The sequence below is a fragment of the Homo sapiens genome, chromosome 11, assembly GCF_000001405.40.
Source record: "Homo sapiens chromosome 11, GRCh38.p14 Primary Assembly".
NCBI lineage: Eukaryota > Metazoa > Chordata > Mammalia > Primates > Hominidae > Homo > Homo sapiens.
The window spans coordinates 127048917-127121005 of record NC_000011.10 but is presented as its reverse complement, the minus strand read 5'-3'; the positions used below and the strand labels follow the sequence as shown (position 1 = coordinate 127121005).

Sequence of the window (72089 nt, the reverse complement as noted above, 5' to 3'; positions counted from 1 at the left end):
GAGTTTCCTTCAGTGTCCATCTTCTTTCCACGTGTCTATTCCAGGAGCTGTGGTGTCAGCCAGAACAGGGAGACTAGGCACTTCTGTCCTCAGGAAATTCATTTATTCAAAAAAAAAAAAAAAAAAAACCATATTGTAGCTGGGTGTGGGGGCTCATGCCTGTAATCCCAGCACTTTGGGAGGCCGAGGCAGGCAGATCACTTGAGGTCAGGATTTCAAGACCATCCTGACCAACATGGTGAGACTCTGTCTCTACTAAAAATATAAAAATTACCAGGGCATGGCAGGCATGGTGGTGCATGCCTGTAGTCCCAGCTATTCGGGAGGCTGAGGCAGGAGAATCGCTTGAAACTGGGTGGCGGAGGTTGCAGTGAGCTGCAATCATGCCACTGCACTCCAGCCTGGGCGACAGAGCAAGACTCTGACTCAAACAATAAAAAAGTAAATAAATAAAAAATAATTAAAATACATCGTTTTTATGTCCCAGTGCAAAGCACTGTGCTAGATGCAATGAGAGATAAAAGTGGAGAAGCAAGTGTTAGAAAGATCCCTTCTAAATGAGAGAAACCAGGGAAGTGATCTTTGAGCTGCGCTTAAAGACTAGGAAGAATTTTAATAGGCAAAGATGGAAAGAGAGGGAGAGAAATAACAGAGGAAAAGAGGAGGCGAGCAATTTAAAGTCATATTTGGGGTTCCGTATAGTAAACCAGACTGAAGACTTCATGTGAGTAATTATACACAGTTAATGCCTGAATTATGTGAATAGATGGATCTTGGATTATTTGCGTGACTGATAAAACAGCAATAAACCTATTTATATTTTATGGAAAATTTGTACCATTTAAAAAGGCTTCAAAGAATTAACTTGGTTACAGAACAATGCACAAAATCGAATTAGAATTTAAAACACAATCACATATACACACAAACTGTAATTGTCCTATAAAAGGAAAGAATTGATTTATCAGCGATTGTTCCTAATTAGACAAGTCCACTTCACTGTCTGGCTACCCAGCTGGCAAACATAATAATCTTTACACATCTACACTTTGCAAAAATGAACTACAGTTCATTTTAAATCTTCCAGTTTGTTTTTGAAGCCTATACACACACCCTTTTGGATATAATGAGATACATTCTGAATGATAAATATCAGTTGATTAATGTATGCAGAGATTCAGTTTAATAACTGTTTCACAAAAAAATTATTTGACTATTGTTAAATCTTAATAAATGTTTTAAATAATAAATTGGCCTGTATTAATGGCTAGCTATTAGCTCTCCTACTTGTTATTATCTATTAACGTAACTCTTTAGATTTAATACGGTATTTATCATTGTTTATTTCCACAGTTGTTGCTTAGAACTAGTAATGCATTTTCCTTCCTCCAGATTCTCAGAGTTCTTTTCTAATATTAACCATGACTTCTCTCTTTTTCTAAACCTCTGATGACCTCCACCCAAACACAGCTGCACAACTGGGCTTCTTCAAGGAATACTTACTCAAATAAAGAATCTGCTTGCAGAATTCTGCCCAGACTCTCTTTCTAGGCCACGGCTTTGACTTGGTTTCTATCTCAATGACACTTCAGAACGGGCTGCAACCAGTGACTCCTCAGGGGTGACAGGCACCTGTCGGAGGGTCTTCTTGCATGGGCTCACCATAAATGTGAACTCCTCTCCCCAGTCCTGTTTCAATAACCAGGAGATTGAAGGGTGCATCTAATGAGAAAGCGCCTGAGGCATCTGGGCACAGAAGTGGTCAACAGCACACACGTCCCATGGTGCCAGGCTGCAGTCCCCTGCTGGCACACCTTTCCCACCTGAACCCTCAGAACAGGTCCTGGCTCCTTTAAGCGCCTCCAGTGAGAATTCAGTAATTGTCTCCGTGGAAAGTATGAGTTCCCCCCAGTGCAGCGTGATAAATCACGGATAATAATAGCTCTTTCCAAAATAATCCTTAGGCAGAAGCAAAATCCAACCGAGAAGGTTGTTCAGAGTCAAAACGTAGGACCTAGATCTGCCGTTTATTTAGCTCTATAAATACATTGAGTGTTTCCTTTGTCACCGCTGTTGACATAATGTATTATTATTACTATTCAGCTATTATTCCCTTAATGCCTGTATTTTTGTCTCTCTATTTCCTGCTAGGCCTTCATTCAATGGGTTGACCGTCCACTTTTAACCCTCAGTCTTCTACTGACCAGATTTCAGTTCTAAGCCTCTCCACTTTTACCACCAAGAGTCAGTACCATACTTCAGGGAGATTTCTAGAAACAACATCCTAGTGTGAGTGGAAGAGATCCAAGATTCTAAATTTTGCTGATTTTCTCTCCATAGTGTCAGGAATATCCAGAGACAGATTTTTTTTCCCCAGGCATAATCCCCATAATATTTGTTCTGTCATTTTCACTGTGTAAGAACAAATGGAACTTTTTATGTCTATACACAGGGACCCTCAGGATGACTCCCAGAACTGTTCGAAGTGGAACTTGTCATCCTGAATTGCCTGGGACTGGTTATAGTGTGATTCAATTGGCAGAGATATGGAAGCTTTTCCAAAAGAGTAAGTAGACAGTGATTCATTATCTTGTTCACATTCATGATCCTTGGTGGATACCTTAGCACTCTCTGGAAGACCTGGCAGCCCATCCTGGGCCCCTGCATCCTCTACATTGCTGCACATAAAATCCCGCCTATTATCTCAAGTATAGCTACCCATTGCTGAGTAGGTCAAGTCCCAGCATTGAGTACTTAAAGCTTTAAACCTAGGTTTCCAAGACCCCAGGTTATTACCTCACCCACAAGTTCATGCCTTTCTTCTTTTTGATTTATGGAGAAAACCCGAATCATAATTCTATTTTAAAAGATCATAAGGCAGATTGTTTAGTTTTCCTTCTTTAGAGTGTAATTATTCCTAATTCCACAATTGCTTTGCAAAGTGACAGTGTAATGATTAAGAGCACTCTCTTTTAGCAAATTTTTCTTATCACCAAACTCTATAAAAATTTAACTTCCTCCAAAAATTATGATGTTGTTGGGTAGTTTTTATTAGACAATTTTGGGACTTGAAAATTCTTTTTGACTAGTTCTCCTATACTCCAGCACATATATAATTATAACTAATTGCTTCTCTGCACATTCCCCTTTTCTCTGGAAGGAAAGAAATAGTTTTGGGAAAAATAAGAACAGTGGGAAAAGCAGGGAGGGGCCCTTTTCTTTGTTAATTGTACGGGGCTGACTGCATGTCTAGTGTACAGTTAGCATTTCAATCAGCACATCTTTTCAAGTTGTGGCTCTGAACAGCTGGAATGTGCTATGAAACATAGGCCAGGATAAAAGGCCATAGCATTGTATAGCTTCAAAACCAGCAATCAATCAATCACATGTGCTCCTGCAAGCGCACACAACACACACTGGGAGGTGGAATTGAACTATCTCAGGGGCTGTCATTATGCTGAATGATATGTGCTTTACAAGCATGTGAGTTGGCAAACCTACGCTCTTGACCTTCTTCAAATGCCAAGTCAGGTCTGAAATCCAAGTCAGAAAAAATGTGGAAAAACAAGTAACCTGATCGATCAATCAGGTATGTGTCTCCCAGTGACCCCATCATTGATCAGACACACTCATGGTTTGGAAAATCAAGCTGCAAGGTTTAGGTGAGTCACCCAAATGTGAGCCTGTGTTTGAAGATGAGAGATAAGGTTCAGGCCTCAAGACATATGTCCGGAGAGCCCATGGCTGTCAGAGGAGCAGACTTGCTTGGCCATTAGCTTCCTCCCATTACCACAACTGAATCAGCCTCTGTTTTGGGGGCAGTTGTTGCAGGTTAAGAACAGAGCTATCCCTGCTTAGCCAATTATAGTGGAAGGCTTACAGAAAAACACATAGCCCGGCATTTGATGGAGACCAGAGAGATGAATAATTCCTTGTACTTGGGTCTCTTAATTATCTGAGATCCAATGAACTCTGGTTAACCTTCTCTTCATTATTTCTGACCCCCACTTTCTGACTTTGGACACTAGAATTGGGAGCTAAAAACTGAAAGAAGGGCAAGGAGCACATTCTCACACAATTTCCAGGAGAAAGTGCCAGGAAGCTTGTGAAACTTCCAATTTAGCAAGCCTGAGAGGTGGGAATAAGCCTCCCACCACCCGTGTGTGCATGTGTGTGTGTGTAACTGTGCTGAGTTCTTCCTAGACATTAGCTCATGCAGCCTCCCAGTCCCCAGTGAGGCAGGTAAAAAGCTCTGATGCCTATTTCACATGCATTGAATGTCAACAATGGAAGTGTATCCATGCAAACCTCAGAGAAATTCACGGAATTGAGGGAATCGTTTTTCTTGATACTCTAAGATCTCACTGGCAAATATGGATTAAATCCCAACTGTGTGCATCAAATTGTTCTGAGTGAAATTGACATACCGGGAAAATGGGAGATACAGTTTTTCTTCTTGAGGATCTAACACTCTCAGGTTGGGAAATAAAGCAATATACATATGTAAGGCAATTAGAGAAGAAAATAGGGCAACATATCTCCATGTGTGAGAGTTGGCGTATAGGCGGAAATTGCTGCTGAAATCCCACTGCCACGCCTCAGTAGAAGACTGTTGTGGTCCTTTTTTGTTAATGCCACAAATACATTTGTTATGTATGGGCTTCTTCAAAGGACTGCTGTCATAGGACTGCTGTCATGACTTCTATGAGAGCAAGACTTCCGCGGTTTTCTTTTGAGACTGTGGAACTGCTCTCCACACTTGATCTCTGTTGGAGTCCTCCAGCCCAAATACCACAAGGACAAACATATGTCCTAGAAATGGCTGGCGACCCCGCAGAGATGCAGTTGGCACCCTGAGGTGTTCCCGAGTGGGCAGCTGGTGGCCTCCAGTTGGGAGGGCGCATTTCTTCCCGTGAACTTGCTTGCCTCGGTTCTTCCATTAATGAGTCCATGGGTCAAATGAGGGGCGAAGGTGAAGCGCGACTCCCCGCTGCCCTCGGCCTCCCGCCTTAGGGTTGCGGAGGGGAGCCCACAGGGCCCAGCTAGGCGGGGAGAGGCGTTCCGCCCTGTCTCTCTGTCAAAAAATAAAATAATAATAATAATAATAATGTCGATGATGAAAAACCCATTATGGCTTGAGGGTGAAAATAACATTTTCATTCTAAAGTCCATATGAGGTATCAAGGCATCTTCTGATAGAAAATCATGAACTTGCACATCAGGAAGTGCAAAGACTATTTAATCAAAGCCTTAAAGAAGATCAAACCTCATCATAAGATGTTAAATATATATATAATGAAAGCAGATAAGAAGAGTTTTGGGCTGTGTGACCTGAATCTGAAAATCGGAAAAAAGCCTTTTAGGTTCTTCCACTACAAGGGAAATATGTCATTTTTTTTCTTGCTCAGCAATCCAATTTACTCACTGCAGTGGGTACAAGATAGGACTTAAGCAGCATTGCCAGTCGGATAGCCTGGAGAACCAGAGTGCTCTCACATGTCCCTTGTTCTCCACACAGTTTGTTATTGACTGTCCCTGTTTTCTTATTTTGATTCATGTTATATATGACTTTTAAATGAAAGAGAGACAATGAGGAAATTCCACAATATGTGAATGAGTAGGTGTCATGGAAAGAATAAACAAGGTCTAAGAAGGATATGGGGACCCCTCGTTCTGGCTCCTCAAGTGGCTCCAGGGTTCAGGTCTTCGCTCTTAAGACCAGGCCAGGTTCAGTTTCACAGAAGGTAGCTAGAGGGATGCAGGAGCACGTAGAAAGCTTGTAGAGAAATCAGGGGGACAACAACACAATGAGGGCAAGGTCAAGGACTCAGGGTGGACCACGGTTTTAATGCCAGTGATGTTTGCATTTGTTATTATCATTAATATGTTAGCGTGATGGTAGGTCATCAATACCATTGCTGGATACTGTGGGTAATGTACAGTGGGAAAATATTAATACCAATAGTTATCATTAAGCATTTACTATACACCAAGGATGTGCTATACACTTTTGTAGGTTATATATAATTCTCTCAACAACCCCTCAAAATAGGCATTGTTTAAACCCATTTTGCCCGAAGTGTCAGAAAAGTGAAGTAACTTGATTGAAGTCATATGGTTAGAAAGAGCAAGACCTGGAATCCACCTCAGATAAGCATAATTACAGACATTTTACTCTTTTTTTTTCTTTTTTCCTTTTTTTTTTTTTTTTTTTTTTTCTGAGATGGAGTCTAGCTGTGTCGCCCAGGCTGGAGTGCAGTGGTACAATTTCAGCTCACTGCACCATCCACCTCCCAGGTTCAAGCAATTCTCCTGCCTCAGCCTCCCGAGTAGCTGGGATTACAGGCTCCTGCCACCACGCACGGCTAATTTTTGTATTTTTAGTAGAGACGGGGGTTTCACTGTGTTGGCCAAGGTGGTCTTGAATTCCTGACCTCGTGATCTGCCAGCCTCAGCCTCCCAAAGTGCTGGGATTACAATCATGAGCCACTGTGCCTGGCTTTACTTTTTTACTTACTAAATAATTCCCACAATTATTTTCAAATATAAGCAAAAAAAAAAAAATCTAGAAATAGCCAAAGAAATCTATAAATTGTGCAGAAAAGTAGTTGTGTTTTCCGGTTTACCGTCTACAGGCAATACTTGGTGTGTGCTTACATTCTCAGGCCCTAGTGGCTGCCATTCCTTATCACAAATAACTTACTATCAAATCCATCCCAGAAAAGCCAACGTGAGTAATGGGCAGGGCTTGGCACATTCTGGCTCCCAGGGCACTTCCTCATAGAGAAGAGGCAGGGTCAACTAGCAAGTAGGCTACAAGCTGTGGCAGCAACCCCGTCCCTCCTGGCATACCTCAAGCTTGTTATTCTTTTGTAATGTCTTTTTCCTGCAACATGTTGCCAGATGACTGTTTTTCCGCTGTTTGCTCTCCAGGCTCCCTTGATGAAGGCAGCTGCTGTTGTTCAATCAGATTTTACCTGTAAAAAAAATCATGGGGTAATTTCCTAAGCCTCTCATATCCTGCTAGGAATGGCTCTATGTATGGTTTAATGGACAGGCAAGCACGTACAATCCAATCAGGTATCAGTGCATATAAGGAATACATACATATATATGTATACACACATATAACACACATATATATGTGTGTGTGTGTGTGTGTACATATACATATATATGTATACATACACACATATATGTATACATATAAAAAATACCCATATATGATACGTATTAATAGAATTCATTATTACAGCATAAAAATTTATGTTTACATTTACATTTAGATGTGCTAAGGAGATGGAACAATATGGAGGAATCGTAGCCATTCAAAATTATTTGAGGAAGTTTTACTGGTGGAAGAAAATGAGTTCTATGCAGATTTTGAAAGGAGGAGAGAAAAGATAAAATGCACATTCCCACCATGAGAAGTAATCATCAGGTAGCAGTGAATCAGGCTGACTATAGAACATGAGTTTTGATATGTTTACAATTTATCTGAGGACAATAAATAATCCACACTTTAAAAAAAGAGAACAAAAGTAAAGCAAACAATATAAGACATCCCATAAAATGCACTGCTAAGTTTTGTGTTCTACATGAACTTTTTCTTTCCTACCACCTCCCAGGGGAAAGGACTCCTCTGCTGTGGAAGGAAAGAGACCCAGGACAAATGCTGGGCTTCTGCCCTTCTTTGGCTTCCTTATCTGGTTTCTTCTGAGCCCAGGTCAGACCCAGGAGATCCCTACAGGAGATACACGCAGGATACATCTTTCTAACCTAACACTTCTTTGGAAGTTATCAATGTACTGACTCCTACCTGGAAAAGGGTGAAAGATGAAAGTAAGAAATGCTATAATATCTGCCTATGCCTCTCTCTCTCTCCTGCTCCAACCTGTCACCTCTGACGAAGAGAGTGAAAACATGTAGCGACAGCCTTTGGAAGGGGAGGATGGTTGCTGACTGGGCTCTGCATTCTGTGAGCAGTGGTGTTTGTCCCTGATGCCTGGGCTCCAGGGAGGATAGGGACCACTGCAACTTTGGGATAGTTCTTCTCACTCTCCTGGGAAATAACTTCTTTTTTATGACAGCAGATATACCCGAGGGCTCACAGAGCTTTAAAACTTTCATCAAGAAACCTCCCGCTACTTGAGGGAAGTTGCCTTTAATCTTCTCATATCACACACACATAATCAGATGCACTCAGAGATTATGGATCCAAATCCTATGGAAAGCCATTAGCACACTGGTGACCAGAATGGGGAGCTCCGGATGCCACCATATTTAGACACATTTCTTATCTTTCTAGGGCTTCTTGCTACTTCCTCATCTCTGTAGCTAGATCTGGCTTGGGGAGAGAAGGCCACCCAGGTTTTCTGAGTACCTCTCTGTATTAAATCCTTCCACATTTGTGATCTCACTTAATCCTTACCACAAGCCTTCAGGGTAGATAATATTATTATCAGCCTTACTTTATCAAGGAAGAAACTACCTTGCCTAAAATCAAACAGCCAGTAGGGGTTTGAGTCAAGGGCACATTGGTCTGATCCATGCCCCAGACCCCTTCCACCACAGCATGCTGTGAAGACAAAAACTGATGCCAGAACAGAGTTAGCCAAAAGAAAGGCATTGCCGATGTCAGGCAAAGCACTTTGGAAAAGGAATGTCTGGGTAAGTGGGGGTTTGATAAATCAAGCATTCAGCACAGGTCAATTCAGGACTGTGGAGGCAGAACTGGCCCCTGAGCTGAGGGTGTGGCACAGAGCAGAGTGCCCAGCTCCAGCAGGGTCCTAGGAACACTCTGGTGCCCTGTTGAATCACACTCATCCTTCTCTAGCCCAGGGCTCAGGTCTTTGTGCCTTCAGCAAGACAGTGAAGCAGGAAAGCTGGACCTTGATACATCCTTCCACCCAACACGCTACCCTCTCTTTCCCTCTCTTTTCCCCTCCCATGATTGTTTTAAAGATGCATCCCCAGAAAACTCTTCACCTGTGTTGTTTTTATCAACGTTTTATTTTGTTGGATGTACTTAGTCTTTGTTTCTGCTCTTCTCCTAACCTTGGATCTTTTTTGCATCCTTCTCATCATTGCCCCTTTTGCTTTCTGAAATATCCCCCAACTTCTTGCTCTAATTTCCTATCTATTTCTCTTCTGAAATACGAAGAAGAACAAAAGAATAAGAATAGGAGCCATCCTTTGCATCTCCCTGAATGATTCATTATTTGATTTTTTTTCATTACATTCTTTGAATGAGCTTCATAAGATCTATGGTAACTAGATACCCCATTTGTGTCAACTGTTCTTTTGATATGTTGGCACTGTCTAAATAAGCATTTCAGAGCATCTTCATTCCCCTGTTTTTGTTTCACAAACCTGGTGGTTGGGTTTCCAGCTAAAGGAAGAAGAAAAGAAAGAAGAGGTTTGCAGAAAGATCAGACAGGCAGAGAGCAAGCCCTTGTCCAGTCCCTAGGTTACTCAGGCCTTTGTTTTGTTTTTGTTTTTGTTTTTGTTTTTGTTTGAGGGGAGGGGGGAATTGGACAACAATTCACTGTTTTTGTGTACACAGACACTTGCACACCCACACACATTTCAGACTGAGAATATCAGTGTTGGACAGGTACAAAATCATATAGACCAGACCATTCATTTCAGTGATGCAGAAACTAAGACCCAGAGAAGCAAAGTAGCTTCTTAAGATCATAAAACCAACCAATGGGTAAACTGGAACTAGAATCCAAGCATCCTGACCCCCACATTTCAGAATTTTTTCTACTGACCTGTCTAAAGATGGAGCTCTGAATCTTTCTGACTTCCCTTTTAGTGATCATTTTTGGCTCTATTATCCATGAACTTATCTGAAGTCTTCTGGAAGCTATTTCTGTTTTCAGTGTCATGCTCCCAAGCAAGAGTCTGAAACCACTGAGATGGAGGAAGATAAGAATGTGAAGGGGTTTATTTTTGTGCATTCTCAGATCCCTGACCTCTTTCCTCCTGAGGGAGTCAGGGGCCTTACAACTTAGGAGAGAGATATAAAGGCGAAGGACTTTGTTTTGGGAGGGGCTTCAGGGCAGGCCCTTTGTTAGCATTTCCCGGGAAACCAACAATCTTCCTCCCATAGGTAGCATTTGGCAGCAGACACAGATATAAAAGGGACTTTAATCTGACTCTTATCTTGGACGCCTGTCCAGTTCTCACATCGTAACCCTCAGTGAGCTTCGTGTAGAAGAGGCAAGTCAGTGGATGTTTCAGCCAGAGCCTGGCTTGCTTCCCCATTCTCATTTCCTCATTACTTCCTGGCAGACTTGGGGCCAAACTGCCCAACTAGCTTCTAAATATTGTAGGAACAGACAGTAGAAACCAGCCAGTTCCTTCTCCAGGACGAGATCATGAAAGAGTCAGGAACAGAGCCCCAAGGGCCCGGATTCTCAGGCCACCAGAGCAAGCTCTGGCTTTGTTCTGGGAGAGGTTGTCTTTGCCTTAGTCAGCTGCTCAGAACGGAGAGATTTTCAAATGTCTCTTGAAAATCAAAAGTTGGGAAAGGTCTTCTTTTTAATGACTAGGCCCCCTCCTGTTAATTTCCCAGCAATGTGGCCTTTCATCTTTCCTCGGGTTCAATATAAAAGGGCCCAGATCTGGTGGAGAAATAATAGGAGGAGGGAGATAACCGCAGGACTTGGGGCTGGATTTTTTCCATTTAAACTGGGAAGATACTAGCGGCTTGGGAGATTTGCATAATTAAAGGAGCCTATCGATGCAAAAACTGGGGTGACTGGGGATGAGAAAGGCCACATAAGGGGTGTGGGGGGGACAGAAAGAGAGGAGTGCTACAGTAAAGAGAAATGACAGCTGGTGCCATGGGGAAATGAACCAAACTGTTTTCTTTCTTCTTAAGGAAAATTATCATTTCAACTTTGCTCAGTCTTCTCTGTGACCACTTAGAGGAAGGAAGGCTCCCAATCTGCATGTAAATGGAATGATTTCAGGGAGCACAGAACAGAGAGTAAGCTTTCCCCCTCCCCCTTCAGGAGAAGGCCATGAATGCATTAAAATTGACAGCCGTTCTTTGCAAATGCAGAGGGTTACACTCACCCATTTCCAGCAGCCCTGACAGGCCACAGGCTTCTGTGATTTGGTTTTAGGGATAGAGAAGGTCCTTTGCTCAAAGGAAAGGATCAAATGCTGTCTGGAACTCTACCATTCAATGTAATTGAACTTCTTCCATGTCGCTTTGATCTGTTTTTAAAATACTGATGTCCCAGGAGAAGAGGCAAAGCTCTCAGCTGTTTTCAGTCCTCTACATCGAGGTATGATTGGGAGCTTTGAGAAGAGCTGTTCATTCCTTTAACAAATACTAAAAGCAGCAGCCGGAAGCTGGCATCGTGCTTGGTTCTGGGGATGCCAGAACAAGGAAAAGTCCTGGCCTGAAGAAGTTCACAGTCAGTGGGTTTTGCTACTCAAGGAAAGGGAAGGGGCGCCAAGTGGAGAAACAGACAATTTGAGCTCTATGGAAGGATGGAAGGAGCAAAAACAGGGAGCAGAAGAGCACCGAAGATATGCTTTTTTTTTTTTTTTTTGAGATAAGGTCTTGCTATGTTGCCCAGGCTGGTCTCAAAGTTCTGGGTTCAAGCAATCCTTCCACCTTGGCCTCCCCAAAGTGCTGGGATTAAAGGCATAAGCCACTGCACCTAGCTGGAAGATACACTTTTATGACATTTCTATGCTTTTCCATTTGTGTCGCAAGCTGGCCCCATTTCTGATAAATGGCTCCCTGTTTGACTTCCAAGGATATAAAGCACCTCTGTCCTTATCCCTGCTGTCACTCGAGAGAAAGGCAGAAGGAGAAAGGAACTGTAAACACACACCTGGACTTTTTTTCCCCTAAATCTCCTCCACTCCCACCCCTCAGGGCTGCTTTGCTGCTAAAAGCAGAGTCCTGTCCTCTTATGAAAATCTCCCCTCCATTTTGCTTGGTCAGCATTAGAAGGACTGAGGACTGTGCCTTTTCATTACAATTATTTCTATTTCTGACAGTCCCCTAGGTGGGTCACAGGACAGGCACCTCCGTCTAGGGCTGACTGATGGTCCTCCTGCTGCCTGTTCTGCCTTCATAATTACTTCTGGAGCTGTCACATGACAGCCTGCACAGCCTAGGAGCCAGGGCACCCCGTAAACCCTCCAAGTGTCCGCTGGAAATGCATAGAAAGGTCTTGAAGTTGACGGTGAGTGGGGGCTTATGGGGAGAGGCACACGCCTCTCTTTCACAGAGAGGGTCCGTGTGAAAGAACCCTGGGGAGCCTCCCGTCCTAGGCTTCCAGAAGAGATGAATCAGGGCCTACAGTGTGTGTTTGGGGACGGGGGGCCTCAGGTCAACAGCCTGCAAAACTCACCACCGCAGCAGCACATCCTAGCAACACCGGCTTCTCATGTCACTGCATTGGCCCCACAGGAAAGCTCCTTATTTCATGTCTTCTGAGAGATGTATTCTGAGTTCTGGCTTTGCTGTACCGGACTTAGAAACTTCCAGAGGTGTTAGAGACTCTTCCATGGGACAAAGCTCCTTGTCAGGGGATGGCAGAGTGTTGGCACAAAGAGTCCTCTTGGAATGTCCCAGGAAGGTTGTTATCCTTTGCCCTGACTGTCTAGTGGGGCATTGCAAGGACTGAGCCATTTGCAAGAACTGAGGAGTTGCCCGGTAGATCAGCAGAATTTTGGAAGTCAGCCTTATTTTAGAGCAGCCAACATTTTTGGCACCAGGGACCGGTTTTGTGGAAGACAGTTTTTCTATGGACTGGTGTGGTGGTGATGGTTGGCGGGGAGGGGTCAATGGTTTCAGGATGATTCAAGTGCATTACATTTATTGTGCACTTTATTTCTATTATTGTTACATTGTAATATATAATGAAATAATTATACAACTCATCATAATGTAGAGTCAGTGTGAGCCCTGAGCTTGTTTTCCTACAACTAGATGGTCCCATCTGGGGGTGATGGGACACAAAGACAGATCACTGGACATTAGATTCTTATAAGGAGCAGGCAACCTAGATCCCTGGCTTGCATGGTTCACAGTTGGGTTTGAGCTCCTATGAGAATCTAATGTCCCTGTTGATCTGATAGGAGGCAGAGCTCAGGCGGTAATGCAAGTGATAGGGACCTGCTGTAAATTCAGGTGAAGCTTCACTGCTTGCCCGCCTGCCACTCACCTCCTGCAATGCAGCCTGGTTCCTAACAGGCCATGGACCAGTGCCAGTTCATGGCCCCAGGGGGTCGGAGATCCCTGTTTCAGAAGCATAATGGAGCTTCTGAAGCAGCTTTTCTTGAAGAAAGGCATTTTTCAGAGGGGCTTCTCCTACAAGTCATCTCTGTCTTGATACAGGTGCCAGAAACCCATGACCATGAGCCGACTGTGTTTACTCACTTATTCATCCATCGGTTTGTGTTAAGCAAGTCTGAACCAACTATGTGGGTCCAGTGGAGGATGCAGAGATAAACAGGATGAAGACCCTGCCCCCTAGAAGTTTACTACCTAACAGAAGCCGAGACATCACCGTCTCCCTCCTGGAGCTGATCTTCATAGAGCAAGCTCTGGGCACTGTCCTTCCTGCTTCACAGATGTTATGTCCTGACCCCAGGCAGATCCACGAAGCAGGAACTGAGTAGCCCAGGGTTGCAGGGTTTGCCAACACTAAGGTTGGAAGCTGGTTCTCTGCCTAAAGAGCTCTTGCTCCTAGCCATCATTGAACACAGACAGTGAGGTAGGAGTGGAATCAGGTGCCCACAGAGGGCTGTGCCCATTCAGAGAAAAGACCTGTCACTCATCACTTCCGCTGCCACAGTCTCTGTCAGAGGGCTTTGGAGAGCTGTTTCTGGCTGCTCCACCAAAAGCACCTGGCAGCTTTCCTGGGCCAGCATACAAACAGGGACAAAAAGACACGCCATTTGGATTGGCCCCTGTGTCCAAGAACAGGACATATTTTTCACTCCCTGGCTTCCCAAATACCCCAAGCTCTCTGCCTCCTAGAGGTGAGATAAACATTTTAACTGGGGGAGGCCTTAGAGAGAACCTAGTCAAGTTATTCACTCGCATCCCCTAGTTCACAGGAAAGGAGATTGAGACTCAGGTGAGCTTACCATGGGCCATAGTCAGAGGCAAGGCAGGACCTCTAGCCCTGGGTCCTGGGCCCCAACCCTCTGCTAACCCCCTACCTGGAGCTCACCAGAGAAGTCTTAATGCAAAGTCGGACATCTCAAGAGACGGGAGTGACTGGCTTTTGTGTGTGCTATCTACTAAGTCAAATTGGGCCATAAGCAGTGATTCGGGGGTCTGAGCTCTTGTCAATCTTGCCTCTTCCCAAGCCTGACACTTCCCAAGCCTAACACCAGATTCTGAAAACTCCCACTTAAAGGAAATCTCCCTCGGCTGATTAGCTCTCTGCTTTATCCTAACCAACAGCCTTTATTGAACACACTCTGCTAAGCTAAAGGTCTCTGGAGAATTGATTGTACAATCCTTGCTCTCCTATTCACAGCCTGGGTCTCCGGGAACACCTGGACTGGAATTCCCCTAGACGGTCTGGTTTCCACTTTCCCTCTTCTCAGCCCCATCAATGAACATGCAGCAATGAGAACCTGGGCATGTTTTGAAACTAGCCGGATCTGGCAATCTGGAGAGCGTGTCTGTAACATGAGCTCCCCACTGCCACCAGTTTCCTGAATGAGGACTCAGGGCCATGCTAGTTTCGATTTGGAGAGAATGCCTTACCTAGGGTCATCTTCTTAGCAGGAGAGGTTGTGGAAACAGCAGGCACCATGACATGAGGGGATGGCTGGGGTGGAGATAACATCCCCGACCTGAACAGCAAGCAGGAGATTTACAGGCCTATGAGTCTGGCACCTGATTCAGCAGAATCCCTTTGTTTTATTACACCCTGTGAAATTCAATCATTCCCAGGGAAGGCCTTTTGCCTGGGAAGGGGGAGATTCAGGCTCTGGTTAAGTTAGGATTAAGTTGCTGATTTCAGCAAATGAAAATTAATGACAGCTGCTTGTCTCCCATTTGTGGGGGACACCTGCCGAGGTAACTCAGCCTCCCCAGTGTCAGGATGAGGGCTTGGATAAGTTCTTGGGGCAGGTGATGCCCATTTGGATGCTTTAGCGCACCTCGCCCTTACCTCGTGGACTCTGACATTTCAAAGGGTGAGTTTCCTGCTGGGGCTTATTTTCTTCCTGAGTCGGCACAGAAGGGAGGTGAGGGTTGTAGAGCCGAGCTCGGGTTTCTCAGGAACTCTCCCCCTAGGGCTATCGTGTAGACTTTTGCAGAGGTGGCAAATCACTTACATGTACATAGGCATCACTATTTTCTTTGTGTAAAGCTTGGAAACATCTCCTGCCACCTACCCCGCTGCAAGGGTTTATGCAGTCTTTGTTTATTCCTGCTCAGGACAGGGAGGAAGATGGCTGCTCTCCTTAGAGGTGGTATAAATTTTGGTCTTCAGGTATCTCCATCTGAAATGCAAATACAACTTAGGCCAATGCCTCATCAGGCAACACATTAGCGTGGCTTAATAACAATCAACTGAGACAAAAAAATGAAGCTTAGCATCCACAGTAATGATATTATCTATCATCTATTGAATAATTACTATGTACCAGGTGCTATGCTATGCTCTCTACAAACAATATCTTTCTTTCCTTTTTCCCTTTCCTTTTAATCCTTACACAGCTCTGAGGCAGGTATTCCATTTTACATTCAGAAAGGTTTAGCAATGCATCCAGAGTTACACACCAAATAAATGCAGAGTCAGGAGTTCAACCCAGGCAGTCGGACCCCCTCACCCTTTGCTACAGGTGCTTAGGGTTGCAGGGAAAATTAGGAGAAAGAAACAGAAGAGGAAGGGAGATTTTGCTTCAAGGGGAGATGGGAAGGAACAAAAAAGAGCTTGATGTGGTTGAACAATTAATGTCCTTAGGGTCACACAGACCCTTGTTGATACCTCAAAAGGAAAAGCTCCTCCTGCTCTGTGGGAGCTTAGGCTGTAATTCACTTGTCTCTGTCACTTTCCTTATCATGGTCCCCTTTTCCATTAGCACTACAGTGGGTGGCTCAAAAACACTCCTACTGCTGGTCCCACATCAATACTGTGAAGCAAATATTATATTATTCCATTTTTTTTAACAAGGATCCTGAGATTAAGCTGGGATAATTAACAGGCTGATAGTTACCCAGGAAGTGAGGAATAGATTTATCATAATGATAAAATGAATTCAAGACCAGTATCAAGCAACGGCAGACCTCAATCCACTCTTCCTGGTCTCTCCCTTAGCGTTTTTTCTTTCTTTTTTTCTTCTTGGTCCAGCTTTATTGAGGTATAATTGACACATAAACCTCTGCGTAAGGGTTACTTTCTCTTGGTAGCCTCCCTGATCTTTCACCTCTTTTTATTCTCTTCTAAAAAGCTCATGGTATGTTTCACACTGCGTTTTAGTACCCACTCAATTGTACCTTTAGAGTCAGGGAATGAGTCTTCTCTACTGTTATGCATTCTGGACCTCATGAACATTAAATGAATGAATGAATGAATGAATGAATGAATGAATGAATGAAAAAATGAATGAGCTTACAATGAGAACTAAAATAACATGGGACACAGAAGACATTCAAGAGATTAGCGCCATTCACTCCCTTGGCAAGAGGTCAGCCTCAATGGAATCACTGCTGAGTGCCTCCAGAAGGTGAAATAACAGCCGTCTAGGACAAAGAGACTATTCAAAGATATTTCCCAGTGTTGGCGACTCTGGTTTTTGGTCTAGGGCAGAACTGTCCAGTGACAATGGGGTGCTTAAAATGTGGAGCTTCTCAAAGGCAGCCAGCAACTTCTTCAGCCTTGCACTTCCCAGTCATGGGTGAATGTTAAGTTGACCTGAAGAGGTGGCATTCCTCCTTAGTCATTGTACGTGCTCACCAGGATGTTAACCTCATTCTGAACCAGTGCTGAGGTCATGGCAGCAGAGGTGAGTGACCACAGCTCAGCTGTGACAAGAATAACTACAGCCCAGCCGGATGGTAAAGAGCAGGTGAGTCTGTGGGAAGGATCTGATCCATGGAGCCATCAGCCCTAGGACCTGACACTTTCTGAAAAGGAAGGGCCTACAAATAGTATCCCAGGAAGGTACGGGGGAGGCGAGTGGGGATGGAGGGACAGGACAAAGACATGCTCTGTTACCACTGCCCTTATGCAAGAGTCCCTGTTATCTTCACAGCAACAGAGTGCAATGGTTAATGTTATGTTTCAGCTTTTTAATTTTAGTGCCAATTATCCCAGTTATTATTTATTCAGCCTAACCTTTGCACCTCGCTCTACAGCGGGTGGCTCAAAAACTTCCAGTGCTAGGCTCTGCAGCAATGCCATGAAGCAAATATTTATATTATTCTCTTTTACAAATGAAAATCCTGGGATTAAGCTGGGATAATTAACAGGCTGATGGTTACCGAGAAAGTCAGGAATGGATGCGTCAGAATGATAAAATGAATTCAGGACCAGTGTCAAGCAATGGCAGACCTCTTTTCACTCTTCCTGGTCTCTCCCTTCACTTTCTTTTTTTAAATGTCCAGCTTTATTGAGGTGTATTTGACACATAAAATTTGTATATATTCAAAGTGTACAGCATGATGAGTTGATATACATATACATTGTGTAATTATTACCACAATCAAATTAACACTTTCATCACCACACATAGTTATCGTGTGTGTGTCTGTGTGTGTGTGTGCACGCATATAGGACACTTAGGAGCTACTCTCTTAATAAATTTCAAATAAACAGTATCATATTGTTAACTATAGTTAACAAGCTATACATTAGATCCTCAGAACTTATTCATCTTATAGCTGAAAGTACTTGCCCTTTAACCTACTTCTCTTCCCTTTTTCCCCAAACCCCAGGCCCTAGTGATCACCATTTACTCTCCTTTTGAGGGTTTGACTTTTTTTTTTTTTTGATTCCTTATGTATTAACTTGACTAGGCTAAGGAATGCCAAGATAGGTGGAAAAACATTATCTCTGGGTATACCTGTGACAGTGTTTCCAGAAGAGATTAGCGTTTAAATAAATAAACTAAGCAAAGAAGATCTGCCCCCACCAATGTAGGCAAGCATTATCTATTCCTTAAAGGGCTTTAACAGGACAGAAAAGCAAAAGAAGGATGAGTTTGCTCTCTCTCTCCTTCAGCTGGGATGTCCGTCTTATCCTGCCCCCCCGACAGTGGCACTCCTGGCCTTTGGGCTTCGACTGAGTTGCACCACTGGCTTTCATGGGCCTCCAGTTTGCAGACAACAGATCATGGGACTTTTCCACTTCCATAATCATGTGAGCTAACCCCTCATAATAAATCTCCTATGGGTGTCATTTCTCTGGAGAACCCTAACTAATAAACAGAACAACCACTTAAGGACCAATTCCTCCTCTTCAACTTCGTTTCCCTCCCAAATCACTCCTGCCATCCTCCCAGCTAGTTTATCTCCACATCATATGTATCCCCTCAACTACTCCACAAAGAAATATGTGGTGGAAATACCAAGAAAATGAGTAAAGCAGAGATTGCTATGTGTCACCCACTGATCTGAGCTCTCACCAGAACCAAGAGAGGTAGGTACTATCATTCTCCCCATTTTACAGGTGAGGAAATTGAGACTCACAGAGGTTAAGTAATTTGCCCAAGGTCTTTCAGGTGAGGAAGCTTGGAATCAAACCTAGGCGGTCTGGCCTGAGAGTCTGTGTCCATGAGGGAGAGGAGGAGAGGGCAGGGAAGGGGTAAGGGGATGTTGTGTAAACAGGAAAATGAGAATGCTGGTGAGCAGGCAGAGTGGGTCCCAGGAAAGACACTCTTTAGCCTCAGCCTCTCATTTGTATACATCTGTTTCTAGGACCAGCTAGTGTGTTGCTTCTTAGGGAGCATGATGTCAGGTGTGTTCTCTCCACCTGCAAGGCAGCAAATGACGAACTTTGTCCTCCAGGTAAATGTAAAACTTATTCCCTCACCTGTCAAGACCAGTGGGTAGAGATGCCTGGCTGCCAGTCTACATATGCATTCCACAGAGCATGCTGGAAGTGAGCTCAGGCATTGAGCCTCCCAGTACCTACCTTTCTCCTCTGTACACACACACACACACACACACACACACACACACACACACACACACACAACCCTCACCTTAGGGCTCTGCCACAAACATCAGCTGCTTCCCCTCAGCAGGGAATGGCGAGGGTCACCCTGTGTCACGAGGACAACCTTCCTTCCTGCGTCCCTTCCTCACCCACATTGGCTTTTGAAAACCAGGCAGATGTATTTCAAATCCCTTTTGTTTTTCACTGAACAAAGAAAAAAAATGTCCCTGTCATTGTTCACTGTGCTGTTGCTTCCTCCTATTAGCTCTGCTAAGATGCACCCAAAGAAAATACAAGTGCATACAATTAGCAATGGAAATTATTAATAGGAGCAAGAGATTCAGTCCATTCTACAAGTAATTCTGTAGTGATTTTAGTAATTGATAGTAATTAAACACTAATTAATTCATTTCCTAACTAATGTATTTACTTTATTTATGGGTATTCACTTTAATTACACTTGTTTGCATTCCTTGGGTTAAGTAACACAAATTTACTCTCTTTTCTGAAAATATTTATTTGGGCTTCTTTAAGTCGTTCTTTGAGAGTGTGTGAGAACAAAGACTAATTGCTTTGAATTGCAGCTAAGCACATTGATTTCTTACTTTGGAATGTGGAGCTAATGAAAAGTGAAGCTTTTCTGACTTCTCGGTTGGGCCTTATCTTCTTTTACCTCATTCTGGTCCAGCTGTCTGGCAAACAGTCTCTCTGCTTTTTTTTTCAGAAAAGATCTGGGAATAAGTTGCACATGGACCTGAAACATCAGGGAATAACAGCCCCACCTTTGGGCCTCACTTGCAATAAGCAGGATGAGCCTGGAGAGACATGGCAGACATGTGTCTGTTCTTTGGGTTGAGTGGTCATTAGCTATTTCAGTAAGACTCCCAAGACTGGAAGCAAAGCGCTGAGGGCCACCCAGCCCGCTTATCTCTCCCTATTGGCCATGTGGTCTGTCTTCAGACACTGCTCCTGAAGGGCATTCTCTTGATATTTCACCTCTGAGCAGCTCCAACTCTTAGAAATCCTTCCTCACACTGAGCCTACATCTATCACTTTAAGATGATCTTCCTCCCTGCCCAGCCCCACCCCGACCTGCTCTACTCATAGGGCCACAGAGAGTAAGTCCAATCTCTAATCCAAAGACCAGCCTGTCTGACACCTCACAATTTACATGGTGGCACCAGGCACTCCAATTTGTTTAAGTATTCTCATGTAGAATATTTTATTCTACAGCATCCTGTTTGCTGAAGGAAGTCCAGCCTATTTGCATCCTCCCTAAAAGATGTGACTGGCTATGATCTGACTATCGCAACAAAAAATAGAAATGATCTCTTTCAGTCAAGACTCTGTATTTCCATTAATGACTGCATTAACTTGGGTTGTTCATATAACAATAACTCCTTTGAGTTTTTAGCAATAGGCAGTGTGATGAGGGTTCCTGAGATCTGTTATGAATAATGGGTAAGTCAAAAGTATAACAGAGACTCTAGGTTACAGAAAAAGTTTAGAAATTCTAGCCTGGACATCAGCTCTACATAAAGTAGTTACTCCTTTTGGCCCATTTTGCCTTCCTTTTTAAAAACATTTTGAAATATTTAATTGATAAATAAAGATGGAATATATCCAAGGTGTACAATGTGATGATTTGTTATACATATGCATCGTGTAATGAATGTCACAATCAAATTAATTAACACATCCGTCATCACCCATACTATATAGTAGAGCGCCAGAACTTGTTCATCTTATAACTTAAAGTTTGTACCCTTTAACCAACATCTCCTCAATTATCCCAAGCCCTTGACAACCACTATTCTACTCGCTGCTTCTATGAGTTTGACTTTTTTAGATTCCACATGTAAGTGAGATCATGTGGTTTTTGTCTTCCTATATCTAGCTTATTTCACTTAGTATGATGTCCTCTGGGTTCATTAATGTCTTGAGAAATGACAGGATTTCCTTCCTTTTTATGTCTGAATAATATTCCACTGTATATGTGTACCATGATTTCTTTATCCATTCATTTGCTGATGGACACTTCGATTGCTCCCATATCTTGGTTATTACAAAAAAGGATGCAATGGATATGGGGTGCAAATATCTATTTGAGATACTGATTTCATTTCCTTTGATTATGTGTCCAGAAGAAGGATTGATGGATCATTTGGCAATTTTATTTTTAATTTTTTGAGAATCCTTCATATTGCCTTTGATAGTGGCTTTACCAACTTACATTCCCACCAACAGTGTGCAAAGATTTTATTTTCTCCTTACCCTCACCAACACTTCTTTCTTGTCTACTTGATAACAGCAATCCTAAACAGCATGAGGTGATATTTTATTGTGGTTTTGACTCACATTTCCCTGATTATAAGTGAGGTTGAGCATAATTTGTTTTATACAAAATTATGTTCCACCTCAGACTGCCCAGGAGCAAAATTGGTGAGGGGCCAACAACTGGCAGAAAACCTGCAGGATGAGGGTGGAAAATATGTCTACAGTCACGATGGATTGTTTTGGCAGCAATGTTGTCCTTTCATTGTGCAAGACTCCAATTCTCCCCTTCATCCTGGGAAGAGAAGGAAGACAAGGTAAGAGAGCAGTGACTGAAACCAGAAGGGACAGGAAAATTAGGGGTGGGTCTGTCTTCTGGGAAGTCCTGAGATGAATGTCTGTGAAAAGTACATGACAATGATAAAAGAGGAAATCTCATATATACTTAATACCTACACCTCGGGGGCCTCCCCATGATGCCAAGTTCACATGCATCATTTTTTTTTTCACTGTAGGGCAGTGGAAGGGCTAATTGGTCTGGATGAAGAGACAATGAGAAATGAAGGCTCTGCAGCAGGCTCATTGCTCATTCACTGGCCTCTGTAGCTACTGGGGTCCTTGTATCTGATGCCAGAGCCTTACGAGAGGAAGGGAGTGGAAGGCCAGGGAAGAAGAAGCCAGAGGCTTGGGCCAGGAACTGTCCAGCCAGGAAAGTGCTGAATCAGCCCTCACCTCTGAACTTGGAGGGTCCATGGAAGCTGCTGCCAGGACCTAACCTCTGGAAATACACCTTTCCAAGGTGGGTAGGAAGTGGTGGAAATAGCCACACAACCAAATTATTACAGAGTCATAATTGAAGTTTAAGCTGCTAAAAGAGTTATGTTGGAGAACGGAGTGGGCCACAGTGATGGAAGAAAGCCCCATTCTAAGCCTAGGGAAACACACGTTCTTGATAGAGGTTACCTGGATACACAAAGGAGCAGGATGGCAGGAGTGATCATAATTTCCTTCTGTGGTTGATGGAGCTTCTTCTCCATTCGGAAGATAGTCCTTGACTTCCAATTTCCTTATTATTGCTTGGCCCCGTAGAAATTACTTCCATTCTATAAAATAACTCCTGCCTGGCTATCTTTGAAGCTGCAAAAGGAAGGATTTTCAACTATGTAGAAGTGAATGTAGCAGTAATACAGATGTGTTTGCATTTTAATAAAAATCGTGTGTGTGTGTGTGTGTGCATGTGCACACCATCTACAGATACACAGATGTGTGTGGTTTGGTCTTATCAGCATTCAGTGTAGAATTTGCATCTCCTAACCAGTTCAGGATCCAGAAAAGTAGCTCTTCATAGAAGAATTCCATTCCTAGCCAGCCGGCTGTGAAATACTGTACCTGTTCCATAAAGACAGGCCTGTTTTCATCCCTTAAGCACACACACACACACACACATACACACACACTCATGTGACCCAGGCATGCCGCAAGGGAAATCGGCTAAGAATTCTCATGACAAAGTCTGTGAAGAGGGGAAAAAAATCAAGGTTCTTTGAATTTAGTTTTTTTATGAACTGGAATGAGGTTTCAGGACCAGAATCTTTAACATATTGTTTTATAATTAAAGAAGGAAGGCAGGAAGGCAGGCAAGGTGAGTGGAGGGAGGGAAAGGGTGGGAGGAACAATGGGAGGAATGCAGTCACAGAGGAGTGTGCCTCATTCAATAACTGTTAAATGAAAAATAATAATTATGGGAATAAAGTGCGCATGACCAACATATAGGCCAAATCATCTCATCCTCTTTGCCTCTCTCATCATCTTTGGAAGAGTGGCATTTAAGTATTGACTGGAGTTACATCCCCTGAGCCATCCCTCACTGGGATTGGGTTCTGAGAGTTTAATGCTAACTAAACTTTAAGGAAATGAGAGCCTGAAAGAGAAACGAAATCAAATGCAATATAATAGAGAAAAATGATGAGACACTATTAAGAATTAAGTCCATTATCCTATTAGTTGCTAAAGAGGATTCTTTGCCTTGGTTTCTTGTCCCAAATTAGTTCCTTTCCACATTCAATATGAGTTATGTATTTGACTAAATTTAGGTAAGAAGATTCCTAACCCAGAAAAATAAGCAGAACACAGTCCATCCTATTTAAAAAGAATAATTCAAATGGGTAATAAAGTGCCATCCCCACCATTCGGTAGAGTATATGCTGGAACAAACTAAATACTCTGACCAGCCTTCTGCTCAAAATGCGTTTCATATTCAAGAGGCTAATTACTGAAAGGCCCTCACTGACATGAGGAAGAACCGGAGCAAAGCAAGTCACCTAGTAATTCCACACCTATTGAAAGACTCGAGGCCTAAAATGAAGCAAAATTTGCTGAATACACCACACAGAATCAAATCAAGGTTCAGAAACCAAGCTCAGGCTTTAAGGAATCAAAATAACCATCAAGAAAACATTTTGTTGGATATCCATTTGTTCTGATATATGATGATTCTTCTTATTGCTGTCTCCTGATTGACAACTTCATCCCATTTCTTTTCTAGTCCCTACTTATATAATACCTTCCCCCTCAAAACACTCAGATATACACTCACAGGCGTGCACGTGCTTGTGCCCATGTAAACATACCATCTTCATGCACAAAACTAGCTGTTTCTCTTCATGTATTGCTCTTCTATCTATGCTTGACACTATCAATCATCCTCCCCTCCTTGGTTACTGAGACACTATCTCTCTTCTGTTTTCTTCCAACTATGTGAAATTGAATATACCAGTAATCTTAATATGTGTGAATTTTAGTCTAAACTGTGTGTGTATGTGTGTGTGTGTGTTTGCGTGTGTGCTCATGCACAGGCTAGCTAGAGACAATATACAGATGTGTTTCTACCTCTTTGTTCTCCTTCCTCTTTTCCCTCATTCTGAATGTAGATATTTAACTCTGCCAGCCCTTTAATCCTTCCTCTGTATCTTTTCTCTTAACAAGGCATTCACTTTTAAGGCTTCCATTAGCCCCTCTGTAAATATGATCGTCAAATTTAACTTCAGTTCTGAAATCAGTCCCGAGTGCCACTTCCAAACGTTCAATTATTTGCTGAAGTTTTCCACCTAAATGTTCCCACCAGCACGGTAAACTCAACACATGCCAAACTAAACTCACCTTTCATCCTTTACCCCAATCAAAAAAGAAATAAGCTTTCCAGGCTGTGTTCCTTATGTGTGTTATGACATCTCCATCATCTCAAGCCCCATAACCTCGTCATCATCTTTCCCTTTTTTGAGCTTTGTCAATGTTGAGTCATTCATATTTCCTTTACCAACCTCTGCCACCACCCTAATTCACACAATCCTTATTCATTTGGATTACTGTAATAGCCTCTTAACTACTTTTGATGCCTCTAGTCTTCTACATCTCTAATTTGTTTTACAGATCCCTACAAAGTGATCTTCCTAAAGCACTACTCCGATTGTCTTACTGATCTGTCTCAAAAACATCCTGTCTCCTGATACACAAGATCCAAAATTTAAGCTTCCTTAATTTGAACCCAGAGTTCCCCACAATCTAACATAGACAGATCACATCTATCACCCTCCCTTCACCCAGCCCAGGTGTTTCGGCCAGGCTGAACTGCTTGCTATTCACTATATATCAGCATTTCTAGGTATGTGCCATTGTCCCACGGGTTCACTCAACCTGGAGAGCAGTGTTCATTTCCACAGGTTCAAATCCTTTGCTCAAATTCCATCTCCTCCTAGGAGTTATCCCTGATATCCAGCTGAAAGCGAGGTTATATCCCTCTGCTCTCATTTTATTTATTCCTTTCCTGACCCTAATCATTTTCTTGTTCTTTTCAACTTTTATTTTAGATTCAGTGCATACATGTGCAGGTTTTTTACCTGGACATATTAAGTGATGTTGAGGTTTGGGGTACAAATGATCCCATTACCCAGGTACTGTGCATAGCACCCACTAGTTAGTTTTTCAACCTTTTGCCCATCTTGCCCTCCCCCTTCTCATAGTCCCCAGTTTCTGTTGTTGCCATATTTGTGTCCATGTGTACCCAATGTTTAGCACCTTCTTATAAGGGAGAATATGTGTATTTGGTTTCCTGTTCCTGCATTAATTCACTTAGGATAATAGCCTCCAGCTGCATCCATGTTGCTGCAAAGGACATATTTCATTTTTATGGCTGCATAGTATTCCATGGTGTATATGCACCACATTCTCCTTATTACATCATCGATTGGCACCTAGGTTGATTTAATGACTTTGCTATTGTGAATAGTGTAGTGATGAACATATAAGTGCATGTGTCTTTTTGGTATAAATGATTGTTTTGTTTTGGATATATACTCAGTAATGGGATTGCTAGGTCAAATGGTTGTTCTGTTTTAAGTTATCTGAGAAATCTCTAAACTGCTTTTCACAGTGGCTGAACTAATTTACATTCCCACCAACAATGTATAAGCATTCCCTTTTCTCCACTGCCTCACAAGAATCTATTGTTTTTAGATCATTGTTTGAGATAGATCTTGCTCTGTCACCCAGGCTGAGTGCAGTGGCATGAACGTGGCTCACTGCAGCCTTGACCTCCTGGACTCAAGCAACTTTCCTGTCTCAGCCTCTTGTGTAGCTTGGACTATAGGTATGTGCCACCACACCCGGCTATTTTTTTGGTCAATTTTTATCTTTTTTTTTTTTCATTTGGAAAGATGAAGTCTCATCATGTTGCCCAGGTTGGTTTTGAACTTCTGGACTCAAGTGACCCTCCTGCCTCTGCCTCCCAAAGTGCTGGGTTTACAGGCATGAGCCACTGCACCTGGCCTTGACTTTTCAATAATAACCATTCTGACTGGTATGAAATAATATCTCATTGTGATTTTGATTTATGTTCCTCTGATGATTAGTGATGTACAGCATTTTTTCATATGTTTGTTAGCCACTTGTATGTCTTCTTTTGAGAAGTGTCTGTTCATATCATATGCCCATTTTTCGATGATATTATTTGTTTTTATGCTTGTTGAATTGTTTAAGTTCCTTATAGATTCAGGATGTTAGACTTTTGTCAGATGCATAGTTTGTAAGTATTTTCTCTCATTCTTTAGGTTGTCTATTCTGTTAATAGTTTCTTTTGATGTGCAGAAGTTCTTTTGTTTAATTGGGTACCAATTTTCAATTTTTGTTTTCACTGGAATTACTTTTGAGGACTTAGACATAAATTCCTTCTCAAGGCCAATGTCCAGAATGGTGTTTCCTAGGTTTGCTTCTAGGATTCTCATAGTTTGAGGTCTTACATTTAAATCTTTAATCCATCATATGTTGATTTTTGTAGATGGTGAAAAGTAAGGGTCCAGTTTTATTCTTCTGTATATGCCTAGCCAGCTATTCCAGCACCATTTATTGAGAGTGTCCTAAAAAAGGGGAGTGTCCAAAAATACTGTCTATTTTTGTCAACAACAGATTGATGTAGGTGTGTGGCTTTATTTCCAGGTTCTCTCTTCTGTTTCATTGGTCTATGTGTCTGTTTTTGTACCAGTATTATGCTGTTTTGATTACTGTAGCTTTATAGCATAGTTTGAAGTAGAGTAATGTGATGCCTCTGGCTTTGTTCTTTTTGCTTAGGATTGCTTTGGCTATTCAGTCTCTTTTCTGGTTCCATATGAATTTTAGGATAGTTTTTTTTCTAGTTCCCTAAAAAACAACATCAGTAGTTTGATAGGAATAGCACTGCATCTGTATATCGCTTTAGGTAGAATGTCCATTTTAATGATACCGATTCTTCCAATTCATGAACATGGCATGTTTTTCCATTTGTTTGTGTCATCTATGATTCATTTTGGCAGTGTTATGGATATTTTATCTCCTTGGTTAGTTACATTTCCAGGTATTTTATTTTTTGTGTGGCTATTGTAAATGAGATTGCATTCTTGATTGGGCTTTCATCTTGAATGTTATTGACGTATAGAAATGCCACTGGTTTTTGTACATGGATTTTGTATCCTGAAACTTTATTGATGTCATTTATTAGTTCCTGGAGGCTTTTGGCAGAGTCTATAGGGTTTTCTAGGTATAGGATTATATCATCCATGAGGAGAGATAATTTGACTTTTTCTTTTTCTTATTTGGATGCCTTTTATTTCTTTCTCTTGCCTGATAGCTCTGGCTAGTACTTCCAATACTATGTTGAATAGGAATGGCCAAGTGGGCTTCCTTTTCTTGTTCCAGTTCTCAAGGGGAATGCTTCCAGTTTTTGCCCATTCAGTATGATGTTGGCTGTCGGTTTGTCATTGATGGCTCTTATTATTGCGAGGTATGTTTCTTCAATGCCTCATTTCTTTGAGGGTTTTTATCATGAAGGGATGCTGGATTTTATTGAGAGTATTTTCCATGTCTATTGAGATGACCATATGGTTTTTGTTTTTAATTCTGTTTATTTAGTGAATCACACTTATTGATTTACATATATTGAACTGACCTTGCATTCCAGGAATAAAGCCTACTTGATCATGGTAAATTAACCTCTTGGTATGCTGTTGAATTCAGTTTGCTAGTATTTTGTTGAGGATATCTGCATCTGTGTTCATCAGGGATATTGTAGTTTTCTTTTTCTGTTGTGTCTTTCCAGATTTTGGTATCAGGGTGATGTTAGCTTTATAGAATTAGGGTGGAGTACCTCCTCATCGATTTTTTTGGAATAGTTGCAGTAGAATTGGTACCAGCTTTTCTTCCTATGTCTGGTAGAATTAGGCTATGAATCCATCTGGTCCAAGACTTTTCATTGGTACAGGCTTTTAATACTGATTCAATTTTGGAACTCCATATTAATCTGTTCAATGTTTTAATTTATTCCTGATTCAATCTTGGGAGGGTATGTGTTTCCAGGAATATATTGATTTCCTCTAGATTTTTTAGTCCATGTGCTTAGAGATGTTCATAGTACTCTCTGAGAATCTTTAATATGTCCATGGGATCAGTTGTAATATCACCTTTGTATTTCTAGTTGTGCTTATTTGGATCTTCTCTCTTTTTTTCTTTGCTAATCTAATCTAGCTATTGGTCTAGTGGTTTGGTTTATTTTTACAAAAAAAAACCAACTTTTGTTTTCATTAATTTTCCTTGCTACCTTTGGGGTTAGTTTGTTCTTGTTTTTCTAGTTTCTCTAGGTGTGATGTTAGAATGTTAATTTGAGACTTTTCTAGCTTTTTGAAGTAGGCATTTAGTGCTAGAAACTTTCCTCTTAAAGGCTTTTGCTGCATCCCAGAGATTTTGGTATGTTGTATCTCTGTTTTTATTTACTTCAAACTTTTTTTTAAAAAATTTCTATCTTAATTACATTGTTTACGCAAAAGTCATTCAGGAGCAAGTTGTTTAATTTCCAGATAATTGTATAGTTTTGAGAGATATTCTTGGTATTGGTTTCTATTTTTATTCCACTGTGGTCCAAGAGTAGAGTTTGTGCGATTTTTTTTTAAGTTATTGAGAGTGCTTTATGGCCAAGCATGTGGTCAACCTTGCAGTATGTTCTCTGTGCAGATAAGAGAAATAAGTATTCTGTGTTTGATGGGTGGAGTATTCTGCAGGTATCTATTATGTCCAAATGGTCAATGTCAAGTTTAGAATTTCTTTGTTAGTTTTTTGTCTCAATAATCTGTCTAATGCTGTCAGCAGGGTGTTGAAGTCTCCCACTATTATTGTGTGGCTATCTAAGTCTTTTTGTAAGTCTAGAAGTTTTTTATTTTCTATTTTTTATTTCAGTAGTTTTGGGAGAACAGGTGGTGTTTGGTTGCATGAATAAGTTCTTTAGTGGTGATTTCTGAGATTTTGGTGCACCCATCACCCACACAGTGTATACTGTACCCAGTGTGTAGTCTTTTATCCCTTACCCCCCCACCCTTTCCCCAGAGTCCCCAAAGTCCACTGTGTCATTCTTATGCCTTCGCGTCCTCAGAGCTTAGCTCCCAATTACGAGTGAGAACATATAATGTTTGGTTTTCCATTCCTGATTTACTTCACTTAAAATAATAGTCTCTAATTCCATCCGTCTTGCTGTGAATGCCATTATTTTGTTTCTTTTTTATGGCTGAGTAGTATTCCATGGTGTGTGTGTATGTGTGTGTGTGTGTATATATATATACACACATATATATGTGTATATATACACACATATATATGTGTATATATACACACATATATATATATCACACAATACATATATATATGTGTGTGTGTGTATATATATATATATATATATATATATCACATTTTCTTTATCCACACTTTGATTGATGGGCATTAGGGCTGGTTCCATATTTTTGCAATTGTAAATTGTGCTGCTATAAACATGCATGTGCAAGTATCTTTTTCATATAATGACTTTTTTCCTCTGGGTAGATAGATACCTAGTAGTGGGATTGCTGGATCAAATGGTAGATCTACTTTTAGTTCTTTAAGGAATCTCCACACTGTTTTCCATAGTGGTTGTACTAGTTTACTTTGCCACCAACAGTGTAAAAGTGTTTCCTTTTCACCACACCCACACCAACATCTACTATTTTTTTATTTTTTGATTATGGCCATTCTTGCAGGAGTGAGGTGGTATCACATTATAGCTTTGATTTGCATTTCCCTTATAATTAGTGATGTTGAGCGTTTTTCCATATGCTTCTTAGCCATTTGTATATCTTCTTTTGAGAATTGTCTATTCATGTCCTTAGCCCACTTTTTGGTAGGATCGTTTTATTTTCTTGCTAATTTATTTGAGTTCTTTGTAGATTATGGAAATTAGTCCTTTGTTGGATGTACAGATTGTGAAGACTTTTCTCCCACTCTTTGGGTTGTCTGTTAACTCTGCTTTACGGCCAGCTTTTGCTGTGCAGAGTTTTTTAGTTTAATTTAGTCCCATCTATTTATCTTTGTTTTTGTTGCATTTGCTTTTGTGTTCTTGGTCATGAAGTCTTCACCTAAGCCAATGTCTAGAAGGGTTTTTCTGATGTTATCTTCTAGAATTTTTATGGTTTCAGGTCTTAGATTTAAGTCTTTGATCCAGCTTGAGTTGATTATTGTATAAGGTGAGAGATGAGGACCAGTTTTATTCTTCTACCTGTGGCTTGCCAACTATCCAAGCATCATTTGTTGAACAGGTATACTTTCCCCACTTTATGTTTTAATTTGCTTTGTCAAAGATTAGTTGGCTATAAGTGTTTGGCTTTATTTCTGTGTTCTCTATTCTGTTCCATTGGTCTATGTGCCTATTTTTATACCAGTACCATGCTGTTTTGGTGACTATGGCCTTATAGTAGAGTTTGAAGTCTGGTAATGTGATGCCTCCAGATTTTTTTCTTTTTGTTTAGTCTTGCTCTGGCTACGCAGGATCTTTTTTGGTTCCATATAAATTTTAGGATTTTTTTTTCTAGTTCTGTGAAGAAGGATGGTGGTATTTTGATGGGAATTGCATTTAATTTGTAGATTTCTTTTGGCAGTATGGTCCTTTTCACAATATTAATTCTACCCATCCATGAGCGTGAGATGTGTTTCCATTTGTTTGTGTTGTCTATGATTTCTTTCAGCAGTGTTTTGTAGTATTCCTTCTAGAGGTCTTTCACCTCCTTGGTTAGGTATATTCCTAAGCTTTTTTGTTTTTGTTTTTGTTTTTTGGTGGGATTTTTTTTTTTTGCAGCTATTATAAATGTGGTTGAGTTCTTGATTTGATTCTCAGCTTGGTTGTTATTGGGGTATAGCAGAGCTACTGTTTTGTGTACATTAATTTTGTATTCTAAAACTTTGCTGAATTCATTTACCAGTTCTAGAAGCTTTATGGATGAGTCTTTAGTGTTTTCTAGGTATACAAACATATCATCAGCAAACAGTGACAGTTTGACTTCCTCTTTATTGATTTGGATGCCCTTTATTTCTTTCTCTTGTCTGATTGCTCCTGCTAAGACTTCCAGTAATACGTTGAATAGAAGTCATGAAAGTGAGCATCCTTGTCTTGTTCCAGTTCTCAGGGGAAATGCTTTCAACTTTTGTCTGTTCAGTATAATGTTGGCTGTGGGTTTGTCATAGACAGCTTTTATTACCTTAAGGTATGTCCCTTCTATGGTGATTTTGCTGAGGGTTTTAATAATAAAGGGATGCTGGATTTTGTCAGATTATTTTTCTGCATCTGTTGAGATGATCATGTGATTTTTGTCTTTAATTCTGTTTATGTGGTGTATCATATTTAATGACTTGCAGATGTTAAACCATCCCTGCATCACTGGTATGAAACCCACTTGATCATGGTGGATTGTCTTTTTGATATGCTGTTGGATTCAGTTAGCTAGTATTTTGCTGAGGATTTTTGCATCTATGTTCTTCAGAGATATTGGTCTGTAGTTTTCTTTTTTTGTTATGTCCTTCCTTGGTTTTCTCTATCCTGTGGAATAGTGTCAATAGGATTGGTACTAATTCTTCTTTGAATGTCTGATAGAATTTAAGTGTGAATCCATCTGGTCCTGGACTTCTTTTGTTGGAAATTTTTCAATTATTATTTCAATCTTGCTGCTTGTTATTGGTCTGTTCCAAGTTTCTACATCTTCCTGGTTTAATCTAGGAGGGTTGTATGTTTCCAGGAATTTATCCATCTCCTCTAGGTTTTCTAGTTTATGCACATAAAGATGTTCATAGTAGCCTTGAATAATCTTTTGTATTTCGGTTGTATCAGTAGTAATATCTCTTCTTTCATTTTTAATTGTATTTATTTGGATCTTCTTTTCTTTTCTTGGTTAATCTCAATAATGATCTACCAACTTTATTTATCTTTTCAAAAAACCACCTTTTTGTATTTTTGAAAAATAAATCTGAGTGCTCCAATGTTGGGTACATATATATTTGTAATAGTTACATATTCTTGTTGAACTTAACCATTTATCATTATGGGCCCCTGATCTCACTGTCCGTTTTTAGTGTAGTTCTTTAAAGTTTGTTTTATCTGATATAAGAATAGACCCCTGGTATTTTTTGTTTTATTTTTGCATAATAGAACGTTCCTCAACTCTTACTTTGAGCCTGTGGGTGTCAGTACTTGTGAGATGGCTCTCCTGAAGACAGCAGATGGATGGGTCTTGTTTTTTTAGGCAACTTGCCACTCTGTGACTTTTGAGTTGGGTGTTTAGACCATTTACCTTCAAGGTTAATGTCGATATGTGAGGTTTTGATCTTGTCATAAAATTATTAGCTGATTGCTTTGTAGTTTCTATTGTGTGGTTGCTTTATAGGGTCTGCAAGCTATGCACTAAGTGTGTTTTTGTGGTAGCAGATTTCTTTTCTTTTTATGTTTAGAACTCCTTTAGGGATCTCTTGTTAGACTTGTCTAGTGGTAACAAATTCCTTTAATGCTTGCTTGTCTGAATACACTTTTATTTCTCCCATGTTTATGAAGCTTAGTTCGGCAGGGTATACAATTCTTGATTGGAATTTCTTTTCTTTACAATGCTAAAAACAGGCCTCCCATCTCTCCTGACTTGCAATGTTTCTGCTGAGAAGTCAACTGTTATCCTGCTGGAGATCCTTTTGTATGTGATCTGACCTTTATCTCTAGTTGCCTTTCAGATTTTTTTCTTTAGCATTAACTTGATGACTATATGCCTTAGTGATGTTCATTTTGTGTTGTATCTCATAAGTCTTCTCTGGATTTCTTGTATATGGATGTCTACATCTCTATCAAGATTAGGGAAATTTTCTTCAATTATTTTCTCAAATATGTTTTCGAGGTTATTTGCTTTTTTCTCCTTCTCTCTCAAAGATTTTGTTTAAAAAATTTTTCTCTGTATTTTTGTCTGGCTGAGTTAGTTCAAAAGACTGGCCTTCAAGGTCTGAAATTTTTTCTTCTGCATAGTCCTGTCTATTGATAAAGCTTTAAATTGCATTTCAAAATTCCTTGAGTTTTTCTATTCCAGAAGCTCTGATTGATTTTTCACAAGATTAATCTGATTGAAGTTTATCTCTTCTTTCCTTTCCTGGATTGCTTTGGAAGTTTCTTTGTGTTGATTTTCAACCTTGTCTTGGATCTCATTGAGCTTTCTTGCAATCTATGCTTTGAATCTTTTATCCATCATTTCTGAGTTTCCATTTGGTCTGGGACCATTGCTGGAGACATAGATAGTGTGATTCTTTGGTGATGTTACTACATTCAGAGTTTTCATGATGCCTGAATTCTTGCACTGGTTTCTTCTCATCTCCAGATGCTGGTACTTCTAATTTTTTTAATTATTTTTGTGCAGGTAGGATTTTTTTCTTTTTCTTTCTTTCCCTACTGTATTATTTTTTCCTTCCTTTTCCTTTTCCCCTCTCCTAGAGGTTGTGACTGTAGAGGATGCTAGGTAGTGTCTTTTGGCTTTGCTTCTATAGCCCTATGTATTTCTTTTGGTAGGTTTCATATTGGGCTATGCCATTTAACCTATAAGCCAATATATGGCACTTATAGATATGAGCCTGCTATGGCCAATATGGCTGGGATATACTTTATTCTGACAGAAGATCTCTGTTGCCTCTGGGTTGATTCATGGAATGCACCATGGTCTGAGCCCCCTGCTCAACCCCAGGGAGGGCAGGAGCCACAAAAGGCAGGGTCAGACTGGGAAGGTCCACCTACATCAGGTCTTATGATGGCAGGCACAAGCACCAGCACTGAGGGAGAATCCAGTGGGTGGCCACCAAGTGCCTAGAGATGTACTTATGCATGGAGCTGAGAAACCTCCTCAGCACCAAAGTCTCTGCATGGGGATGAGGGCAGCCTAAACTCCATGAGAGTAGGTGATCCAGATGCCTGGAGATCTGCCTGGGCATGGAGCACAGACAGCCCCTGCACCAAGATCTCTGCACTGGAGGGTTGGAGTGACTCAGGCTGCTGATGCAGTCAAGCAGGTGTTTCAAATGCCTGGAGATCTGCCTGGATGTGGAGCACAGAGGGACACCCCACCCCATACCAAGATCTTCACACAGGAAGGGTAGGGTGGGTCAGGCTGCTGATCTAGGTGAGGGGGTGCTTCAAATGCCTGGAGATCTGACTGGGCATGGAGCAAAGCTGCACCATGATCCATGCCCAGGAAGGGTAGAGTGGCTCAGGCTGCTGCTCCAAGCAAGTGGGTGCTCTAAATGGCTGGAGATCTGCCTGAGGGTGAGTTGGAGAGGGCCCCATGCACCATGACCTTAGGGGAGCAGGCTGGGACACCTAGCAATGTCACATGCAGACTGGTTCCAGGTTGCCAAACTGGCTCTGGCTGCAAGTCGCACCACCCAGGAGAAACTGCAGCTCTAGTAGCTCTCCTCCCACCCCCAGTTTGCTATGGGTGAAGAGGATAACTCCAGCACCTACTGCTGAAGCACCTTCCACAGTTCTGGCTGTGGAGGCTCCTATCCTGCTCAAGAGCAGGTGATCCAATCTCTGGCCCAAGACTAAAATGCCTGCATGGCCATGATGCTAGGTCACCAAAGAATGGTTGACTTGTTATGCCCCTGGATTAAAAATGGCATCCTGCTGTCAGTCCCAGTCTGGAAAAATGCCTGCAGCTTTCCCCAGTGTCTTTCCCTCACAGCATCTCCAAGCCTCTCTCCCAGTTAGTTCCAGAGCTTGGAAGAAACAAAAGTGTACCCCTTCCACCACCCCTTAGCCTGGGTTACTTGGATCCCCAGCAGAAAGGTGAGTCAGACAGAGGCTCTTTTCCTCTCTTGTGTACTGAGGCTTCACCGACTTTTATCAGCCAGTCACTTTTATTTCGGGCGCTGTTTGCCAGTGTTCTCCTTCCTGGGATCTGGGATGTCCTTCATGATTCCAGTGGATTCTCATTTTCCATCTTGAATTAAAGCTCACGTGGTTGATCTTTATGTACTATCTTGCTATTTCCAAGTGGCTGAGGAATGCTAAAAATCTCTAAACCACCATCTTGGGAGGAAAAAAACTCAACTTTGTATGAAAGTTGCATGGAAATATCTCATCCCCTTTAGGAGACTAAAAGCCCTTGAAAGCAAAACCTGTATCTGTATGTGACACACAACACTTGAACACATTAGTGCTTAATACGTACTGAATGAGCACATATTAATGCATGCATGGATTCATATACTTGTATGAATACCATGCTTTGCTCACTAAACATACGGTCATTCATGGAGACAAAAACATAAATAAATCACCGTATAAATCAATCACTTAACCATGCATTTACAATGTGCTCATGGTAAGAGCTGTGCATTTGTAATTGCATGCCCATGTGTACTCGTGCTTGAAAAAAAAGAAAAATGAACCCTTTGAACAAATGGGCAATGACTTTCTCTCTCTGAGTACTTCAAGTCATCCTAACATAGGCACCTGTATGAAAGAAAATGAAAACCCTGGTGTTGCTCTGAAAATGCCAGGTCAGATGAAAGAGCTGCTGGGACTGGAAGAAATCCATATGCATTGGCTACATGTAAGGACTGGGGCCAAGACAGGCTGCCACTGACGGGGTAAAGTAACCCAAGCTAAGGATGTGCTTAGAGGGAAGAGAAGTAAACTACAGACGATTCCAGAATGGCTCTAAATGGCAAACATCCTCCCAAATATACAGCAAACAACATTGACATGGCTGACGTGTAGAGGTTGTGTGTGTGTGTGTGTGTGTGTGTGTGTGTGTGTGTGTGTATTCAGGGTGGAGAGGAATATGAGAATGAATGAATGAATGAATTCAGAGCACCCTGATAAATTCCCCCAGGATAAAATCCAAAGCATCTGCTTCTAAGAGATAAACAGAAAGCTCTGCTCCTCAGAGGCATGGCCAGTGGCTGAACACAGAGCTAATCTCCTCTGCACTGGGTCCCAGGCACCATGGCAAATGTGTGTCAAAAAAAAAAAAATATGGAGGTAAAAAAGAGAATCTCACTAAAGGCAGTAATGTGAATTCAAATACTCTTTGCAGTTTGGATGAAAGCAACCAAAAGTGATGTTGTTTCAAAAAGACTAGAAGCACTAGAGCAGAGAAATAGATTAATTTTGGCTGTGGAGATGAAGAGGACTCCCTGGCTAACAGGGTAGGGCCCGGCCAGCTGCCAATGAGCATGAAAATGCTGTGCATTTTCCAAGCACTATGTGCTCCTCCATGGGCTTTCCCATTTGTTGTGTCATTTGATCTTCCAAGCACCAAGGTGAGCAAGCAATACAGGGGTTGTTACTCCCCTTCCATGGAATTTAGCTGATGCCCAATATCCCCCCAGCCTGGAATCCATCTCCTTTATGACCAATCTGTGATTCAGGGCAGTGCTTCTCAAGCTTTAATGTAAACATCACCTGGAGTATGCACATACTGAAATTCAGATTCCAACTCCACAAGTGTGGGATAGGGCCTGGGATTCTGCATTCTAACATGTTCCCAAATAAGCCCCTTGCTGTAGGTGTGGAATCATATAGCTTTGGACACCATATCCATGAGCACTGGGTTTCCATAAAAGTCAGGTTATAAGCTTTTCATTTGGTCAGACATTTTTTAAGCTACTAAAATCCTAGGCCAGATGTCACAAGTAGATCCCAGTTAGGACTGAGTTGTCTTTAGCTCCCAGATGCATAATCACCTGCAGGAGACACCTTCTCAATCCCAATTTAGGACCCTGGAAAAGTCCCAGCCCCTCTCTAGATTTCTATTTCTCCATTTGTGCAAAATCAAAGCACATCATCTCCTAGGCCCCACATGAAGAAGCCCAGAGAGGATTTCTTGTTTGGATTTATTTGACTATGATAAAGCCCCCCAAAAGGTCCTAGAACACTGAGACTCCATAGAGAGCTCATTTCCATCAACACACAAGGAAAACATGAAGAACCTCAACATACTCCACCACCATCTTCATCCCCCACCCAGGGTGAAAGAACAGGCACGTTATCACCATCCAGTCTTTCCTGGGAATGACAGAATGCCAAAGGCGGATCTTACTCGGCATCCCAGAGCAAGGTAAAGATTGATCCGAATGCCCTGATTTGTGACCCTACACAATAGCATTAAGAATACAGAGAAGGTCCACTCCAGACCCTGTTTGCCTGGGTGCCACCAGCAGGGGCTGCAGAACAGCAAAGCTTTGCTGCCTGATTCTTCCTCTGGAAGCTTCATCCCAGAGGGGCACCACTAGATGCCAGCCAGAGCTCTCCTGTATGAGGTGTCTGTCAACCGCTGCTGGGAGGTGTCCCCCAGTCAGGAGGCACGGGGATCAGGGGCCTAGTTGAGGGGTCAGTCTGTCCCTTAGCAGAGCTCGAGTGCTGTGCTAGGAGATCCGCTCAAAACCACAAAAAGATATCATCTCATGCCAGTTAGAATGGAGATCATTAAAAAGTCAAGAAACAACAGATGCTGGAGAGGATGTGGAGAAATAGGAATGCTTTTACACTGTTGGTGGGAGAGTAAATTAGTACAACCATTGTGGAAGACAGTGTGGTGATTCCTCAAGGATCTAGAACCAGAAATACCAATTGACCCAGCAATCCCATTACTGGGTATATACCCAAAGGATTATAAATCATTCTACTATAAAGATACATGCACACGTATGTTTATTGCGGCACTATTCACAAGAGCAAAGACTTGGAACCAACCCAAATGCCCATCAATGATAGACTGGATAAAGAAAATGTAGTACATATACACCATGAAATACTATGCAGCCATACAAAATGATGAGTTCATGTCTTTTGCAGGTACATGGGTGAAGATAGAAACAATCATTCTCAGCAAACTAACACAGGAACAGAAAACCAAACACCACATATTCTCACTCATAAATAGGAGTTGAACAATGAGAACACATGGACACAAGGAGAGGGGCATCACACACCAGAGCCTGTCAGCCGATGGGTGACTAGGGGAGGGATAGCGTTAGGAGAATTACCTAATGTAGATGACGGGTTGATGGGTGCAACAAACCACCATGGCACGTGTGTACGTGTATAACAAACCTGCACGTTCTGCATATGTATCCCAGAACTTAAGTGTAGTTTTTAAAGAAAGAAAAGAGTACAGAGGAAAGACCAGTTCCCAAGTAGCCCCCTCACTGACCAAGCACAATGCCTGCATTCCATATTAAAGCATAGTCCATTAAGTCCTTTTCAGCCTCAGAAATGTATTTCTACAACTATAAACATTCCTGGGAGGACTGTTTAATACCTCTGAACCTTAATCATTTAACAAGATCGAGGGCATTTATTTATTATATTTCTTGTGACAACTAGCTGACACAAAGGCACTCCGAGAACAGAGTGAGGGAAGGGCACAAGGGGTAAGAGAGGACCCCTAAAAGTACCCACGAGAAGTCACCAAAGACTACCATTGCCTGCTTCTCAGCTTTGCGTAAAGTCAGACCTGTTTTTACGCTTCCACCAATACCACCCTGAGTCTCTGGATGGTCTTCAGAACTCACAAAGATGCCCTGTCCCGACACAGCTTTTCTTCTACCCTGCCCCACCCATGCTAAGGCTGAGCTATGCTTGTTCCAGCTGTGCAGGAGACTCCGTGCTGTTTCACAGGACGTGGCTTGGGGACAAGGAGATGCAGTTCCCTGATGCAGCGGCTCAGCACTGCACAGGCGCCCCCTCATGCAGCCTGTTCTCAGCAGGGCCCACTGAGAAGACGACAAAAAATGAGAACTCCAGCATCCTGATTCCCCACTCCAGGGCCCGCCGCCTTGGCCTCAGAGCCAGCACCAGACGCCCTTCAGAGACCGCAAACCTCCAGGAAAAATTAAATCCTCACAAAACACCCTTTAATTTTATCCACTTGCCTTAATGAAGGTTCTGGTATTAATGAACTCAGAGGCTTTTTGTCTGACAGTTCTGCTGGTAACTAAACCCTGTGCTATTTCCCCCGCCCAACAGCCTGAAATCTCAAGCGTTGCCTCTAATCTTATTTTCTATTTCTGGGCTATATTGCATTAGCACCTTTTTATTTCTCCTGGCATGTTTGACAGTGAGTTCAGGCTAGTGAGAATCATCTCTTTGTGCTGGCAAATAGGGATTGCATCGGCTGTTTGAGAATAATGACTTATAGTTAAAATTACCCCCAGGATGTCATAATTACATGGTTGCAGCTTTCTTCTTTGACAAGTTGGAGAGGCGGAGTTCAGGTGGCCTACGGGAAGTTGCTTGGGGTGGAGGAGAAAGATGGATAAACAAATGTGTACCCAGAGCCCCCCAGGAAGCTTGAGGACCTAGAACAGAGCCTGAAGCTACAGCATGCTGTGAGCAGGTATTCAGCTATTCAGCCCCATCTGCCCACCTCCTGTGCACACACGCACACACACGCACACACATGTTCCTTCTGCCCATCCAGAGTTAAAATGAAAGGGCCACTGCACTAGCTTCACTGAGGGTGGCATGATTTTCAGGATCCTCCAGACTCCCCACAACCATGAATATCACACCCTATGGGGTTTACTGCAGTATCTGAAATTTATAAACGAAACACCCCTTTGACCTAACTCATTAAACAAAAGGTCTCTGCTAAAGCCAAGCATTATTTGGGAAGGGTTTCATCATTAACAGCAGTAGGTTAGGTTAACTCATGGTATTCTGCGACCAGTGTTTTCACACTGGCTTTTAGGAGTGAAATAAACATTCTTTTCCATGAACCACATGGCAGAAGACAGTGGGCACATGGTGCTGTGGATGAAACTCTGCCCACTCAGCTCCCACTCCACCCCACCCCACCCCAGGGACTTCCAATGGGGGAGGCTGCTGGGATTCTGGCTTGACAGCCATGCTGTCTAAGCTTGTAGCAGGGCATGCTGGGGAGAGCTATGGAATTGATGAGTTTTGATATCCAGAGACTAGGAAAGGCAAATGTTGAAACGATGATTCCTGTGAAGGTAGGAGGAGGTCAAAGGGGAAGGCCCTGCCACCTGCTGGGATGATGAAGGTCGTGGGCCAAGGGGGAAATGGTGAAGGGTCAGGAAACAACTAGAAATAGGACCAGAGATGAGAGAAGCACACCTTAGGAAGGGACAAATCATACCAAGGGGCTGGGACAGCCTAGTGGTTGTGAACGTGGCCTTTGGCTCCATTGCCCGAGTGATGGAATGAGGCGGCATCGACCCGAGTGTCGGCAGGCAGATTACTTAACTTCTCTGTGACTCAGTTGCATCATTTCTAAAACAAGAAGGATAACATTACCTAAATGTGTTAGTATAGGTGAAGTGCTGAAAACACTGAGGCCCATGGCTTGTCCTTAATAAGCAAATGATATTAATATTATTTTCATGTAGCTATTATTGTTAAAACTGCTCCCCCAGATTCCCAATTTTTATCTTGCTCTTCTCCCTTGGAAGTCTCCAAAATGCTGCATCCGCCCCTGAGGAAGGGAGACGGGAATATTCCAGGGGTGATATGGAAGCTGAATTGGTTGAGTACCAAGGAGCCACAGTGAGGCATGAATGAGTGGATCCCAGGTATTTATCTGTCAGGAAGGTGAACAGGAGCCATGAGGGGCCCTAGGAAGTGAGGTGGGGCACATGGGAAAGAGGATTTTTTAAGCACAATTTCTAATCTGTGTAATTACTGCTGTTGGGCCAAGGCACAAGTGCAGAGGAACCTTGTAGCCCATATTTTTGTTGTCGTTGTTTTTGCCTCCATTAGAGAGACCTTGAGACCTCCCTCAGGTTTTGAAAGAAAATTACATTATTTTCCTGCAGCAGGGCAGACGCAGCATGCAGGAATTAGCCTGCATTACAGCCTCCCAGGATTGCCAGTGGAGGCTTCAGCCTGCAGCAGGGCAGACGCAGCATGCAGGAATTAGCCTGCATTATAGCCTCCCAGGATTGCCAGTGGAGGCTTCAGCCTGCAGCAGAGCAGACGCAGCATGCAGGAATTAGCCTGCATTACAGCCTCCCAGGATTGCCAGTGGAGGCTTCAGCCTGCAGCAGGGCAGACGCAGCATGCAGGAATTAGCCTGCATTACAGCCTCCCAGGATTGCCAGTGGAGGCTTCAGCCTGCAGCAGGGCAGACGCAGCATGCAGGAATTAGCCTGCATTACAGCCTCCCAGGATTGCCAGTGGAGGCTTCAGCCTGCAGCAGGGCAGACGCAGCATGCAGGAATTAGCCTGCATTACAGCCTCCCAGGATTGCCAGTGGAGGCTTCAGCCTGCAGCAGGGCAGACGCAGCATGCAGGAATTAGCCTGCATTACAGCCTCCCAGGATTGCCAGTGGAGGCTTCAGCCTGCAGCAGGGCAGACGCAGCATGCAGGAATTAGCCTGCATTACAGCCTCCCAGGATTGCCAGTGGAGGCTTCAGCCTGCAGCAGGGCAGACGCAGCATGCAGGAATTAGCCTGCATTACAGCCTCCCAGGATTGCCAGTGGAGGCTTCAGCAGACACAAGTGTACATCAGGCCCTTTTTGCAAATGACACTAATTAATATGGGGATTAATGAAAAAGCAAATGCACTTCGGCTCCTTGATTAAAATCCTAAATGCTCTCCCAGACACTCCCGTATTTCCACATGGGCTTTGGCAGCCGCTTGTGCTGGGACAGCTGTCTGACAAAAGACGCACCTCACGTGGTCCACAGTCTTCTTGCCACTTCTGTCACTCCAGCTAACCTGTCACCTAAGGGCCTGACCCACGTTTCAGCTGGTCTCAGATCATGGAGGGTGCAGCTACAATCCGCACAGAAGAAAGAGGCAAAGAGGTGGTATGATCTCATGCAAGGATCCGGAAAACACAATAGTAAGGCCAGCTTTATCTTTTACTATTCAGGGTACCTAAACTGAATGTCCTCCACTCTTATAATAATAATGACACTGCCCCATGCACCTTACAAGTAATGGGGAAGAACTGTGGCAATGGGTGCTGAAGAGCTTTTAAACCCCAAAGCATTGCACAGATGTGATTATTTGGATGGTACTCAGAGACACAGAAGGAGGGGGAAATCGATCCTGCAATGCCACAGAGCACAGTGGAAGTCTTGGTAGAGTAGAAGGGGAGAGTCTCTGGCTAAAGCGGAGGTCAGGTGAACACTAATTTATCTAGTGACAGCTGTACAACTGTGGGACTAGAGACAGCCCCAGAACAGGCCAGACCAGCCCTTTTTCCTGACGATGAAGATGTTGTCCCCACAGAGACCTTCCTCAGCTTGCCCTTCCCCGATGCTGCCCTGAGGACCCCAGTCCACAGGGAGCTCTGCCCCCACCTCATTGCAAGTGGTCAGTTTTCTTTCTTCTGTGTAGATATCTTGCTACCTCTCATGTGCAGTAAGATCTCTGAGCCTCTGTCTGCTGTATGCTGTTCATTTCTTCGTGTTGGAATGCCCCCGTGACACCAAGCCCATGGCCTGGTGCATATACTAGGCTAAAACGCAGATATTAGCCAATAGCCTGAGCTGTTCTCCCTCATTCTTGCAGCACCTGGCTATGTAAGGATGCCCTGGCTTCTCCGTTGAGAAGCAGATGATCTGCTTTGCTATAGCTCCTTGCCTGCAGCACCTCATTGAAAGCTTGACCCAATCCCCTTACCAAGATGCCTCTGCTCCATCACTACAAAGGCTGGGCTGGGGGCAGGAGGATGGGCAAGGGCTCTACACAGGCACAGAGGTGCTCTTCTCTTGAAGAGAAGTGACCCCTTTCCCCCACCCGTCCACACCCTCCAGAGAAACAACTAGGACAAAGCTTTGCAGTATGGACATATGAGGAAGTGGTCCTTGAAAGATGCGGCCTCAGGTCAGCAGACCCGGGTCATCATCTCTTTATCATTAGTGATCATTCTCTCTTCATCTCTCTGAGTCTTAACTTCCTCATCTGTAAAATGAAGGATCTGAACCAGGTGATCCCTGCAGTTCCTCCTACCTCTAAGATTCCTTGACTTACCAAGGAAGATGGGAGGGCAGCCAGGAATGACATGAACCTGGGTTAAACCGAGTCTGTCCCCACAAGTTGGGGCTTTATTTCTGCAGAATTCTCCATCCCAGTCCCTTCCCAAGCCATGGGCAAAAACAGCTCAGGTAGTAATGAAGGTGTGGCTATAGCTGAGCAATTGGATTTAAATCCCACAGAGCCATGGTGCTGGGAAGAGGGGCTGCCCTGGCCAGTCTATCAAAAGACCATTCCAACCAACCGATGTCTTATACATTGGTTTACACACATGCCCTTTATTGTGTCAATTACCCATCAATAGCATTGTTGAAATCTGAAAAAGTATGACTTATGAAGTTGTGCTAAGAGAACATCTGCTTATTACTTATTTCCCATCCTTTTTTTTTTTTTTGAGATGGAGTCTCGTAGTCACCCAGGCTTGAGTGAAGTGGTATGATCTCGGTTCACTGCAACCTCCACCACCTGGGTTCAAGCAATTCTCCTCCCTCATCCTCCCAAGTAGCTGGGATTACAGGTGCCCACCACCACTCCTGGCTAATTTTTACATTTTTAATAGAAACTGGTTTCACCATATTGGCCAGGCTGGTCTCAAACTCCTGACCTCAGGTGATCTGCTCTCCTTGGCTTCCCAAAGTGCTAGGATTATAGGTGTAGGCCATCGCACCTGGCCTTCCCCATCATTTTTGCAGTATCACTTTGCTATTTGTATACAGGCCAGAGGAAGAAGAGGATTGCGTAGGAGGCTTTATCTACACTCCCATTCTCTTGCTTCGTTATGGCTGTGAAATAAATTACATGATACTCTGAAAAAAGAGGGTCAACCCCTTTTAGGGTTGGCAGCTGGTGTTTAAATCCTGATTTTGCCTCTTTCAAGCTGTGTGATTTGGGACAGGTAACAATTGCCCTGATCCTCAGTTTACTCATTTGTTAGTTATTTGTTTATTCATTTGTTAAATTCATTTGTTAGATGACATTTATACCCTATCAGATATGATCGTGGTGAAGATTAAGTGATACACTTAGCCCCCAGCATATTGTAAGTGCTCAGTAAATGGTAGTATAGGTATAAAAGTAGAAGCCAGAATTGCATGTGGAAGTCAGACCGGGGCCACCTTAAGTTTAACCCTCCTTCTGAGTTCCAGACTCTTATTGTGAAAACTTTTAGGTCACTTTGTTTTAAATGGAATAAATCTTAGAAATTATCCTTCAGGATCAAAATTATCACAGGTGACATATTGGGTTCCAGCATTAACTAGGCTGACTCCAAATCTGATATTCCCAGGCTTCTTTGGGTTGCTTTTTTTTTTCCCATAATACAACCTCTTGCTCCATTTTTTCTAAAGTAGGACCTTGCACCCTGTGCTCCCTGGGCTTCCATACCATGCTGCCTCCCAGGCCCCAGCTCCAGGCTGTGACCCCCTCTATTCCAGGAAAATGCAAGCAGTCTGCTCTCTTGCCATATTAAAGTTGTGTCATAACACTCTTGAGATGGCAATTTCTTTTCTGTTGTTCTGTTGAATACATTTTTAAAGAAGATTCCCTCGGCTGCTGGCTCCTCGCTTTTCTTTCTGGTTAGATGCAATAACTACAATCTTGCACATACTTACAAGTCAATTTTCCTTTAATGATGATTTTACCTGCTCTGAAGCTTATCAGAAGGAGGGTTCATGCACCTCAGGTCTCGGCTTGAAGCTTTCAGTGGGCCGCGGCAGCTGTTCTATAGGCAGTTGCACCTGTTTTGAATGTCATCAATGTAATGCTAATATGCAGAGCAATTTGTGATGCAAGAAGCCAGAACCAACAGTGAAAGAACTGTGTTTAGGATTATAAATCACTTCCCCATCAGCTGCTGAGCTTCCTTTGGGATTCAGCTGAAGAGGTTCTGCAGGCAGTGGGACCCTGCGGCATTCCCTCTACTAACTTCTGTTCTCTGAGAGAGGGGTTGAGAGGGACCTTGTTAAATCTGGGCAAGAAGGAAATAGAGGTGGCTAAAGTGGAATAGAGACCATAAGTGGAAGTAGGGAGGAAGGGAAGGAGAGCACATATGAGGCATAAGTCCCCAAATAAACTTGCTGAGATCTGCTTTAGCAATGGCTGATAGCATTTGCAGAGGTTTGAATGGAGAGTTACAGAAGGGCTGCTCTACGTCTTCCCAGGAAGAAAGGCTCCATTGGGGTTCATTCGAAACTAAAGTCTATAATCCTCATCTCAAGCAAGGCTCCACTTCAAAGTGTTGCTCTTGTGACTTTGAATTAGCCTATTTCCATTAGCAAAACAGGAGGGGTAAAAGTTCAGGGTGCAGAACGAATCAGTGATAGTCTGGTTAGTTCAGAAGCTGAACTTCTTGACTTCCGTGGTCCTCCTAAAATGCAATCAGGGCATGGCTGCCTCAGTGAACAAATCTGTAAAATGGATCCAATCAATTTAATGAGGGACCAGGCCTGGAGAGTTTCTCTCTAATGAGAGCTTTGCTGTTTATTAGGACCAAGCTCACCTCCTCTCTTTTTCTGAGGAAGAATGTGGCTGGATACAGCATAAAACAATACACAAGCACAGGACGTAGCTCTCAAACAACCACCCTTTATGTCACTTAAGTTGCATGCTCACCACAAATTCAAAATAATTTTGGAATTAGGCTGGAATACTTTAGGCCCAAGCATATAATTCACCCTGGGTTTGGCAGTGCTGGTAACCCAGAATTTTTTGGAAAGTTGTCAGAGAAGATTTGGGTTTGGTGTGACAGACACAACAAGCTGAAGAGGGCAGGTAGAGAAGCTACTTTATGTCTAAGCTGCTCCTATGCAAGAGTTAAGTGATGGTTGCTGTAGTCCATCAGCTTCCTGGGATAAACAAGGTGGGGCTATCTGCTACATGCAAGATGCCCGTCAACATTCTGCTCCCGCAAGAGCTTCTGTAGCCATTAAGAGCTAAATAAAAGCATGAGGTGGCATATCTCAAATGCAAGACATTGGTGCTTGAGTGCTGCAAGATTTGTAGAGAAGAACTTTTAGTCGGGGAGGGAAAGAGGAACTGAAACCTGATCTGAAATGTGAAGAATTACAGTGGAAGTAGGGGAGGGCATTTCAGGCAGAAAGAGTGGCGTGAACACAGTGTGGCGATAAGAATGAGTATCACACCTCAGGGAGACATGGGGAGGGCAGTACAGCCTAGAATGAGAGAGGCCTTGGTTATGGGGGAGCAATCAGGGCAGGCTACCAAAAGGTCATGGAGTCACCATGCAACACAAAATTAGAAACCCTAAACCATCGGTCTCAGCACTGTGGGCCTGAGACGCAGAGAGTGGGGCATGGGGTGGGGCACCCACTCACAGATTTACCACCTCAACATGCAAGTCTGTTCCCACAGCTGCAAATAGTCTATTCTAATCAACACTAGAGGGGGTTAGCTGCCAGCATGTGAACCCTCAGGTGTCTGCGGTAAGGCAGCTGCACTAGCGCCACACACTCCCAAGCTGACTCATACTTGTGTCTGGTGACAGCTGGGTCTCATCTGTCCTGAGAACAACAATGAGAATCACCCAGAGAGTCTGTGCAAGAATGTCTCCTAGTCCAATTTCTGGTATGATTGTTTTCAAAGCTGCAATAGAACTCTAGTCCCCCTGGATTTCTTGAGGAGAAAATAACAGTTATTTACTTATTGAGTCTATTAAAAATGCACCCATTATCTGAATGCCTCTAGGCAACCGCACAAAAATACATTTTTAAAAAGATGAGAATCCAATTAAGCAAAGATGCAGATGCTCCTGCAGCAAGTAGGCCAACGAGGCTGTTCCTGAAGGGTGGATGACAGCCCAGGAGCAGGATACCCTTGCTCGCCAGTCAGTGCACCCAGGTTCCTCTAAGCCAGAAGGGGAGGAGCTGCAGAGATGCAACCATCCACCCTGTGGTTTCCCATTCTCGTGCTCTGTTTCTTGCCAGCCTTGGACTTCTACCATAGCACTCAGACTGAGCTTAGTGTCTGTGATGAGGTCAGGAAGGAATGCAAGGTAGCTAAGGTAGAAACACCTAGGTGGGAGGTTTGGAAAATGCTGTTAATTAGCTGCCTTGTATGTTATTTTGGCTTCTTGCTCAGCCACAATCTGAAACATTTTTACAGTAGGCTCTACTGTTCCTACAGAAACCTTGTGAGATAGTTAGTTATCTTGCCAAAACTCGCATCTGATGATGTCACTCCCTACTGAGTCTCTTCCCAGGTTCCCGATGCTTTAGGGTCCAGATCCCTCCTCACATGATATGTGTTGCACTTTGTGGTCAGACTCCAGGCTAAATCTCCTCACACACCCACCCCAACCCCACTCTAGTCACACACAACTATCTGTAGGTCTTCAATCTGTTTCAAACTAGTCTACACCTCTAGGTCTTTAAAAGCTATCTTATCTCTATATTATCAGTATCATACCTTCTGCAACTGGACACTTTTTCCTCACCCTTCAGGTCAGCAGAGGCGCCATCTACTCCTGGAAGACTTCCCTGGCCTTCCTTTCTGGAACAAGTGCTCCAAGTCCCGGAGAATCTGAGCACACTGTATTGTAACCTCTTGCTGACATGTCTGTCTCTCTGGTCAGAACGTGAGTTACTCAAACAGCAGGTCTTGTCATTCTGCTTAAGTTTCTCTGTGCCTAGCGGAGAGCATCAAAGCTAAAATGAAGTCTTCCTCTAAGACCTAGTACTGAACCTTGAGTTCTTGAAACGTCAGGCTCTCCTCTCCTGTAAAATAGACATTATAATATTAACTGCTGCCTCATTTTAAAAACTGTGAAGTTGTAGTGAGACATTAAATAGAGACAACAAACCTCAGCATCTTGTGCCTGGTGCATGACCACTGTCGACAAGACAGAGGGAACAGATACGTAGCATACGTCATTCACTTTTTCCAAAGAAGAGACTGAGCTCAGAAAAGCGAACTTACTTGCCTGCAGTTGCACAGTAGATAAGAAAATGGCAGAACTACAATACAAACCTGGCCTTAGCTGGCTTCAAAATCCTCCTCATTTTCTGTGCCATTCACAAGCTCTGCAGACCAGAGATACAACTCACTAGCTGATCTCTGCTCAAATGGCAAACCCAAGGCAAAGTCACCCCCTCTACAGGAAAATTCAGAGTTTCGGGTTCTGCTGGCTGAAGAATTCAGAAAACTTTCTTCGCCTTGATTCTCTATTGCCGTGATTCCAAAAACATTTGTTTATTTCTGTAGACATAGTTGTTCATATCTGGGAAATAATTTTGTTTACTGAAATAAGCAATGGACTGGGAGTCAGCTACTACTCAATAAAATGGCATTATTTATTCAATTTTTTCCCAACCCTTCCTTTTCCCCATTGTAAAATAAAGATTTTGGAATGAATCACCTCTATGGTCCCATCCATCTCTAAACATCAGTTACATATGTGAAATAAGACAGTTAATGCATCCCAAAACTAAATTGTTCTTGAATTGCCCATTCTACCAAATAACACACATTTCTGCTTCCCTCCTTGAGTTTCAATTATCAGCACCTATGAGTTTGTTGCTGCTCTCCACCAAGGTGAGGTCACAGTGGTGAGGTCAGCTAGGGAGAAAACATTCGTGTCAAATACAGATGGGTCAAGCCTCCCTAAGCTCCACAGTCTCCTGGGGAGAGAGAAGCAGGTGCAGGACATGGAAGCTACACTTTTCCCCAGCACCCTGCTCAGAGGCCAGCTCTTCTCTGCTCCTCAGGTCCAATGAGGGGATTATCCTGGAAAAGGAAAGACTTAGGAGAACTGACACTTCCCATCAGCTACACTGCACAACATTGATTCGACTGTGGGCCCAGCAATTGCTACTAAGAGACCATTCTCCACGGGGATAGCAGCTGTGTTTGCATTAACTGTCTAGGGTGACCTGCCCTCCCCAGGGGCTCCCGCACACACTCAACCCCACAGCCCTGCTCAAAACGGGTTTAACTTTCAAGGAAAGAAGCATGTTTACCACCGATGTGATCATTCACAGAGGGAGCCTGAGACCTGCGTCACCAGTGTGATCGTTCACAGAGGGACTGGCTTTGCTGCAGCTGCAAATATCATTGTCATAAGCTTGTCTCTGTCTGGACTGGATCATGGAGAGTCATCAGATAACCCTCCTTACTTGTTGTTAGAGTCAGGGAGCTACCATTGAGATCTCACATCTACCCTAGGCTGCCCTTTATTTACTGAAGAGAAAGCCCCTGTTTGCCGGCACCATCACTGTGGCTCGGCTCGGATGATGCACAGATTGCTCTGTCTACCATCACATCATCAGCATTTCTTCTATTCACACTAGTCCCATCCATCTGGATAGGTTTGTAGTGGAGATGAAATAAATTAATACCTGCAAAGCCCCTACAACAGTGTCTGGTACATAGTAAGCGGTACAAAAGTATTAGTTGTTATTTTTATTTATTCACTGCAATGAATATGTAGGGAGCACTTACAAAGTGTTGGGAAGTGTACCAGGCATTGAAAATATAGCAGTGGACAATGGCGGCCTGCTTCCTCCTAGCCCTCAAGGAGCTTAGATTCTATGGGCAGAATCTGTGAGCATTCACAAAGACTTTCCCCAGAGGATAAAAAACCTGCCCTGTGAAGTGAGAAGAGCAGTCATTCAATTTCCTACTTCCCGAGGTGAGATGTGAGCTCAAACTGACCTGCTGCTTGAGAGGCAGGGAAGGGGACCCACCCTCTGAGCCTCCCTTTGAGCTTATCAAGGCAACCGATGTCAAAGCTGGTCCCTTAGACTAAAAGCCTATCCCATGTTGTTTCAACCTCATGTTTATCTACTGAAAAACCAATTTTCGTAAGACCCCCAGATTGTGTCTCCTAGCAGAGCCTTTCCGGTTAGAATTAATCCCCAAAAACAACCCTTTCAGCAAAATTCTCTGTGAGAGTTAATATTGTCGACTTTATTGGATTGAAGGATGAAAAGTATTGCTTCTGGGCATTGCCAGAGAAGATTAACATTTGAGTCAGTAGATTGGAAGAGACAGACCCACCCTCAATGTGGGTGGGCACCATCCAATCAGCTGCCAGCGTGGCTAGAAAAAGCAAGCAGAAGAAGGTGGAAGGGGCAGACTTGCAGAGTCTTCCAGCCTTCATCTTTCTCTTGTGCTGGATGTCGAACATCAGACTCCAAGTTCTTTGGCTTTTGGACTCATGGATTTATACCAGTGGCTTGCCAGGTGCTCTCAGAACCCAGGAGGCGGAGGTTGCAGTGAACTGAGATTGTGCCACTGCACTCCAGCCTGGGCAACAGAGTGAGACTCTGTCTCAAAAAAAAAAAAAAAAAAAAAAAAAACAGTGTACACCTCTCCCCACTCTGGTTTGGCCAGAGACTGAAGGCTGCACTGTGAGCTTCCCTACTTTTGAGGTTTTGGGACTTGGACTGGCTTCTAAACCAATACTGGTTTCCTTGCTCCTCAGCTTGCAGACAGCCTATCATGGGACTTCACCCTGTGATCGTGTGAGTCAATTTTTCTTAATAAATTCTCTTTCATATATACATATATCTTGTTAGTCCTGTCCCTCTGGAGAACCCTAATACGTTGTCCTTTGTCAATAAAAAAAATTGAGAAAATGATCCCATGGCCACTCTCAATCACCCCATTTTTGGTGCCCCATAAAATCTTATTATTAGGTGATGACTTGATGTTAAAAGGTCAGTCTCTCCACTGCAGCTAAAACATTTCACCCTGGTCTCCTTTTCACCAGACATGGAGAATAGCCACTCAACACCCTTCAGTGAATACCCCTGGGAGGAGCGCCCAGACCTCTGAAATGCCAAGCATATATCGCCTCAAGAAAGTCTGGAATTCCTCTTAGGAATTGATTTTAATTGATTCTTCATTCAACAAATATTGAGTACACAGTATACGCTAGGCAGTAGGGAGTGAAAAAAATAATAAACATTTCTTCATTCAAGTAGCTCACATTCCTGAAGGGAAGAAAATGTAGACAACTTACAATACAGTTGAATGAGTTTGATAATAGAAATATGCATCTAGTGGCTCCTTGTTGCAGGGTAATTTGTTAAAAATGTTATCCCATTGTTGACAGGCTTTTCATCCTCAACTACTGTTGCTGCCCATCTTCTCTGGCAATTCCCTGGATATACCATGTTGATTAATGCCTTCACCTGCCATGTCCTTCCCTACTGCTCCTTGTCTATATAGCAAACTCCTATTCATCCTTTAAAACACTTTTCAGACTATTCCAACCTTTTTTTTTTTTCGAGATGGATTCTGGTTCTGTTGCCCAGGCTGGACTGCATTAGTGTGATCTTGGCTCACTGCAACCTCTGCCTCCCAGCTTCAAGCGACTCTCCTGCCTCAGGTGCCCGAGTAGCTGGGTCTACAGGTGCACACCACCACGCTCAGATAATTTTTTTGTATTTTAAGTAGAGACGGGGTTTCATCATTTTGGCCAGGATGGTTTCGATCTCTTGACCTCGTGATCTGTCCACCTCGGCCTCCCAAAGTCCTGAGATTACAGGCTTGAGCCACCACGCCTGGCCGACTATTCCAACTATTTTAAGCGTTCCCTTTTCTATACTATTGCTTTACTTTTCCATGTTTCTATTTTCACACATGATGTTCTATAAGCTAATGAATTATTTGCGTATTCACATTCTTTACCACACCATATGTTTCTTCAGGGCTTAATACGGTACCTAACCTATAATAGATATTCTTAAATGTTCATTGATGTGTATAAGATACAATAGTAATACTACTATGACCACCACCAATAACTACTATTTTTGGAATTTTTATTAGCCAGGCATTATGATAAGTGGCTCATGTGTATTTCTTCAGTTTTTCCTCAAAACAACTTTGAAGTATCATAGATGTCATGTCTAGTCAGTTATCTTTTACAAATAACGTGTTGTATAAATTATTACTCTCCTCCACTTCTCTCTCTGTCTCTCTCTCGTACACATACATGCAATCTTATAAGCCATCTCAGAACCTCATTTACTATTTTTAGGAGTTCATAATCTGACTTAGCTACCTCACTTCTGTATTCCTACCATACCCTGTATATGTCCATGTACGTGCATCTTAGTCTAGTATAACTATTGATTTGGTTGTTTGCTTCCTTCTTTAGAATGTAAATTCCTTGAAGTCAGGCATGACCCCTTCCCTTTTTTATCCCAAATGACTATCATGGTGCCTATAATATAATAAGTGTTGAATAAACATGTATGGTAAAAGGAAAGAAGAAAGGAAGAGAGTAAATAAGGGAGAAAGAGCAATATTTTCCATGGACCAGCTGAGTTGGTTCATGGAAAACAGTCAAGCAAAGGAAAAACAGCAAGATCAGGTGGCGTATTGGTATCTTTAATCTATAGGTAGCTTCTAAAAAATTTGGACATTTATAACTAGTGAGTTATCGATCACTTGCTATATGACAATCATCCTCATTTTATAGAGAAAAAACTAGGGAATTTTGGTGAAACAAATAACCTTCGTATTCTCAGTTGACCTTAGACAAAGAACTCTTTTACTTCTACCCTATTGCTTTAACTCTTGGATCCAACACTTCTCACTGACAGCCCCATTGGTCTCTTGCATGCTTTATTTCTCCAAGCAAAAGTGGGCAGGACCAATGGAAATTGTGTATGTATCTATTTGTTTAATAACATTTCTTACTATCAATTATGTTCCAGGTCCTCTACCAGGCACTGGGGACACAGGATGCAATCCTGTAAGAGCTTTTCAGAAAGGTAATTGTACACCATTTTCGTGCAGCCTACGATTGAGACCATCCAAAGTTATCACATCAATGGTGGAAACACCTATGTGCTCAGGTAGCCAATACAGCTTTTAAACCTACTTAAGAGCAAGCAAAGAGAAATAATAAACACCTGACATTGAATTGGCCTGGGATTTTCGCCTATGATTTGGAGTGACTTTGGGGGAAACAAGTTAGGCATAGACAAATAAATGTAACGTGTCCACATGATTTTTCCCACATATATTAAGCTATCATTTTATCTATGATAAATGCATTTCCAGAGAAAATCTCCAGATTTATTAGAAGCCACTTACAAAAACCAGGCAACTTGCAGTTCCTGCTACCCATATTTTGTTATCTGACTTGTAGCCAACCTCCTGCAGATCCCAAAACTCATCATTTCCCTAAGACACAGAGGGAGGGGTGGGTTGAACTCATAGCTCCCCATGGAGGAGAATACTCAGAGTGGGCCCACAGTCCTCCCCGGATCTCTTTCTCCATCTTTTCCACTAATAGGTACAATGCAATAGGTGCATCACCCTCCTCCCAGTTCCCAACTTCCACGCGAGGCCATTTCTCAAGGTTGGTCTAGTCCCCAAAGAGCCACTCACTAACTCTCAGCTGGTTAGTTTTACATGGTCAGCCAGATTCCCACCTAAGCTGAGGAGAAGGAAATCCAGCTCCTTTGGGGGTAGAAGCAAGCACTTTCCACCCCTCACCCCACTGCCCCATCTAGAGGCACTGATTCTCTTATCCTTCACCCTGTGACCTCTCAGACACCTGTGGGAAGGCCCCAAGCAAGTATCAATGGATCACCCAGTACCTGATACCCAAAGCGCTCCCCACCCACCTGGGCTCCTCAGACAGCAGGAAGGGGATTATAACCTGTAATTTCTCATCTCGGTTAGCAGGTGACAGGCTCCCATAACATGGCATCCATATGGCGTCACCCCTTCTGTTGAGCACAATTTTAGGGCAAGATTCATACCGCTTCTCTCTGTGCTCAAAATAGATGCCCAAAATTGGGATAGAATTTACATAAGTTGGCTGAAGAGACTGTGTTCAATTAAAAAGCTTTTGTTGCCAAGGAATTTTTTTAGTTGATACATATGCTCCTTTATTGCAGTGCTTTAGGGGGAAAGATTTCAGCACTCTCTCTTCTCTCTCTCCATCTTCCTCCTGCTCTGCCTCCCCCACTTAGTAAATAAGGAGGTGGGTGGATATCTCCCCGGAAGCCTGAGTGAGCAGCAAATGAAGAAACCACCCATATGGAAATAACAGGAACCCTGACCCATGAGAAACAGAAGCCAGTGATGCCCTCTTGCCTAGCCTGGGGCAACGCAAGCCAAAAAGCTCTTCTCTGTGTGTATTCTGGCCTCTGCCCCAGAAAGAATGGGTCCTCCCACTTGCAAGCACCATAAATCCAATGGGATGTGTTTTCCACGGCACTGACACTGAAGTATGCATTTAAAAATATTAAGTGTGTTTTTTCAATCATGAAATGATACCGTTCCTGTGCAAAAATTTGGGAAACAGAAAAGTATAAAGGCAGAAAAAATTCACTGGCAATTTTACCATTCAGAGAACTCTTAACACCTCGGAGTATTTCCTTCCAGCCTTTAGTGAAACTGTGTATATTCACACAAATCTGGGATCGTCAAATATAAATACTTTTGCATTTTGGCGTTTTTGTGGAACATCGTATTGTAATTTCCTGAGCATTTTTCTATATCAAGTACGTTTTAGGAGCAGCACTTTTAATAGCAAAAAACTATAAGGTACTTAACCATTTCTCTATTGTGGATATTTATGTTATTTCCAATATTTTGTTGCTATTTTACTTAAATATTGCTGCATTTAACAGCCTTGACTCTTGGTATGCATCTGGGGTTACTTCTTTAGGATAAGTTTGCATGGGTTATGATATTCCATAGAGAAGACGAGGTGCCCTGAGCTTTTTACTTGCTGCAGGATTGGTTCATCTTATGATTAATGTGTGCATTTTTTACAATGCCTGTTTAGCATCAGAAATGATATCAGTGTTAAAGAAAGTAGTTTGGTTGTGGAATATATTTTCCCATGAAAAGCTAAATAACCCTAGGTCAGATATCTGTTGTTCTTGCCTGCTCAGCCTCCATTCCCCTCATTTCTGTTTAAGAGTGTACACTTCGGCAGGGCGCGGTAGCTCACACCTGTAATTCCAGCACTTTGGGAGGCCGAGGTGGGTGGATCACGAGGTCAGGAGTTCAAGACCAGCCTGACTAACTTGGTGAAACCCCATCTCTACTGAAAATACAAAATTAGCCGGGCGTGGTGACATGCACCTGTAATCCCAGCTACTCAGGAAGCTGAGTCAGGAGAATCTCTTGAACTCCAGAGGCGGAGGTTGTAGTGAGCTGAGATTGTGCCACTGCACTCCAGCCTGGGCAACAGAGTGAGACTCTGTCTCAAAAAAAAAAAAAAAAAACAAAAAACAAACAAACAAAAAAAAAAACGGAGTGTACATCTCTGCCCACTCTGCATTCTTGCGGTTCCAATGGAGCCTACTAAGCCCTCACCTTCGGGTTTGGAAGTAGCTAATCAGGTCACAGTGAAGGGTGGGCATTGGAATTTTGTCAGGAATAGGACAGAGGCTCTCTCTTTCCTCTGAGATTATTAATCAGGTGGAACATAAGCCCAGCAATGCTAGGAACCATCTCTGCCCCCACATGTAAAGAGTCTACTCAAGAACCAAACCAACCTCGACAAAAACAGAGCTAACAAATTGAGATAAACAGACTCCTCACAACATTTATAAACTCTGATCTACCTGTGCCTACAGCTAGCAAAACTACACCCAGAGATTTTGCAGTTATGTGAGCCATGAAATCCCTGTTATTACTTGAAATGATTTGAATTTGATTTCCATTTGGTACAATCAAAAATGTCCAGCTAACACAGACAAGCTTCAAGGATCAGAGGTTTGGGCTCGTCATACCTGTGTCATCTGCAAATAGGTTGCAGACAAACTATGTGATCATCTAACACCTGCTGTGAGTGGAGTTCTGTGCTAAAATCTGCAGGTGAAACTTCAGTAATTCCAGCTCCAGTCTTCTAGAAGTGTAAAGTCTGGCAAGGTGACAGGTTAAGAACACAGAAAACAAGCTAGTGCAGAACATGGGACCATGAGGGAGGAACCACTGGGTGTTCCTTAGGATGGGCAAGTCCCGTTGTACTGAAAAATCATTTTGTTATGGTGGGATTTAATTTAATCCTTGACATGTTGGTGGAGTTTTCATGAGTGAAGGTAGCAAATGAAGGAATAGCATGCCAACTAAACAAAGCAGGAGCGAAAAGGCAGAAGCTGGAAAGTACTACTGGTAAGCTAACACTGAGTGTGGAACTCAAAGGGGACCTTTGTCTCTCCCTTGCAAAGTGTCAATAAGCCATTAACTAAAGAGGGAGCTAGCCATTACCTGGAGTGTTATTATTATGAGATTATAACTGCCCTGAATTACATCTTTCAATGATGTATTTCAATGATTTTCTCACCTACTAAACAGAAGGCTTCTTGAGGTTAGGCATAGCCTTTACTCTGTACCCCCAGCTCTTGGCATATTGTCCTGTATTCTGTGGGTGTTCCCAAAAGATTCATTGACCACAAAGTAGCTTAAAGCTCATTGCAATGTTCAACTGAACACAATCTAACAGACGTTACAAGATAAAAACCTCACCTCGTGTCAGAACCTTTTCTTGGAAGTAGAGCAGGCAAGTGAGCACATCCGTTGTTTTCAACCACTAAATGCTCTTTGGCTCGGATAAGTGTCTTTCATTTTCCGAGATGATACTCCTGACCCACCATGCAAGACCTAATAAGCCACCTTGCTCGTAAATAAGAATGCAATACCAATGTTGCAAATTAAATTAATTACCCACGGACTTTGCTTTGTTTGTTCTTTTAGTTCTTCGAGCTAGCCACACTCTTTTCCCACTTCCTGTCATGACCTTACTAGATGTTTCTATATATCTATTCTAATATCTGACCAGGTGCAAAGCTGATTGGTGAGTTTTCTGGGCAGAATTTTCTGGCCCAGGGTTTCCTAGACATTTCTGATCATGAGAATCACCTGGGGAGCTTGGTAAACATGCAGATTCCTGAGTCTCACCTTTGGAAATCCTGATTCAGTAGGCTTGGATTGGGGCTGAGAAATCAGAGTTCGAAACAAGCACCCGAAGTGGCACTTTGGATAAATTTAGAGAACCCGGCAACTCAACAGAGCTATGCTGGCTGTAACATGCTAATTAACCGCAGTCATGAGCAAGTAGTTAATGTGTATAAAAGTAGTCCCATAACATGGAAAGACAACTGTCAAGAGAATCAGATATCATAGACTCAGATCCTGACTCTAATAATCACTGGCTGGGTGACTTTGAGCAAATTACGTAACCTCTTTGAACTTGTACTTCTGCCTTTGTCAAATGCAGAAGGCATTACTTGCCTCTTTCCCTCCACGGAATCTAATTAGATGATGCATGTAAAAGTGTATCATCTATGGGAGGAATTGTCAGTGTGCAGTCTTGGCTGCCAGCAGAAGCCATACGATGATGTGTTTGGTGGAAGAGATGAGATAAGCCTCACCACAGTTGCCAGGGATTTGTAAATATTAGCTCCACAGAACCACTCATGGCACACTTGTCCAATTTTGTGCCAACACAACAAAGCTGGAAGGTCATCTCCATAAATAACAATTAGCATTTATTGAGCACTTACTCTACAACAGGCATGATTCTGGATTAATTATTCAGATTCATCAATTTAATCCTCATATAAGTTCTGTGAAAAAAAGTCCTACTTTTACTGCCATTTCACAATTGGAGAAACTAAGCTGTGACTTGGCTGCAGTTAAATAATCTACCTGAGGTAAAACTGAGGCATAGCTAAGTGACCTATGAGAGGTTGCACAGCTGTCAAGGAGCAAAGTGAGGCTTTGAACGCGGTCTGGCACCAGAGCCCCTATTTCAGTCCCACTAAACCAAGGTGATTTCTCAAGGTGACGGATACTCCCCACAAGGAAAGGCAGAATGTCCAAGGTCTCCAATCATCTCTTTCATTACTCCTCTAAAAAAAATGCCAAAGGTGGTAATTTCCTATAGACTACCAATTCATATCCATTTGCCATCTCTGGAGTTCAGTTTTTCCCCCAAGTGTATCTCAACAGCTATTACAGAATATTGGATCTTGGGCAGGCACGGTGGCTCACGCCTGTAATCCCAACACTTTGGGAGGCTGAGGCGGGTGGATGACGAGGTCAGGAGTTCAAGACCAGCCTGGCCAAGATGGTGAAAACTCATCCTACTAAAATTGCAAAAATTATCCAGGCGTGATGGCAGGTGCCTGTAATCCCAGCTACTCAGGAGGCTGAAGGAGAGACCAGCCCAGGTGACAGAGTGAGACTCCATCTCAAAAAAAAAAAAAAAAAATTGAATCTTAATGGAATGTTAGCAAACATTTAGTCTTGGTGGGTCTCATACTACAGCCCCATATACAAGTGTTTCCCTACAAATTGGTACGGCTCTTGTTTTTAGAATAGCACCTGCCTTTCAGAAAAGCACACACTATGTACTGTGGCATTGTCTATACCTGGACATTTCACAGCTGTCTGGCTTCTAAACATACTTGAATGTGCTCCTTTAATCAAGTCCCACCCCTCAAAGAGGAAACAAAGAGCCCAGACAAATGAGAAGGATTGCCCAATTTCAAAGCAAATTAATGGCTGAATCTGGAATAGATCCCAGTCTCCCAACTCTTAGATCACTGTTCTTCCAATCCATGACAGGAGAAATCATGGCAGTTTCCTGGCCATCCCCCCAAAAACAGGAAGTGCAGCAAGAAAGTGTGATGAGAGCTGGAGACAGGGGACAGGGAGCATTTCCTGGTTCCCAGTGAATAGACTTTTGTTCATTCTGATGGAGGACAGGACAGGACAGGAGCCCAGAGAGCAGCCACTTGCCCCAGACAGTGCCCAGTAATTGTAATGGTGCAGCTGGGAGTCATTATTGTCTGCCTGGAAAATGGGAGCACTTAGGAAGGGCCCCCCACCAGCCCAAGGAGGCAGGAGAGTCGAGGCTGCCAATGCAATTGTAGCATTTTAATTGAAGCCTGCAAGGAAGAATACAGGAGACTGGCCGCTTTCTCTTTGGCCTCGCAAAGAAAGGAGAAGGGGGAAGGAGAGTGGCACAAAGCCGCCTCTCCCTGGGCTGCGTTCAGGTTGCCATCTCAGAGAGGCTTGTAGCTCTGGAGAACTTTTAATAGAATTCTGCCGAATGAAATGGGCTACAGCTGTTTGCCTTGATAAATATATTTTATGCTACATGCCTCAGCCGCCATCTGTTTGCTGATATGAGCACTTCTTCGTGGCAACTAAGGAGAAGTCATCAAAAGGCATAACAGGAGACGGGTTTGGGAGCAGGTAGGGAGGGTGAGGAGAATGGGACAGGGGAATTGTCTTCAGGCCAGAAGGAGCCAGCCTGGGATAAAGAAGATGGGTGCAGGCTTAGAATAGGGAAGTGCACTGGGCAAGGCAGATAATCTACCTCCCATGCACTCTCCAGTGAGCTTTCGGCATACCCTCATTGTCTTCAGTCTTTCCTCCCTCCACCGCCTGCCTTTAGCCTCTAAAATTTAAACCAAGATGAAGAAAGGAAGTATAACAGTGCCACTTCCCAGCCAGCACTGGCCCATGGCAAGCATGCCCAGTGGCCCCTGGTAAGAGCAGCTGCTCGCCTAAGTCAGTCCCAGCCAACAAGGGGTCTCGGTTCCCTGCACCTAATTCCACTGTTCACTGAGCAACAGCTTCCAGCTCCTCTGCTCATGGCTGAATGCCCAACAAATATGGATGGGGCAGAAGCTAATGCCCCTGCCTGCAGGTAATGCAACCTAGTCAGGAGCCAAAGCAAATCAAGGAGAAGTTTTGGAGCTCTTCTGCCAAGCCTTGTAGCCACACAGCTACCCACCCCTGCGTGGACTGGAGAGATGGTTCGCATGTGCTTAGAATGGATTTGAGGTGGGAGGCGGGTGAGGGATGAAAAATTACCTATTGGGTAAAATGTACACTATTTGGGTGAGAGTTACACTAAAAGCCCATGCAATATATCCGTGCAAGGAGACTGCACTTGTAGCCATTAAATCTTTAAAAATAAAAAAATTAAAAATAAATGGGACAAGGTATAAGACAAATCACATCATATGCTTCTGTCTCCAAAGCTGCCTAATTTTTTAAAAGGCAAATTCTGGTTACTATGAACGTTAAGGGTATCCTGAAAGAAAAAACAAAAGGAACCACAGTGGCCCTTGAACAATATGGGAGTTAGGTGCATTGACTCCCTGCACAGTCAAAAATTCACTTATAACTTGACTTTCCTAACACTTCACTGCTAATAGGATACCATTGTCCGGAAGCCTTACTAATAACATAAGCACACAACTTTGGTCTCTAAAATTAAAACCAAGATGAAGAAAAGAGTTGTAACAGTGCTACCTCTCAGCCAGCACTGGCCCACAGCACTGGTATACACATATTTTGTATGTTATATGTGTTATATACTGCATTCTTACAATAAAGTCAGCTAGAGAAAATACAATGTGATTAAGAAAATTTTTTGAAGACAAGAATGGCTATGAAGGAGGAAAGATGTACCCATTATGGGGCTCTAAAATATTTTCATGAAGGACAGTAGATTTGCTCACTCTTGAACCATCAAATCAAGAAAACACAGGGACTACCTTAAGAGAAACCAGCATCCTTGGGGAACGGCTAAGATATTTAGATATTTCTGCTTTCTGAGCGCAGAGTCTACATGAACTTGCCTTCCCTCCCCTCGCTTAGGAAAAAATGCGAGAGGCCGGTGTGACTCACGGCTGTCCTGAGTGTTTCCTATTTCTGGCATCCCATGGCATCACCTACCCATCTCTGTCTCCCACATGCCAGCCCCTCTGCTGTTCCACTCAGAGAAGCTCAGCCTGCCCGGAAATGGAGTAAGTGTGTGTGGATCCCACATAGCACCACCCAGGAGCAAACTGAACCCCCAGTGTGTCTCCCTGTCCCCTGCTCCTTCCTCTGTCCCTAGCTGAGTCATGGGACTGGGGAAGCTACCACTCAGATTCCTCCTGTGAGCAGCACAGAGACAGAGTGTCCGTACAGCTGCATCCCATACCCTCCTTCCATACCCCATTGAGGCTATGAGCCTCTAAAATAGCTGGCTGTGGAGCAGGTTTTTGATGCTTGAGGTTAGAGAGGTTATTATTCCTGGCTGTGAAGAACAAATGGACAGCTCAGAGACATGCAAAGCAAAAGGAAAACTGGGTAGCTGAAGAGGGGGTACAAGCTTCCAAAAACACATTAGTCACAAACAAACTGGACCGCGCACCCGCTGCTCAGTGCCACCTCCTCCCGAGGACGTGGGCAGGGTGACTGCTGGTGACATGCTCTGAGAAGCTCTGACAGAAGGCACTAAATCATTGTGTACTGAGCTTTGTGATTTTGGGTCCAAGAAACCAAGTGCTTTGGATGAGCTTCAGAACTGCTGGCTGTTCACCGCAGCCAGAGCGAGCCTCCGGCTCCGTCGAAGCACCAGCCCCTGGTGTTAATAAGTGTTTCCATGGCACTTGATATTTTGCAATTATCTTTTCTAACACGTCTGCCTTAGCAGAAGTAGCAGGCCAAGTGTGCATTCTTCTGCCCTCCCTTCTTCCTGCCAGCTTTTGAGGAAGCCATCCTGGCTCCCCTGCACACCGTGAGAGGGGATGAGTAGGGGCCACCACTGGAAGGGGCCCCGAGTCTGCAGCCTCCTCCATCCCCACTCACTGCCTGGCTCCACACCCACCTCTTCTTCCACTCTTTCAAGGCCAGCTGAAGCCAAACTCCCTCAATTCATGCATCTATTTATTCATTCAGCAAATACGTGTCGAGCACTTACTATATGCCAGGCACTGCTTCAGGCATCAAAGATACAGCAGTGAAAAAAAAAAAAAATTCTCTGTCCTCATGTAACTCACATTCAATTAGGAGGTAGATCATAGGCAGTTAAATATTTAATGCTATGAGTAAAAATAAATCTGGGTAAGGGGTAGAGAGGGATAATATTGTAGATCTAGAAGTCAGAGGGCTTGAGATCTGAGCAGAAATCTGAATAAAATGAGGGAGCAAGATAGGCAGGAGACCAGGGCCCCTTTGCATAAAGACCCTGAGGTGGGAGCACAGCAGGTGTGGAGAAACAGCAAGGAGGCCAGCTGGGCTGGACTGGAGCCCTTGTGGGGAATGTGTTGTCATGGTAATAGATGTGGCCAAAGAGGGAGCAGGGACTCTGACCAGAAGGCTTTTCTTCTCTAGCGATGATTGGACGCCCTTCTTTGAAGTCCTGTATTAGCCCTGCCCCAAGTGGTTCATTTGGGCCTTGTCTGACACCTGCTTCATCATTTCATACACTTGTGCGTTCTTTACCCAAAGCAGTTGAAGTTTCCCCAGATTTCCTAACAGATCTTTTTCAAGCCCCATGGTCATCCCAACCCTTCCTCCTTTCTAACTTGCCAAGCTTCTTTCCATTGCCTCCTGGAATCCAGATGTTACGGACAAAGCACACCTCCTGAGTTCTATGGTTCCTTGAACCCACCCAAGTGCTTAGCAGCACTCATACTTGCAGCTTTCATTTTAATCAGACAGTAGTTCCACTGTTCAAATTAATCTTAAACAGCAATCTGTCTTTTGAGAAGGCATTTATGTATTCAGCAGTCATTAATTTATGCATTTAACTTTAAATATTTTTTAATTTACTTTGTGATTAAAAAAAGAAGCATCTGGAAACTATGCTAGATGCTGAGGATAAAGGGATGAGCAAGATAGCAGCAAGTCTAGTGGACAGATAAATGAGAATTAGAGAAGTAAATGCTAAACAAAAAAACAAATGAAGTGCCATGAGGCCACAGAGGACAAGGCGATTCGTATTTGATTATTTTTGGAGAAGACAAGGGAAGTTTTACAGTGGGGACTGACATTATAGGTAGGGATTCAAATATGTGTAGGCTCTTTCCCAAAGCCGCCCTCCTACTAAAGCAAAGTATCTCTCCTCTTAGTACTCCTTCCAGACAAGGGAGTGCAAGACATTAGAACAGGGGTCCTTAACAGGCAGTGATTGTGTCCCAAGGGACATTTGGCAATGTCTGGAGACATTTTTGGTTGTCATGACTGTGGGCAGGAGAGTGCTACTGGCTTCTAGTGGGTAGAGGCCAGAGATGTTGATAAACATCCTATAATGCACAGAACAGTTCCCCAACAATGACCTGGGCCCAAAGGTCAGCAGTAGTGCCAAGAATGAAAGACCCCATGTTAGAAGTAAAGGGAGCAACAGGAGCAGAGGCATCAGGTTGCAGAACTGGCCTGGCAAGTCAGAAGGGCATGGCAGGCCTAGGGAACAGCAGAAGTTCAGGTGTGAAGCAGAACTATAGAGTAAACGAACAACGTGGTAGGAGATGAGGCTGGAAATATAGGTACGAGCCAGAGAGAGAACGGTCTCATTCACCAAGCTGTGACGTTTTGCTCCATAGGCAATAAGGAGCCAACTAAAGAGAAAGCTGAAGTAGGTGAGAACAACAGCTGGCAATTATTGACCCGCAACTCTGGGTCAAGAGCTTCATTACATTACTTACTCCTAACAAGAGAGAGACACGCATAGGGCAGTTATTATTATTCCTACTTTACACATCAGGAAATAGAGAAACCAAAGCCCATAAAAGGGGAGTTGCCTGCCCAAGGTCAGCCTCGGGTTTGGTTACAACAAAGAACCCAGATTCTGGCCAAGATCTATCTAGCACCTGGGCCACTAGCCTTACTGGGCAGAATAGCCTCCACCAGTCTGGCCTCTGCTGGGGCTGTGAATCCACACTGGCTTTCATAGAGAGCCATCCCCTCATCCCCAGTGAACTGTAGCCACAGTGTTCTGTACACAGAGGTGCTGAACAAGACCCTTCTGAAGGAAGGGAACGCTGGATAACACATAAATCCATTTGGAATCAATGACATTCATTGATTCCATTCTTCTACCAATTGACATATTCTGGGCCTCAGAAAACATGTTTTAATTACCTCTAGAGAAAAATTGAGCATTTACTGGCCTTTTCTCTTTTTTTCTTTCCTTTTCTTTCTCTTTTTCTTTTTGTTTCTTTCCTTTTTTCCTTCTTTTCTTCCTTCATTCCTTCCTCTTTCTTTTTTCTTCCTTTATTTTCCTTTCCTTCTTCCTTTTTTTTAGGTGTGGTTGGCAAACTATGATGTATTCACCAAAATTAATTTCCTTTTCCTCCTGAGCACATACCCAAACTACACTTCCCAGCGCCCTCTGTGGCCATGTGACTGAATTCTAGCCAATGAAATCTCAGTGAATGCTGACTGTGCCTCCCCCGGGCATGGCCCATAAAACCACTCATGTACTAGTCCTGCTCACTTTCCCCAGCTGCTGCCACACAGAAGATGTGAAGGGCATATGGTTCAGTAGAGACACAGACAGAAGGACCACGTGTCCCTGGGTCCCAGAGAGGCTGCCGGCCAACCAGTTATGTATGCATTTGTCTCAACGTGAATAACAAACTTTTGTTGGGTTAAGCTACTAATATTTGGAAGTTGTTTGTTACAGCAGATAAATTTACTTTCCCTACCTAATACAGGCAGCATGGGCGAGAGATACAGCACTTAGAATGGAGTTCCTTGCATGCACAGAAAATTCAAACAAGTGGCTTCTTACACTGAGGTCCAGTCATAGGCAGATACAGCAGTCATCAGGTACCAGTGTCCTCCTAAACGTCTGCTTTAATACCTCTAGGATGTGATTCTGTCATCGAATTTGCCTCAAGATCCAAACAGATGTCCACATATTAGGCAGAAAGAAGGAGGAAGAGAAAAATCGTCCCCCAGCTGAGTCAGCTTCATTGAAGAGCTTGCCTGAAAGCCCCACCTGATGACTTCTACTTACCTCTGATGGATGGGCCAGGCCCACTTGCAAGGGAGGCAAACAAGGTGCATCATTTTCCTTGATATCTTGTTTCCCAGGGGGAAGAAGTCAACATTCAGTTAGGAAGAAAATGGAGACTGGATATTGGGTGGGAAACTAGGAGTCTTTGTTAAAAGGGAGGGAGGGAATAATGGTTTAGGCTGAGAAGATACTGCCCAGACTAGTGATGTCATTTTCCGCTCCCCTCTTAAGTGCTGGGCTGTTTCTGGCTTCAGCAGCCTATGGATGGGGAAAAGACGTGGATCTCTAAAATGGCTCTGCCCTGGAAGGAGGGGCTAGAGAGCTGAAGTGCCTGCCACCCCATCCTCTCTTGCTTGATTGCCTCTAAGACAGGATTCATCCCACTTATCTCTTGCACTCAGAACAAGCTCTCTGCACACTCACTCTCGCGTCTCTTTCCCAAAGCTGCCATCCTACTAAAGCAAAGCATCTCTCCTCTTAGTACTCCTTCCAGCACATCTCCCACAAAGGGGAAGCAGCCGGGAAGGCTCCTGGGAAGGAGCTGCGTTGGCGCTCCTGATCACTGGCTGCTTTCACTCCTTCACACTTAACACCATAAAAACACACATCTCCTGCCACGAGACTGAGCCAATTTCCAAGTCATATGTGGAGTTATTGCTGCTTTCTCTGCCTCTCCTGCTTGATGTTGCTAAATGCTGTTCCCTGTGGCACTCAGCACAGGCCTGCAGGGAGAAAATAACACAGAATTAACCCTGAACATAGGTGTGGGGGTGCAAGAAAACCAGATTTACCAAAATGAAAATAATAAAGGGCCAGTAATCACCCCCTTAATGTTAGCTCTTTGGGGTGCCACACGGGGGAAAAACTGTGCTGTATTTTCCATTTATAATCAAATGCACTCAATTAGTCCCTCTTCTTCCCACCTGCATGCCCAGGCAGTAATGGCAAAGAGGCAAGCTGAAGAAATGGAAATCAGCCTGCCCTGGCATCTGTCCCCCAGGTAAACAAGCATGGAAGGGGAAGGACCACCTAACTGAACAATGCACTGGTCATGAGCCAAGGCTGGCTCCAATAGCTTATGCCCTGGGCACTCGTATGCTGAGATTTCAGGCATAGACTTTACATAGTTTGGCATAATTCAAGATTTAACAGCAGGTAGAACTGCCTCTGTTTGTCTTCTCCTATTTCTATTTCATCGTGTCTGATTTCCTTTTATCCCTCTGCTATGAGAACCATCAAGGATACTTTGGTAATCTAGGGCAGCACTTCCAAATTTTTAATGTGCTTACACACCACTTGGAGATCTTGTTAAAATGAAATTCTGATTCAGTAGGTCTGAGGTGGGTCTGAGATTCTGAATTCTAACAAGCTCCCAGGTAATGCCAATGCTGCTAGTTCATGGAGCATACCTTCACCTTGATGTTCTCGGCAAATAAACTTGTATGGGGTTAAGCAAATGAGATTTGGAGATATGTTTGTTAGAACAGGATCTAGAAGGCAACCAGGACCTTGGATGGAAGACTTGTGCCTTTTAGAATTGCTGATTCCTGCACCTCAAAAGTTCATGTGTCTTAAGACTTGGAGGTATATTTAAAGCCAGAGCACTCTGACAAATGACTCAGCCATGCAACGTCAAGCTGTCTATGAGAATAGACTTGTTTCCAAGAAGCATCATTGATTTTACACAGGCTATAAACAGGTGATTCTTCACTGGATGGTAAAACTGTGGAGAGTTCTGCCTGCAAGTGGCATCCCAAGCAGAGGGGCCAAAAAACCTTATGCTTCATTCCTTCTTTGATATCATCAAATGGCTTTGTCAACAGCATCTCAAAGACTGATGACCCGCTAGGCACAGTGGCGCACACCTGTAATCCCAGCACTTTGGGTGGGTGGGGTGGGAGGATCTCTTGAAGTCAGGAGTTTGAAGCCAGCCTTGGCAACAAAGTAAGACCCTGTCTCTTGAAAAAAAGAAAAAAAAAATGAGGACCTTGGAGAAACTAAGGCAGAACACAATGTGCTCAACAAAGCACAAAAATCTGAAGGCCTTTTCCATGTAAGCTAGCCTCACAAGGATCACCTGGCAATGTTAGGAATAATAGAGTCCAGCCCAGTACTACCTTTCAAAGTGCCCACGACCACCTTACAAGCACACGTCAGCCGTCACGTGAAAGGGCCTCTTGAGTCTGGAGCTTCTTTAAGGACAATATCCAGAGCCACTCACTCCTCCCAGTTTTTTGCTCCTCACATAAACTTCTCCCCCTTCTTCTAGCCACTGCACTCACCCTTTTTCTCCCAGATCTTCCCAGTTGTTCTTTGGTTTGTCCTTGCTTCACTCTTGGGATATGACACACTCTACTGTCTTCCCAATGACAAAACCCTGTAACTTCAGCTTCTCTTGTCTCTATTTCAGTCTTTGGAGTAAGAATTACATCTTTCGGCCACCTCAGGGAAGACTCTTCCCACACCAGACTCTCTCCAGTTTATATCATCCGCTCCATCATTTCAGTTATCATCTGTGTGCTGAGATATCCCCAGTCTACATCTCCAGACCAAACTTGTCTTCAATGTTCCAGACTCAAATATCCACAGGCACATCAAATTCAACATGTTCTCAGCTGTACCGATCAGCAAGCCTGAAAGAACAAAAAGAAGAGAGGAAAGCAAGAAGGAAAGAAAGAACTCGCTTTTTCATCCCTCACCTTGTGAAATGACTCAGTGGCCCATGCAGCTGCTCTGCCAGACCCCTGGGAACCATTGGCGCTCGTCCCTCCCTCATCCTCTGCCAGGTCAACCCACTTTTAAGTCCTGTGACTTCCATCTTCTAAATTGCTGAGAATCTGCCATGTTTTTGACTACTTTGGGGTCTTCACACAATGCTTCCCCCATTACCCCTGCTTGGGTACTTTTCCTTCTCTTTTTAAACGGTTTACTATTAATCTGCAGGGCTATGTTCCAACTTTCCCTGACTCTGCTACAACACATTATTTATTATTATTATTATTATTATTATTATTATTATTATTATTATTACTACTGAGTGAGTAACATGAGAATGTGATAAATGAATGCTAAGTGAGTTGGAAAAAGCCATTAGGAAGTTAGACATTTTAACAGGAGATACATTGCCCTCGGCATTCATGTCATTTAAGCAACACTGCAGGGGACATGGATATTTTCCCCAGGAGTATGATTCCCAATTATTCCAAGAAAGAAGAACTGCCCCCATGACTCAGCACAGAAAGCAAACTCTGTCCACTGGTGATGCCTTTTTCTCTCCAGAGATCAGGTCCCTGTAGGTGAAAGTTTACCACACAAATTCCCCTCTGACTTATTTCTGGTCAGCAGGGAGCTAGGAGAGATGAGCGATTGTTTAGAAGAGGTTAATGAGCCCATGGGCTGGCTGTTTCAGACCATTGTTTCTCACCCTTTCTTTGTGCCTCTCATCCTTCTGCCTGGGAACACTTCTCATGTAAATCTTTCTAGTCCATGAAATGCAGCCCAGTTTTCCATGGTGCCTTATACTGTCTGCCTGAAAATGCTTTATAGAAGCTAATAAACAAGGCAGACAGGTTGCATGATGTTACGTGAACTAGATTCTCAAGACTTGATTCCCAAGTGCTGAGTCTAATACTTACTCATGACATGAAGGTGGGCGAGTTCCTTAATATCCTCAAGACTCAGTGCCTCCATTTATAAATCTGATCCCTGTCCATCACAGTTATGCTAATCATCAGAAGTAATATTGACATTTTATAAACTCTAAGCCATGCTGCAAAAATAAACGTTACTACTACTGATGATAATTGCAAATTATAAATAAGTTTTTGTGGGGAGCTGGTTACAAATTGTTCCAAAATTATTAAACATGATCAGAGAAAAAAAATGAAGCAGAGGGAAGATGACAATGAGTCATAAGAAGAAGAGAACAAAGATACCAACATGAGAGAGTTTGGTGGTGGGAAGGGGCTGGGGATGTCAGGAGGTGGGGGTAGAGAAGCAAGCAGCGTCAATTCATGCAGACCCTTGCAGACCATGTGAGGGAGTTTGGATGTTTTTCTAAAGATCATGGGAGAAATCAAAGTGTTTTAAGAAAAGGAGCATCTGGATAATTTTTCTTTTTTACTTAAGAAAGTCGCTTATGCTGGGCGAGGGTGGCTCACGCCTGTAATACCAGCACTTTGGGAGGCAGAGGCAGGTGGATCAGGAGGTCAGGAGTTCGAGACCAGCTTGACCAAAATGATGAAACCCCGTCTCTACTAAAAATACAAAAATTAGCCAGGTGTGGTGGCGCGTGCCTTTAATCCCAGCTACTTAGAGACAGAGGCAGGAGAATTGCTTGAACTGGGGAGGTGGAGGTTGCAGTGAGCTGAGATTGCGCCACTGCACTCCCTCCTGGGCAACAGAGTGAGACTCCGTCTCAAAAAAAAGAAAGTCATTTACACTGCAATATGAAGATTAGACCCGAGTGAGGTGAGACCAGAAGCAGAGAAACCAATGGAGGACTCTAGCAGTGACTCAAGTGAGAGATGGCAGTGGCTGGCTCTGGGAGAGTGGCACTGGGGGTGAAGAGAAGTGGATGGATTCTGCAACTAAATGGGCAGTAAACTTCAGACATCACAATCCCCTCTCAGAAATCTCAGCTCAGCAGCTACAAAGTACTCCCACTAGGAAGGCAGACTGGATTAGCAGGGAGACAAGACACCAAACTTGTAATTAGAAAATCCATATTTGATTCTTTGACTTGCAGTTGATTAATTAATTCTTATCATTAGCTAAGTGGATTAGGCAAGTCACTTAACCTCTCCAATCCTCAGTTTCCGCATCTGTAACATGGGCATAATAATAATTGCCCTGCCCCACTTGCTAAGGTGGTTGTAAAACTCAAACCAAATATAATGAATGAAGATGTGCTTTGTAAATTGCCACACACTGCATAATTGTAAAGCAGTCTGAGCATTCTTCAGAGACCCAGTCAAACCAAACACAAAAGGAATAGACACAAGAGGAAAATGAACATTCAGCTTCTAATCTGGGCCTCTTACCTGATACTTCCTTGGCCTATCTTGATTTTGTAATAGGCCGAGGTTTATTTCCATGGTTCCTTATATTTTATAAAGCCTTTCGTGGTGAGAAAACTTTGGGAAAATCTTATTAGATACAGCAAAGACCAAAATCAGCACAAAACTCACATATAAAAGCCTTAGCAAAAAAATAAGGACTTCTCTAGAGGCTCTATATGTGCTTAAATGGTGCAGAGAGCTAAATTGTGAAATTACAAATGAGATGTGGAATGGCATATTTGATTATACAGAGTCATCTTCAATGCCTCATAACATGTAAGAAATTTGAGAGACTGTTTATCCGGCACCGAACGCCAGAAGGAATCTGCAGAAGAACTGAGCGAGTTCTAATAGGGCATTGAGAAGACAGAGGGTAGGTTTCCAGAGGAGCTGCATGGGCTCTTCTTCATGCCTGAGGCCCTAATCCCACTTTCTCCACCATATTTCAAAGGCTCACATGGACATTATTTGGTTTGACTCACTGGAGAATAAACAGAAAGATTAGCTCTGTTTTTCACAGGTAATGAGACTGTGTCATAAAACAATTATAAGGCATGGTCTGTACTCTCAACAAATTTATGACCCAGTAGGGTCCAAAGATAGCCCTGTGATATAAAGAGCTGCCCTACTCAGCCCAGTGCTAATGTGGTGTTCTATACCTGGTGGGAGACAGGACAGCAGAGGCTTTGCAGCCTGGCCACCCTGGAATTAAATCCTGACTCTACTACTTACTGGCCTTGAGGACTTGGATTTCCTCAACTGTAAAGCAAGGATAGCAATGCTTGCCTTAAAATGCTGGTATAACTAAATGAAATACCATGATACATATAGGGTGCATAGCCTAGCGCACCCACACTGGCAGTGTTCAATAGCTATTAAGACACCACGTGTGTTATAGATGGCCCTTATGACTAAGGGTGTAGTGGAAAGCATCCAGTGACCCAGGGGCTGAAAAGAAGGGAGGACTTGGCCTCCTTTGATTCCTAGGTGGCACCTGAGTCCTAGCTACAGTATCCCAAGATTCAAATGTTATAGTAACAATGTTGACAACTGAAGAATTCTGCATTTCTCCAAGTAGAAGCCAAGACAACCAGACAAAAGCAGTTGCCCTCCCCCCAACACCCAACTTCTGTTGGAGCATCCAGAGCCTATCTTCTGTCCCCACTTCTAACCTTCACTTTTCTGTCTCTGCCTCTGGCCATGGGACCTCAGAGGAACCGGAGCTGCTGTGCCAGGTCCATCTGCAGCAGACCAGCCCCTGGAGCTGCTGACGCTGCAGCAGCACCCAGCAGGCAGGTGTGTGAGAGGCACACACAGAAGAGAACAGATTGAGAAGTGCTTTGGGATGTCTCTGGCACAGATGCAAAGGCAGAAGGGGAACTTTTCTCTGTGCTCTCTCTTTCCACCCCTCCTAGCAATTCAAGGAGAAGGGTGAGAGATTGGAGATTGGAGCTGTTCGTCTGAATCCAGCAATGTCCTGTGTCTCCTCTTCAAATCCACACAAATGATAATGTGACCCTGGAGGTCGACATCCATGCATGTTTATTAAAGCCCATGTGTAAAGGTCCATGCCACTCCCAACCACATAAATTTATATTTTGACTATAGAGGGAATATATTAACTCAGCACAGAAGACAAAATAAACAATAAATCTATGTGTGTGGCCAGGCACCGTGGCTCACACCTGTAATCTCAGCACTTTAGGAGGCCAAGGCAGGAGGATAGCCTGAGCTCAGGAGTTTGAGACCACCCTGAGCAACATGGTAAAACCCTGTCTCTACTAAAATAAAAAAATTAGCCAGGCATTGTGGTGTGTGCCTGTAGTCCCAGCTACTCGGGAGGCTGAGGCATGAGAATTGCTTGAGCCCGAAGACAGAGGTTTCAGTGAGCCAAGATGGAGCCACTGCACTCCAGCTTGGGCTACAGAGTGAGACTCCATCTCAAAAAAATAAAAAAAATCTGTGTGTGTGTGTGTCTGTGTGTGTGCACAAGC

The 72089-nt window shown here is 43.3% G+C and overlaps 2 long non-coding RNA genes across 2 annotated transcripts, besides 3 other annotated features; both read right to left on the bottom strand.

Annotated features, from left to right (window-relative positions):
- Positions 1 to 6839: 6839 nt before the first annotated feature.
- Positions 6840 to 11504, bottom strand: LOC105369562 (uncharacterized). Its single transcript, XR_001748079.1, has 3 exons — positions 11089 to 11504; positions 9777 to 9918; positions 6840 to 6977 (listed from the first exon to the last, which is right to left on the bottom strand). It is a non-coding gene; the product is annotated as an uncharacterized LOC105369562 (long non-coding RNA).
- Positions 11505 to 19699: 8195 nt separating this feature from the next.
- On the bottom strand, positions 19700 to 54004 carry LOC101929473 (uncharacterized). Its single transcript, NR_120578.1, has 3 exons — positions 53889 to 54004; positions 22401 to 22574; positions 19700 to 21732 (listed from the first exon to the last, which is right to left on the bottom strand). It is a non-coding gene; the product is annotated as an uncharacterized LOC101929473 (long non-coding RNA).
- Positions 20193 to 20433: a silencer, noted in NCBI's record as "fragment chr11:126970468-126970708 (GRCh37/hg19 assembly coordinates)". NCBI's record gives its function as "represses an EF-1alpha promoter that drives an FKBP-Casp9 reporter gene in an ReSE screen in both phorbol 12-myristate 13-acetate-treated (for megakaryocytic differentiation) and untreated K562 erythroleukemia cells {active_cell/tissue: K562 | K562(+PMA)}" and the evidence as "EXISTENCE:reporter gene assay evidence [ECO:0000049][PMID:32094911]".
- Positions 64811 to 66010: an enhancer, noted in NCBI's record as "BRD4-independent group 4 enhancer chr11:126924891-126926090 (GRCh37/hg19 assembly coordinates)". NCBI's record gives its function as "activates an origin of replication core promoter dependent on BRD2, P300/CBP, MED14 and CDK7 cofactors, and independent of BRD4, by STARR-seq in HCT116 cells {active_cell/tissue: HCT116}" and the evidence as "EXISTENCE:reporter gene assay evidence [ECO:0000049][PMID:35650434]".
- Positions 66509 to 67708: an enhancer, noted in NCBI's record as "BRD4-independent group 4 enhancer chr11:126923193-126924392 (GRCh37/hg19 assembly coordinates)". NCBI's record gives its function as "activates an origin of replication core promoter dependent on BRD2, P300/CBP, MED14 and CDK7 cofactors, and independent of BRD4, by STARR-seq in HCT116 cells {active_cell/tissue: HCT116}" and the evidence as "EXISTENCE:reporter gene assay evidence [ECO:0000049][PMID:35650434]".